Source organism: Cibotium barometz, chromosome 32 (genome assembly GCF_041138505.1).
Source record: "Cibotium barometz isolate CiBa-2024 chromosome 32, ASM4113850v1, whole genome shotgun sequence".
Classification (NCBI taxonomy): Eukaryota; Viridiplantae; Streptophyta; class Polypodiopsida; order Cyatheales; family Cibotiaceae; genus Cibotium; species Cibotium barometz.
In genome coordinates this window covers 22,365,815-22,431,515 of record NC_141077.1, presented here as the reverse complement: position 1 = coordinate 22,431,515, position 65,701 = coordinate 22,365,815, and the positions used below count along the sequence as shown (strand labels likewise).

Here is a 65,701-nt window from a genome sequence, read left to right as displayed (position 1 = left end):
AGAAGTGACACATGAAAATAACACAAGGGGGAAAGCTCTTTGTAAAGAATCTCTCAAGAAAAAAAGAGATTTGAAGGTGATAGTCTAGCTCAAGAGCCTACCCTCCAAGATGTCAAAAACTTGCAAAGATTAGAAGATCTTGGGGACAATGTGAATATTATAATAGATGAGATTGATGTTGAAAGCATTAGGGGGAATTTGATTATAAAAAGGGCCTTGTAAGAATCCCTAATTTTAAGGAACTAAGACTATTTTTTTAAGGTTTAAGGAGACAAAGTCATCATGAAGCCTACTTTTTGCCCTAAAAGTAGGGGATCTCTCTAGTTTTCCCTCTCTATAGGATTTTCACTCTAGGATTCTCTTTCTATTAGCCACTAAAACTCTCGAAACATCATCAATCTCGTCCATATAAGGGTCCCAAAAATATATTTTTTCTTAGAATTCAAAATAATTGTCTCAAAATAACTTTCAATCACATTTAATGCACTTTCATTGCGTTTTTTAAGTTCCCTCTAAATTCCATATCAACAGTCATTAAAAGACAATCTCGTTTAATACACTTTCATTGTGTTTTTGAAGTTCCCACAAATTCTAAATCAACAATCATTAAAAGACAAGGAAAACTTATGTTTTTTTATTTTTTTACTTTTAAATGCATAAAACATAAAAAGTTTAATTTAAATTTTCGGATAGGCTAGCAATTTAAAATTTATATTTTATAGCAAACCCACCTAAAAACGGTTTTCTTCATTGATTACTATCACATCTCCTCTCTGTCCGACTCAACAACTAAAATATTCTCTCTCTCTCTCTCTCTCTCTCTCTCTCTCTCTCTCTCTCTCTCTCTCTCTCTCTCTCCAAAAGCCCTTCTCTCATTGCAATAGGTCTCTCTTTTAAGCTTCTCTTTGGGATCCAAGCTACCTATACTATCTTCCATTGTGTCTACTATGGCACTCACAGAAATAACAAACACCTCAAATTCATCACGAGTGAGGAAGGTAGACTTGCATATTTGCATCTTGAATGAATATGCACCTATCAGAAAAGAACATCTAAACGCATAGGAGAAGCAAGAAAGAAGCAACAGGGTCATTGTAATGTCGATCTTTGGATTGATATATCCTAATGATTCTTTGGGTTGATGGGTATTTATATCCTAATGATTCTTCTTCAAATTTCTCTCCACCTTTCACAAACCTACCCTCATTCATTCATTTTGTTGGTGGAGAGGGTGAGAATGGACTCCTTGGGTATTGCAAACGCTTAAGTATATGTGATGCATGGAAGGTTCAATTTCTAAACTCACAAATTCATAGCTTGCAAGTCACTTTGAGTAGTGTGCAACAAGCTCTCAAAATTGCATAGAATAATATTTTATAGCACAAAGAGAGGGAAAAGAGAAAGAGGACCACATCCTGAAGTTACAAGATACAATCTCGCGTATGAAGAGCACACCCATGGGAGCCAAAGAGCAAAAGAGGACAATGAACAACATTCAGACACTTGTGCAAATGGTGGTGGTGCTCTCAAGCAAAGAATTCATGCAGCAAGGTTTGTTTTCTATTCATCTTTTTGGTTAAAGTTATTCTTATTAGAGTGTAGAGAAAAGCAAATTTTTGAGTGCAAAGAAAAGCAGAGAAAAAAAAGACTCGCACCGTGGCTGTGGTGGTGGACGGTATGGAAATTATCAAAAGACGACATCTTTATATAGGTCAAATAATAGGGCTGACATCACATGATTTAGGATCAAACGCCACATGTGGTAGGGCTTACGTCTCATTGAATGCCACGTGTGGTAGGGCTTATGTCGTCGTCCATTCACGAATTGCCACGTGTAGAGCTGACGCTATCGACGTCATGATTACGTTTTGCTCTATAAAAAGGAGGAATATTTTTTTTCCACGCTTTTTTTCCATTGCGTTTCTCCATGCTTTGCTTGTGCAGCTCGACAGACAGCTCAATCGTGCAGCTCTCCATGCTTTGCTCAATTGACAGCTCGACAGACGTGGAAAATCGCCTTCTATCCCAGCCCTTGTAGGATTTTTGCTCTCTTTCCCTTGTCTTTTGCTCTCTTTGTTCACGGCACAATATGGCCATTCTCCAAATTTTGGAATCGTCATATCGCTCCTTGGATAGTTAGGTTAATTTTATTGCCACATTGTTTTTTCGTTCACTGCACAATATTTATATTGGTCCACATTTGGATTCACCATATCGCATGGTGGATGGTTGTCGAGTGATTTTTGGCTACTAATTCTTCCTTCTCTTTTCCAATACTGCCATGGCCAGCACACGAAATAGACTATCATGAGAGTTTTAATGCCAGCACCAGATCTAGCACCAAATCCAATGCCGGTTCCAGATCTTCCATCTAGATCTTCCAGAAGACGTTCCAAAACCTGTGCTTCCTGAGGTCAAACCCAGCACCAGCAGGAATATTTGAAAGGCCCGGGTCTCTTTGCAGAGGCAAAGGAAACTGTTGCGCGGAGACGCGGAGATAAGGAAGGCGCAGGCGGCTGTGAATCTCCTCATCCCCAAAGCTCCTTTCTTGAGGATTTTCAGATCCATTAGCGACAGAATAAAGGTGAAAGGTTACTTTAAATGGCAGAGTAGTGCCATTGCATGTCTTCAAGAGTCATGCGAGGACTTCCCTATAGACTTATTGAATGATAGTAACATTTATGCTACCCATGCCAGGAGGGTCATACTAATGGACAACGACATGATAGTAGTAAGCAGAGTTAGGTATAGGTATGATAAGTTCATGCAACCTCTGCCATTCAGGGATAGGAAGGCATCAGAAATCCTCTCCAGTCCTCCTGTTTTGAAGAGAAAGAGGGCTGCTAACAAGGTGGTTATTGAAGAGGTGACAACACCAGGTCCACAAAGTTGGAAGAGGTTGGTAAAGGGGGCAGATTTGAAGGGAGAGGAGACAGTTTTAGAAGAGAATGTGGCTAGGGATGAATTGGCAGAAAACCTTCTAAAGTTGGAGAGAGAGAATAATGACAGACTTAAGGCGGTGCCTAGTCAGATCATATGTAATGTCTCGTACACCGCCGAGCAGGAGGAGTACCTCCATATCGCTCCAATGGATGTTTATATGCTCGTTGAAAAGAATAGAGAGATCAATGTGACAGTATTGTGCTTACTTGTTTAAGGTGTGTACTCTTCACCTTTTTTTTTAATGCTTCCTTATTTTGATTTCTTTTTCCCTTTCCTAACGTTTTTAATTCAATTTTCAAGGCACTATTGAAAGAGCTTTTGCCAAACCAGGCAAAGCAAGTATATATTTGTGATCCTTTGGTATCAACTATCCTAATTGACCCGTCGAGGTCTGAAGAGGACTTGCTCCTTATTTCCAGGGAGTTAGTCCGCGTACCTGCTTTGTTGTGCTGCCGTATATGTAGAGAAGTATGTATTTTCTTTGGATTTCAAGCTATTGATGGAATTTAAATTATTAGTTGCCTGTGTTAGGTTTCTTATATTTTTTTTTACTTTCTCAATTTCAGAGGACACTGGTCTGCTTGTTTAATTAATGTGGTGAAATGCCGGACAATTTTTATGAATAGCCTTCTTGGAATGCACAGGCAGTCTGAATTGTAAGTCATTATACTTTATATTGTTTCCTTCTTGCTTCCTAATTGTTGATTGTAAGTCTTTCTTACTTTATATCGTTGACTGTAGGGCATGTAAGAGGGCAGTTGCATTCATTGAAACTCTATGTCCTGAATTGAAAAAGGATATAGAGTGAAAATTTCTCAACCAACCCGTTCCTATGCAAAAGGATTCGCACTCTTGTGGCTAGCACGCAGTCGCAAATGTCTGGAAGTTCCTCCTTTCCAAGTACGCTAATTTTGACGTGTAAGTTTCTTGTGTCATTGTAATATAATTTCTCTATGTTCATTTCATGAGATCCTGCATTATTCTAATTAACTTTTATGTTGTTTTTGCAGTCTGCTCGCTCAGACGAGTTCTGGCTGTGGAGTGTGCGGGCAAAGGCAATAAGCATTATCCTCAACAATGCAATTACGCCTGGTGACTCTGACTCGCCACTTCCACCAGTTGTTGCTGGCACTAGTGCATCAAAGAAGAGAAAAAAGATGCCTATTTATTCTCCTATTAAGCATTTCAACTTTAAACAAGGAGTCCCTGAGAAGGGAAGCAAGGGCAAGGCAAAGAGGAAGCTTCCATTTGGTTGCAAGCAAGGGCAAGGTGCCAACAACAAAGGAGACAGAGCCGAAGGCTGAGTCAAAGGAGGAGGCCAAGGCTGAGGCTACAAAGCCCGAAACCACTTAGAGGCATTTTATATATGTCCAAAGCCAAAGCGTTGTAAAGATTTTGTATTTTTATTGAGCTCGACTTATTTTTGTATAAAAATTCTGTATTTTTATTGAACCCTACTCATTTTTGTATTTTATGAGTACTATGCTTTGCCATAATAAAATAGATTGTTGAGAATTTTTACTCTCATAACTTATCTTTGGTTAAAATTGAATTTTATAGACATTTGCCTTAAAATCTTTTAAATACGTTGTAGACACATGTCCATGTAGAAATTTTTCATCACATTAGTCATTGCTAAGATACAACATTTCAGTACAAGTCTTACAATGACTTCTACTGGGCCTAAGTCCCTCGATATACAAGACCTATCTAATTTTGCATGATAGATTTTTCCTGAGTCTCCTTCTATGGGTTGTTCATCTGAAGAATTTCTTTGATGCACCTCTTTGGCTTCATCTATCAGTTTGTCTACATCTTCAAGGTCTTTCTTGAAGCTTTCAGATATCTGGATAGGTTAATCATTTGTATCCCCACCAACAGAGAAATAGGAGTCATCATCAGAAGAAACAACTAAAATAGCTGGCCTAGCAACCTTGCTAGGAACAGTCCTCTCATTAGAAGAATTTGCATCCATGGGCGGCTTTGTTATATAGAGCTTATAAGCTGTAGATATTATGTTCTCAATTCCCTTAGGACTGGTCTTTATATACTATTTTGGATGGACTCCAAAACCATCGACATATAAAAACCATGTGCTGTAAATCTGTGTGTCACTAAACCATTTTGGAATAGGAACCCTATTACCTACACTAACCTGACCATTAATGTACACATACAAGATAGCCTTAGAGTAAATTTGTTGAGCTATATTATAACTTTAATATAAAAATCTAACAATAATTCTAAATTCATGCTGTTACAAGACAAAAATTCATTGCTCATAAAACTTTTTTGAGGGCAACGACTTTACAAAATTAACATACTTGAAGTAGCCTCAAAATTCACAAAATTCAAAATCCCCATTAACTGAGCGATATACCATCAACATCCCAATCGGGATCTACCAAGGTCCTTGGCTCTAGTCGTTTTTAAATCTTCCTATTGTTCACCTTGAATTGTGCTCTGCTAATATCCTCACCTCCCACGATATTGAGGTACTCTCTAATATTTAGGAGGCTCCAATGTCTACTTGCACCTACAACTTCCACTGCACCACTGGACAACCGAACGCATATGTGGTAAAACAACTTGTTCATCTGCCTACATTGGGACCCAACAAATATTCTTTTTCATCCACCGCTCGTAATAGAAGCATATTTGTAGTGTGGTACGAGCTTTGAGATACCGAAATGAGACACTAGATTCTACTATATTGCACTTGAATGTGTCATCCTTATGTATCCCTTCTATAGTCCTCCAGTGGTCTCCAAGCAAGGCTACCATGCCATCACCTAAAACCTTCTTACACACAAACATGGTAGGTGTTTGTGAGAAATAAAATTGATTGAACATTTTGGCAAAAATATGTATTGGGCATACCCAACTAAGACCCACAGATCGAGAGGGCTTTGCAAACTTCAAAGACCCTTGTATATCACAAAGCATCTTTGATTTCATGACCGTTACACTCCAAGCATCTGGAATTGGCCATTCTATAGAAGATAGGTTTGGAGATGTGATTATCGGTAGCTTACCAAACCCACTGTCCTGCTTTGGCACCAGGTAGGAGTGCCGATAAAAGAAGACCTTTTCCTTAAGAAGTTCTGCACTTGTTTTACAAGAAAACATTGCCTCACCAATGTCTGCATGCAATGCTTGAAATGTTCCGATAAGGCTTTCCAATGGCTGCTCCTCTACCGTGTTTTAAGGAAAAATATCTGTAAACAAGAAATAAGTTCACTTAGATTGAAACATCTCTGTCATAAAATCTCACATGCCCCTTTCTACCTCGCGATACTTATAATTACATAGAAATCAAGTTTGTTGGCAAAGATGGATAAACATGTTGTACCATGGCCACTAGTTTTCCATTGCTTGCCTTCTTGAAAACGACCTTTCCAATGGTGTGCCAGTACATTTTGCCCCGTCGAACTCGGTGAGGCCAAATTGCAGCAGGTTGTAGATACCCAAGCACTCTTACGAAATGCCTCTCCCACCCAAGCACCATCATCATCCTTCTTGTTGTGCTGCAGGGATATCTCCTCAATCTCGTCTTTTGGTCTTCTTGGTGTGCAGCCATATCTTCTTGGAAGCTAGAGTAGAAAGGTTAGGGTTAGAGTAAAAAGGAAAGAGATCAAAGATGATGTGCAGACTAGGGTTTTACAGGAGCCTTGAAGATGAAAGAGATGGAGCTCCGAGAAGGGAGGGAGATTAAGATGGAGGAGAAAGTTTAGGGTTTCGGGCTTTGATGGTTTCATTAGGGTTGGAAGAGGAAGGGAGGAAGAGTTTAATTTGGATGTTTAAGAGGGAAAGCGGACTTGAAAATAAAATTTTTGACTACAATGAAATTTGAGATGGGTTTTTGGGGGATCTCAAAAATTTCAAAATTTTGAGGATTTTTTGAGCCACGAAAATGGTGGGACTGTACCTACCCTAAACCCCCTACTTTTTTAAAAGGACAAGTGTAATTATTAGTACTGAAAGCCTAGTCTCCCTCTCTACAGCCTAGTCTCCCTCCCTATATTCAAAGGAGACCAAATGTGCACAATCCTCTATTCCTATTGGTCTGTTGTTAATTAGTTTCATTAGGTAAAAGGCCCAAAATATATTCAAATGTCCCCTAATGGTAGGATTGCACTTTCCAAAGATTGTTTGAGGATCTTAAGGAGTACAACTAAACTATCTGACACAATAATTCTTGTGGGCTTAAGGTAACTTTCTTAATATCTCATTTTGTAGTTCCATGGTATAGACTATCTTTGGAAGCACTCTCAAAAGAATTTTTATTTTGTAGGATTTTTAGGTTTCAGTTGTGTTTGTCCAAATGTGCAAGCAATGACATTTATCTTGGATCCACACTTTTCATCCTTTTTGAGGAACCCAAAAGAATCAAACAAAAAGCTAGCAAAGTGGATCACCCATTGTAATTTGGAATATGTCAGCTTAATCTTCTTTACCTACCATACAGAGTAAGTAAGATACTAGATTTTGTCTTCAATATTTTTGACCACTATTAAGGAAGACTAATTATCCTATTCTTATGTTGTAGTAGATCCCATTAGAGTCTTGTGGTAATTGATGTTGCTTTCACAAACAATGCTAGCTTTTCAATTCTCTCAAGGATACTCGCAACAACGAGCTTGGATTGTATGTATTATTAGTTCCTTTATGTTCAATCACTTTATTTTAATTTCAAGTTACTAAAATATCATTTGTTGTAGAAGTTTGAAGAGGCTTTTCTTTGTGTTGGGTCACATGCCTCCAAATATTGATCTTCTTGGGTCTATAACTCCACTTTGGATTCCTGTAAGTACCTTTTCCTCTTTTCTATGTTTCAAAACTTTTTCTCCTGAATAAAAATAGCCTAAAGTTTATATTTTTTGTATATAATATAGGTTCCACCTCAACATGATGGTTTCTCATGTGGGTGGAGGACACTTATCCATGCAAAAGTACATGTTTGATGTGTACTTCAAAATAGACATCTACCAGAGCTGGTAAACACAAAACCCTCAAAACCAATAATGTGATGCAAAAGATCTTAATATAATAAAATGTAATCATTATTTTTATTTAGAATACATTTGAACTTAAAGAGTTATAATGATGTATATGTGGACAGATTTAGAGATAGAATAACAAGTTCAATACTTGATCATGCCAGAAGAGTCCCCTCTGCTTTACAAGAAATGCTTCAACCAAACAAGGGAACCATTAGGGAAAATTGGAGCTCATTTTGGGGCTTGGTTAACTCTCTTTCTCTACTCACTTGTGTGAGCATACCCAAGTCTTCCTTCCATTAGATATCCTACACATGTTTGCCTACTTGGACATGAAAGCCTGCCTACTACTTAGAAATTAACAAATGGTTAAAGTACTGAGCATATACAATTTTGCATCACTACCTTGGATATTACCTCTAACTTGCCTCAATCTTCTTGCATCAACCTGAGCTCATCATAGAGCTCACAACTTGCATGTTCCTTGCCTTGACATGCAACAATCTTCTTAAGGGTGCTTCTCTTCACATGAGGTTTCTCTTTATAAGCCAGCATGTGCATAATGAACATGAATGCCTTTAATGGCATTCACACCATTTTGCTCATCTTTCATGAGAAAACTTAACCAACACATCCCTCTTTTTGGTGTGCTCAATATGGGCTACATCCTTGCCCCACAAACACCTATCCATTACCATGGGAATCACACATGCAATCACATGACAATAGCTATCATCTTCTTAGCTCCTTTAGAGATGTAGACTCCAAAATCTTTACATTGGTGAAATCTTCACTTTCTTACTCCATGCATCTTCAAGAAAGCTTCAATCTTTCCATTGAACCATTGAACAAGGCAATCTCACAAATAATCTATTGTGCTAATTTTCCAAAATCAAAGAACAAAATTTATCATACCCTAATCAAATGAGCCAATGTGCAAATCTGCTCTGAACTAACTCTCTACCAAATCCTAAGCACCTAGCATAGCTCTAATACTATGTTGATGAGAATCTAAGGTGCTAGGGATAGGCATGGTAGAGTGATGCACATACTGAGAGAGATTAGATTAGGGAGGCTCAAAATTATCAAGATAATCTATGATTAAGAAATGTGGACACCAATGAGCACACTCAACCAAATATATTGTAATATTTTATCAACCACAATGAGAGGCTTCTAATATAGATAGCCTTCAACCAATACTCTTTACCATGTGGCATCCTTATCCATGAGTTGTCACCTTGCCAAGATAGCACCTACGCATGTGCTTATTCTTCCAATATTACATAATTGATGCTACCCAAATTATACTTCCAACACTCCCCCTCAATTACATAAATATACATGTGATACCATATCTTCTAACACCTTAATGCCAATGACACCATGTTTTCTAACACCTCAATGCCAATAACATCACTCCAAATCCATTTGGAGTGCCAAATCCATGTTTTGCTTGCCAAATCCATTTGGCAAGCAAAACATGACACATCATATAGATAATTGTCCCATCAAGCTTATGCTCACCAGAAACCATCTCAAATACATCACCACCTACAATTTCAGCCTTGTAAGTAATGAATCTCTAACATAAAATGCAAGTATCCCAGCAACTTGCAAGTACTATCAATGCCCACTCAATACAATCGAGATGGTTATTCCAAAGGATCATGGATGATGTAGAGACTTGCAAAGTGTGTGAAAAATGGCAGTGTAGAGTGTAGAAATGTTATTGGCAAGGATGCAAAAGTCGATGATAATGATGACGATGCTAACGAAGCTATTGATGGTGAGCTCGAAGATGTGATGTCGATGAAAGGAGAATCATGGTGATGACCAAATGTCTACACACCAAATTTATGTCGTTACAAGTCTATTGAAACACTAAAATCAAACAAAGACAATTCAAACAGAAACTCCATCGGGATGTCCGTAAAGACCTTACAACATGAAACATGCCCGAAAAGGCTTAAAAGTTGTAAAAATTGTATTAACATAGTTAATACTACACTATAGGGTAAACCCTCTCCACCTAAGAGGATAGCTCAATCGAAGAGACAATCATAAGAATAGCTCAAGGAGGTGATAATGAGGGGGTGAGGGCAAGATAACCTACTCTAATACCAATTGTTGGAGTGAAAAAAAAGGTAACAACACATACACAAATGCAATAAGCAAGCATAGATAGAGAGAATCACAACACTCAAAGTAGATTGATGAGAATGAGTAACCTACAAGTGAGGTGACATGATAAGGTCACTTACACATTCATTCATGAGTATGTACACATACCCGGGGGGAAAATCTCCTAGGAGAAAAAAAGTACCCTATCCCATTCATAGCCTATGTCTACACATCACTACCATATAAATGGCTACATTCATAGGGGAGCACTATGTTGAGCACTAGGGAATTTGTTTTTCAAGATCGAAGGACGGGTGGCTTCTCACAAAACGCAGAATGGGGAAGAAACTAATGGAAGAGAGAAACATACAATAAAACCTATCTAGAAAGCATCCATCAAGTAAGCAAGATTTATTAGCATACATGTAAGCAAGAGTAGAGAAGAGAAGAGCTCACAAGTATTATATTACAAGGGAATGAATGTGTATTTTTAACTGTCAAAATTGACTTATATACAAGTGATTAGTGTTCACACTAGGCAGGTCAAAACTTAAAAATGATTTGACCACTATTACTAACTTTCCCTATTTGACATTATGTTCATGGTAAGGCTGCTTTATAAATTCTAACAACGTCTTACAGAACGTAGGAGTTGGTAGGATGGCAAAGCACCTTACAGTAGGTCAGGCGAATAAAATCATATTAACCTACAAAGTCATTAAGGATATTGTTATTAGAGATTTGTGACATGTTTTTTGTTGCACAGTAAAAAATAATATTAGAGATTTGTGACATGTTTTTTATTATTAGAGATTTGTGACATGTTTTTTGCTACAACACTGGCTTTCTTTTGATGATGAACACATGTATGTAAAAATAATATTTAGCATCCTAATATAGAATAGTTACTTTATTAAGGTTAGAAAATAATATTTAGCATCCTAATGTAGATTACTTAATTTTAAAATCCTTATTATAGAATACTTACTTTATTTAGTGGCTTTCTTTTGATGATGAACATATGAATCCAAAAATAGCATATACTTACTTTATTTAGTGGATTTCTTTCGACGATGAACATATGTATCCAAAAATAGCATATACTTACTTTATTTAGTGGATTTCTTTCGATGATGAACATATGCATCCAAAAATAATATTTAGCATCCTAATATATAATACTTACTTTATTAAGGTTAAAAAATAAAAATTTCTTTTCCACAAACTTACCTCGCTTCATGGATACACTCCCCATAGGTAGTCAAGCCACCATGGACACAATTTCCACTCTTGTATCATCCTGGCAAGGTCATGTATCGAGATAGAGTCTTCCAAACTCTCCCTCCTTACCCTCTAACTATACTTTTCTCATCATTGATGACATTTGTAGTATTCTTCATTAGATGCCTATAGAATGTACACTTAAGGGATAACATAACCTCTAGACACTACCAATAATGTTTTGATAAGAGAAGGTGCATCGACTGATGTGCCTCTATCTTTTAAATCTTTTAAGAAACATTATAAAGACTAGGGATCATTGAATGCAACACTTGAGAAACAAAATATGCTTGAGTTACATTTCAAGTGGCTCAAGCTTTTGTAGTATGCCATTCCTTCTAATGTGATTCACAATCCAACATTTTAGGATGCATTAATGAGTACATCAAAAGCTAGTTTTTTACAATGCTTGATTGTAATAAAATGTGCACTAAATATTAGGAGAAAGTGAAGCATTCAACAAAAGTTACCATGACCTTGAAATGCACACTCTTTTGTGCCTTACTTATGTTGGACCATTGTAATCAATGGATGGACCTACTGCCAACAGAAGCCCTTGATAAATGTATTGTACATAAAGGTTCTGTCTTTCTCAAAGCAATAGACACGACCTTGAGAGAGGACTTCATCATACATTAAGAAGGTATATGAAAAAGCTATATGAAAGAGCAATTGTTACCATGGGTGATGGACCAAATAATGTGACAACGATAGTTATAGATAATGCAATGGTACAAGTCTTGCTATACAATCCATATATATAGAAATAACATGGGTTCCTTTCTATACTGCACATACCTTTTTAAACTTATCGTTGAAATTCGTTGGAAAGATGTACAGCCTACATTGATAGAAGCAAATAATATTATGAAGTTCATTAATTCACACATGCTTTGTTTAGGACATGCTTTTCTTTTGTTGGGAGGATTTTTTTTATTTTTTTATTTTTATTTTTATTTTTTTATATTAGTGGCAAAATGGATAGACCCTATGCCTCATGGCATGCGGGAGGAGGGGGGCGGGTATTGAACCCTAGCCCTCGCGGTGTAGGGCAAGAGCCCTTACCACTGCACTGTCTCCCCCACCTCTGTGCATGCTTTATTTTGTACATACTTCAATAAATGCTTACAAATATTTGGTGTGACAAGATTTTCCATTGCATATTATATATTAGAGAGATTGGTAGTAGTCGATATTAGATGGTGGGGTGCTTGGGTGGCAAAGAACCCAAAGCATATTGGTCTGAAATTGATTCATTCAATAATATTTTGGCGAAATGTTAGCAAGATAGTCAGTGTTATGAAGCCATTTGTTATGCTACTATAAATTATAGATTTTTTTAAAAATAATTTTCTGGACCCAAGAACTTGCACGCGCACTAAATTTCTAAGGTCCGGACCCCAACTTCTGCATCAAAAAGAGGATGGTCCTTCCATTGATAGGTCTTTTCTTTCTCTAAAATCCAACCACATGCCAAGTGGTGGCAAGCAGATTCTCATTCTCCGGCCTAGGCTTGTAAGACAAGGAGGACGGTTGACCTCTTTGGCAGGATTCAGCAGAGAAAATCTTTGGAGAGTTAAATTAAACTTACTTATGTTATATCAACTCATATGTATTGAATTTGACCCTATAGAACTTACGTTTATTTCCCCCCTCAAATTCAAACTCCTTTTCCCTTTTTTCACTCATTTATCTCTAATAAATTCTAATTACTAAAATTTTCTCTCTCACACACGCAACAACAAAGGCAAGCCTATAGATTGTTCTCTTGTTTGTCTCTTGTAAGTGATGAATATTACTAATCACAATAATACATGTACCCATCAAGGACTACCTCATGGGTTGAGGCTGAGGTTTAGTGTAATGTGAATTGTTAAAATTGAGATTTAACCTGAAAAAATATAATTATAAGGTTTCGATGAATTATAATTTTTAGAGGTATATAATTATTTGATTTTTATTTAAAATTTTAAACATTTAAAATTTTTTAAATATTCAAGCTTCAAAGAGTTTTAAATTGTTAATATAATTCTTACGATTTTTGAATCGATACTAAATATATTTTTTATATTAATTAATAATTAGTAAATTAGTAATAGTTATTAATAATTAGTAATAGTTAACTTACTAGTTAATAGTAAATTAATAAAGCCTTTGTCAATAGTGAATTAGTTAATGACAAATGTGTTCACTTACATTACTATTAGTTAATAGTATGCATAAATTATAATGCCTTAATTTTTAAAGCCTTTGAAGTTTGTAACTTGTTAATTAATAAATTTAATGTCAAATGGTTTTCACTCACCCACTACCCAACCATCACTCACCCACTACCAGTGTACAGTCACCAGTCCTAGTTAATTTCACTTCCATCAACTTTATTGAGTTTAATTGTTATGACAACGAAAATTAGTTTAAAAAATTTCTTTGAAAATAAAATATTGTTCTTTTTAAAGGAACCCAACGTCCCAATGCCTTTAGGCTTCATTGCTTCAACGACTTCATTCTCTCCCTGGGGCCTGCATGTGCGCATTGCATCCCAACGGGCCAAGGCCCAGCTCCCTTTCTGGCTTCTTCAGCATGCTCTAGAAGCACCTGTGTGTGTAACATGTTGTAGGCTGCAGCCTTTCACCCGCTTGCAAGGCTGCAAAGTTGCCAACGTCTATGGATCTCACCAGAATCACCCGCCTACAAGGCTGTGAAGTTGCCAACGTATGTGTTGTGTAACGTGTTGCAGCCTTTTTGGCTTGTTTGCGAATCTCGCCAGAATCACCCGGCTGCTGCTATAAGCCTCGAGGTTGCAAAGTTGCCAACGGTCAACCCTGTGTCCACCCTGGCCCCTGTCTGCCCCTCGCGTCTGCAGTTGGATATAGAAGCCATGTCCGCCACTCGCCTCCGCCCCTCGCCTGCCAGATCCGCTCACTCCCTCCTTTGAAGGCTAACCGCCACTCGCCTGCTAGTTGGATAGAAGTTGCCTCCGCCACTCGCCTGCTAGTTGGATAGAAGTTGCCTCCGCCCCTCGCCTACCAGCCCCTCCTTTGAAGGGTGCCTATCACTGCCCTCCTTGGTCCTCCAGCCCTTGTTCTCTATGTATAAACCGATGACCTCTCCCAATGCTAGACTAGCACGCTGCAGTGTGCACCATCATTCTTGATTTTTCCCTGCCAATACGCCAGCTGCTCTGTGTTCACTATTCGCCACCCCCCACTTCACGTGATTGATTTTGCAGAGGGCAACAGACCTAGTGGATGCAAATTAAGGCACGTTTACATAGTTTTTTTCTAAAATGGGTAAGAAATGATGTTTACCATTTATTAATTTTATAAGCAAACTGGTTACTGCGCAGCCTCTTCTTTAGATGCGAAAGAAGTGTTAGCTTTCATAATTTGCAGACTTGCAGGATGCAAATTAAGGCTTGCTGCCTGCTCTCTGCAAATTATAAATTATAATCGTTTTAGCTTTGTCGTGTGATGTAATATAAATATAAATATAATTTACTTTTGTTTTTGATAATGTCTTCTTTAGTGGAGTGCTAGATCGCCCATTTATTCTCATAAAAGTAACATCTTTTAGTGGTCGCTTGTTTTAGCTTTGCCATGTACACTGTAATGTAATATAAAATATAATTATAATTTACCTTTGTTTTTGATAATGTCTTTTTTAGTGGAGTGCTAGATCGTCGATTTATTCTGATTTATTTTGATAAAAGTAACTTTTCTAGTGGTTGCAGATTTATTCTAAAGGGAAGAAAAAGCATGATTTTCGCAATCTGTTGTGGTTATGGGTATGGCAATGAGTTGCGCTTACTACAAATGAGCATAGAGATGATGCTTACACATGTTGTGTTAGTCCATGTTTGTTGAGGCATGTGCCAGTTCATTTGAGTCATGGTCCATGGGTTATTTATCTTTAATTGATAAATGTGTTTAATTAGTGAGCTTTAACTCATGGGTTTCCTTAACTACAGAGATTTACCTTGTGGGTTTGCTAAATCATTTTAGTTGATAATGTGTGCATTGTGTACATGTCTTTGCAGATTGTGGATTCTCATAGATGTATGTGATGTGTAAGACTTTGATGTTGTTATGGTTTGAATGGAATTTTTTATGATACTTATGGGTAAGAGGGAAGGCTTGATGATACTTAGCAGCTGAATATCGGAATATTTTTGAAACTTGAATATTGGTGAGCATGCATGGTAAACAGAAAACACTCCTTAATGCTGGGTTCACAAAAACCCCTAAGCTTTCATTCAAACGTAAAAAAAAGTGTCAGTAGTGTTGATACTAATGAAGTGAAAGTATAGATAAATGAAAATGTGAGTGCAAAAGAGGGAACTAGAATTTGAAAAGCAACGAGACGTTGGATAGAAGCATGGGGGGTTTTTTTGAGTGGGCTAATTTTGATAGACAAAGTGGAAGAGTCTTTTGCACTATTTGTCAAAAGCAAAAAAATAGCAAGAGTGAATATGGAACTACTAGTTCAATCAATGTACAATTGAGTGCCATTAAACAACATGCTGATTCTAGAACCCATAAGTTTGCTACATATGCTCAAGGTGACATGCTCAAAAAGCCTTGGAAGAAGGTATGAAAAAACAAATGAGGAATGTTGAAGACACTGTTGCATGTGTTTTTCGAGTTGCATATTTCTTGGCAAAGCATGACATTACTTTTTTGAAGCACCCGTACTACTTGTTAGAATTGCTTCGATGTTGTGGGGCTCCTAGTGTGCCAGAGCAACTTTATAACAATGATAAGGCTGCTGCAGTTTTTGTTGATTTTATGGCAGATTCTATAAAAAAGGAAACAATTTACAGGCTGACGCAAAGCCCTATGTTTGGCATCTATATGGACGAGTCTACATATATTTCAGATGCAGAGCACTTGATAGTTTATGGTAGCTATATGTATTGTCATGAACCACATGCATCTTTTCTGTGTTTATTGGAGGTTGAAGATAAAACAGCCAAAGGATTGTATACTTTGTTGGATGCCTTCTTCAAACTGCATGAAATAGATGTGTCAAAATTTGTTAGCTTTGGGTCAGACACGGGGCGTCTGTCATGGTTGGTAAAGATAATGGCCTTGCAACACTTTTAAAGAAATCAAGTCCATATCTCATGTCTATCCATTGTGTAGCACATAGAACCCATTTATGTGCAGGAGATGCAACAAAGCATAGTGATTATGCTCGTAAAATTGATGCAACTTTGAATGATGTTGGCTCATTCTTTAAAAAAAGCCCCACTCGTATTACCAAATTAGTCAAATTGGAAGAAGAGTTTGATTGCCCTACATTGCATATAAAGGGTGTTCATAAAGTTCATTGCCTAAGTCGGCATAGGGTGATGTGTACTACAATTGAGGTTTTGGAGCCTTTGCTAGAATTTCTCAAGGTTGAGAACTTTGCTCTTTTTTAGAGAGTGCACACTTGAGTTCATATATTGTTTGCACTTTCTTTTTTGCGACTTGCTAGAGCATGTTACACATTTGAGTCTTGCTTTTCATAATGATTTTGTTGATGTCACACAGCAGTTTCTCGTTTGGTAACTACAACAATTGGTGCTATGTAACTCAAATTCATTGTGGATCCTTTGATTGACATGAATGCATGGCAACATGATAGCAAGGGTTTTCCCTTGATCCCCGAATATGGATCAAAGAATGGTCAACTTGCGGCACTTAGAGCATCCATCAAAGGTGATCATTTCAAAGGAGTTAAAATCGAGAGGTGTGCCATAGGTTCTGACCTTGTAATTGCAATAGGGTTTCAAAAAGAGTATTGCACATTGCTAATAGATTCCTTAAAGCAAAGATTTGTGGACAATGAGGTCTTGGCCAACTTCAAGATTTTATGTCCATCTTCATTCCCGAGTGGGAAGCTTTTGAAAGCATATGGGGTTGAAGAAATGAATGCGTTGGTTGACTTTTATGCACGTCCAAAAGAGACAGTTAATGGATAAATGTGTGTAAACCTTGTGGATGAGAGATACATAAAGAAAGAATTTCAAGTGTTCAAAGTGCAAGCAACTCTAGATTGGAAAAATCTCCCTTTGCGTGAAACTTGGACATACTTTGCTTAAGGAAAAGTATGCAAACTTATTGTGCTTGAGTCGAATTGCCATGATCCAGTGCTCCAATACGGCAATTTGTGAAAAAGATTTTTCTACACAAAATAACATCAAAACACGTTTAAGAAACAAACTTGAGACAAGAAGTTTGGAATCATTGTTGCATATATCAATTGAGGGTCCAAATGTGAAAGATTTTGATATTGTTGAGGCTATGGATGCATGGAGGAATGCTTGTAAAACATCAAGGTATATCTGTGGAACTACAAAAAACTAAAACTAGTGAGTATTATTGGAACAAGATTACCATTGGGTTTTTTTAAACAATATTTGTATATTGTTTTCTTTTCTTTTCTTTTCTTTTCTTTCAGAAAGAGACTTCTATTAAGTATGAGAAAAGCATACAACAATCACAGCTATAAGCCGAAAGAGAATAGAATCACCCCAATATATAAGGTGATTTCAACCACTCAAGAGCATCATGATGCCATGTAAGACCTGTGGTACTAGAGGAAAAGAAGATGCCATGGTCCCATTCCCGCATAAATATCACACGCTTCGCCTGCGTAGAACGAGAGGGTCCCTGAATGCGAGTCCAAGTAGCCATAAGAGAGTGGATAATATCATCCCATATAGTACTAATGCACTGAGATCCAAAAATCTGGACACCCTCAATAGCCTCTGTGCATCTAGCTCCTTACTTTTTTCTTTATGCAAAATATCAGTTAAAAGAAAATCAAATCCTTTTTGACCATTGATTGTTGAACACAATAATGTAAAATGATCTTATAATCTTACACTAACCTATAATATAATGCATTAATTTTTTAATCTTTATATAAATACTGAGAAGTTAATTAATGGAGTGTCACAATATGTTCCACATAGCATTTTAATCTTTGCCAAAATTTTGTATCCATGATATATATGCTTTTTAACATATCCTATGATGGACATTGCTACTTTACTTTGCCTATCAAAAGCTATCATGGAATAATGTTATCTTTTTGCTTATCCATAATAGTTTAACCACTCTGTGAAGCCTTACCTTAAAGGATGTCAAGTGCCTTTGTATAAACGAGAAGTTTACTTCTGTATAAGTGAAATTTTGATATTAATAAACAACTCTTTGGTTGTTTATATTTGTTTACATTTGTCATAGAAACTTTCTAAATGTTTATTTTATGAAATGCAAACTTTTTGAATGTTTATGTTTTGAAATGCAAAGCGAATGGTAGATATTGGAAACTAACTTTAAAAAATGATTAATACTCGAGTTAAAAAAATTTAAGTGTGAAATTTTAAAAAAAGGCTTTGAATTATTCATCTAATTAAAAAAACCTCGGCATAGTTAAAACTAAAGGTTTTTGTATTGGTTATAAAAAATGTTTTTCGTGAACAAGCCGTGGGGACTAGATTTTCTTTTTTAAATATTACTAATCACAATAATAGATATACCATCAAGGACTACCTTACGGCTTGAGGCTAGGACTAGATTTTCTTTTTTAAATATTACTAATCACAATAATACATGTACCATCAAGGACAACCTTATGGGTTGAGGCTAGGACTGGATTTTCTTTTTTAAAATTAAATAAATATACGTAAATCATATCGTCATGTCATGCATGTCTCATAAAGGCTCCCTCTATATTTTTCCTATCACCCAAATTTATATTTCCCATATTATCAAATTACACTGTTTTCTCAATCTAAATTCTAGAGTTTAAGGTCAAGCTTGGTCTACGACCCTACTAGCCTTAGGGTGGTCTTTAAAAGTAACTAATTTAGGGTAGCCTTAAAAGAAAGCTTGTAGAAACTAAAAATTGAGCTCCAAATCTTCATGGCTAAATGTCCCATCCTTATACATTAAGGGGTGGTTCATTTTAGAGTGAATTTACTAGGAAATAAGCTCCAAATCTTCACAACTGTAACCATACACCCACCCAAATGTCCCATCCTTATACATTAAGGGGTGGTTCAATTTAGAGTGAATTTACTAGGAAATAACCTCTCCTGCGAACAAACCAGGGTGTTTGGTTTTCAAGCTAGAGGTAACATGTTCAACCCCCATATGACAGTACGGTGGTATGTGTGTTTTTAAATGCACTGGCACTTTAAGTTTCCCCCTTCTGGAAGTGCAGCCAATGGCAACTACCTGTGCTAATGAAGAACAAAGCTTTTGGATAGACGGTTTCTCCTTCTCTGAAAGGCCAAAATTCCAATTCCACCATTGACGGGTGCTTTCTCGCATTGACATCAAAGGGACTTTATACGGGTTGCTTCGCTATGAGAAATGATTACAAAAATAGCATCAAAGTTATTTGCTAGCAAAAACAGATACGCATTAACTGGCCTCCCTAACTTGCCACTTAGCCAGGTAGTCTCTCAAGCATGAGATTTGATGTTATATTTGTAGCCTATCCTCAGATTCGTAGTCATGAACATGTTAGCTAGCGCTCACCAAAGAATATCTGCGAAAATCGTGGTTCCCGAACATTGATTTCCGACTTCAAACTGTCCATGTGTATCAAAGCAGGTGAAAACCCTTCTGAATGATTACCATTCCAAAAGCAAATGCTGACAGGATATTTTGTAGCAGGCTTTCTTGCACTCAAAAACTGCCACATAACCAGTTGATAACATCTCGCAATGAATCATTCACGCTCCAAGCACACTGCTACATAGCCATTGATCCAGCACACTGCCATACAGCCATTAGCTCATGGTAAACACAATTACGTAATATATAATGAGAAATTCATCTGCTCAATATTGACCAGGACAAATCACTTGCGCATTAGCAATGCTCAGGGCACCCGATTCCACCCGTCTTCCTTGTATGTTCTAAAGCAAGTGTGTGCCCTTTGTCACTGTCCTCAAACCCAGAGTAATCTGATAGCTGGTCAGTGCTCCCTCCAGAGTGAAATGGTGAATTCGGAGCTCCCTGGGGACTAGTTGAAGGGGTAGGAGATAGACTAGGTATTGCACGTGGCGTGGCAAGTGGGTTACAGACAGATAGACTCAGTGAATTGCCTTGTCGTCTGAGCGATAAGTTGACCCCAGTGTTGATTGGTGGTGGCGGCCTCAGCCGTTTGGTCCCATCATCAACAAAGAGAACGTCATCAATGCGTGCAATGACGTTGAAAGCTAGAGTTTGTATCACCCTTGAGTAACTCTCAAGGATGGATTGACCCACATCCTACACAATTAAAGCCAGAAGGTAATAGGAGTTAGCTTCTTTGAAAGCGCCAAAGCCAAGTCTTCAATACAGTACTAAAAACTTACAAACATGACAACACGTATACCCTGTTGAACTGAATCTTAGTCATGTCTAGTAAAGATTGCCGTAAACCCGGAAATTTTTGCTTTAGGCAGAGCAGAAGACTTTCTGCTCTTCCAGCAACAAATTCCCTCCTTTCGGTATCTGACACATGACCTTTCACAATGCCCCATGAACGTTTTGTATTCTGCTCCAAGTGTTTTGTAGACTTCTGGGTCTGCTTAGGACGCCCTCTACATCGCCATACATGAATTGCAGCCGCTATGCAATTTGCCACTTCCACTTTCTTGTGCTCCGTTGACAAATCAAGAGTACACAGAACAGCTTCTGCAGAGAAGGAGTCTGAGGTGATGTGCCTGTAGATGGCCTCCCCGAGACTGGTCTTCCCACTCTTCAAGACAAACACAATAAAGTGAAGAGGTTACTCTTGATTGTACTCTGATTGAAAACTCAAGTTTGCAAACATGTCATTCAGCAACCCAACAAAAGGGTGACTTGAGAAAGATATTTTCACATTACAGCAATGCAATGTGTGTGCACGCACATGCCCACATGCACACGTACATTTGTATGTATGTATGTGCATGGCCATGTGGGAGCATGTGTGTGTGTCCGTGTGTGTGAGAGAGAGACACAGAGATTGAGCACGCATTCAGCGTTTACTTTCAAAACTGACGGTTTACAGACACGGAAAGGGAACGATGGCAAAGTACCTTTGGCAATGCATCCCAATAAACAGATGGAACTTCCATCTCAGATAAAACTTGGCTATTTATTGCCACTGCGGCCATAAGTATCTGGCTAATACAGTCCCGTTGATGCTGTAGGCATTTCCTTCCTCCCTCTGACAGACCAGTTGCTGTAACCTTTGGAACGGGCAGCCACCACTTCCCTTCCTCCTTATGAGCCACGGGCACCTCCATGCTCTGACTATCGTCGACAGTATCGACAACCCCTTGATCTATGTACCAGAACTCCGTCTCGCTACAACTGTCCAAGAACTCCTGCAATATGGTACAAAAGAATGATCTGCCAGTCTATAATGGATCACATCTGCTGCAGAATGGAATATATGTATATCCTAACATCAAAACCACATTCACATTTATCATAACATGACACATTGGACATGTGACATTGACAACGATTAAATAAAACTAATACATAAATTTGTGCCTATATAAATGCACAGGACTCTCTCTCTCTCTCTCTCACAGGTAGGACGCATCTCCCACATGCAGGTAGGATACATGCGGGAAGATAGGAGACTTGCTCTCTTTGTTACATAAGAGATTTGGCACCCACAAATAGCCCCATAACTTGACCTAAAAAGACCAATTTACCATTCAGAACATTAAGGTCTTAAAAGGAAGGCCCATCTGGAGAATATGAGAACGTCTTTGGAGAGAGGCTGTATACCAAAAGCTTTGCATCCAGTTTCCGGAGGGTAGGAAGATTGATATGCACATCAGCACGAGGCTTGCTAATCATCACCTGCAACATAACATTGGCAGGGAGATGAGTTAGCACCTTCTCGAGAGAAAAATGAGAAGGCATGTGATTACCTCAAAACTGCTACCATCTGCAAACGTTTGAACTGAAGGCACAAGTTCTACAATGTGGTCCGCTACAGAAATTAGCCACTCCAGTTCTCGTCTCCACACCACCTTGCGCTCCACCGAAAGGGGTTCTAGCCTCCAAAGCTCCCCAAAGATAGAGGCTGTAAGGTTTGCAGTAAGTCAAGCCAACTTCCTTGACTGCAACCTAGAGTCTAGTGATGAATACTAAAAAGCTTAAAATATTGTACTCATGTGAAATGCAATATTTCTATGCTCACCAGATAGATTCGTTATAGCATTAGAAATTGCAAGAGCCGTGCAAACACCTTTTGCCCCACCAAACATATCTTCACCAAGAAGTAGCTTGGCAAATCTTTCCTTCATCATCTCAGCTTCTGTGGGGATGAAATGTTGCCATGAGTGCATGCATTGTGCACAACTATAATGGAAAAAGCTCCTAAAAAACCTAATCTAAAGTTTAAACACAACATAGCAGCTAACACATGGAGTCAATTGTTTGGCGCAGCCTGCCCACATTACTGGTGGCCCAGCTGTCCACCCTGATCTTTCCTAACATGCACACTGTTCTTGATCTACTATGCTCCTTTCTACCCGACCCAGCACCACTTTTGTGCAGATCCCAGCTATGGTCCGCTTATGCCACATACACCCCAAGAGGAAGTTGTGCCTGCAACCTAAGACTTCAGTGTAGAGCTTAGATAGTTGAATGAGGTCCTATTTACTCGTTAACATGCCTGCCAGTCGGCATAGCATGCAACAAAGCTACTCAGCAGCAAAGCTACTTGCCCTTAGCTGAGGTGATCAAGCTCATGCAGGAAATTGCAAATGCATTATGATGTCACAATGGAAGCTCAGAGGTAGCCTGATTGCTAAGCGTATATTTCAGACGCCATAAAAAATATTCAGTGAGAACTGTCTACACACACGACACTAACTCCATATGTATACACATACAGTGCATTTCCAGAGCTGCACAAAATTGTGACAGATTACAAGGCTCTGGCACCAGTAATGCTTTCAACACTTTTTTTCTCTTAGATGCAGTGCGCTCACAACTGAAATGATAATAATGAAACTCAACTAGGAGTTCAATGTGTATACATATGCAAAGTATGGCTTGCACACATACTTTCCAGTGAACAAAGCCATGAGAGAGACACTGGAATTATGCATGCCCGGCAGCTATGGGAGATGCAAGGAGCATGCTTTCACTTATCTTCTCTTAGAGAATTCACATCAGAAGTATTTTCCTTCACTACAATCTGCAACACTCACGGGCCATTCTCCTAAAGTATCTCTCAAGATCGTGAAGATGCTTTTACGAATGATGACAATTTGAAAAGTTTCCAAATCAAGACCAAGGGCAACATTGGGAGGGCTGAATCTCTAGAAATATTTACATAGCCACAAGATCAAGATAAGCGTACCAGACAAATTCGCTTCCCCTTGCTTTCTTTTCTCTTCCCAGAGTGCACCAAGATCATTGGCTGTTGGCTTTAAAACAACAGATGAGGCCCTTGGCTGGAAAATATCTGCTTTGCCAGGAGACCGTCCTAAGGGAGACGATCCATCGGTACTGCTCGCACCATCTCCGCAATGGCCATGATCATATGAAGAATCTCCTAAGCTCAGGCTAAGAGTCTCTGAACTCAAACCATCAACACTGAGGCTTGAACCTCCATCATTAGAGCTCAGATCCTCCTTCAATAGACTAGCTCCAATGGCAGCATCCACTCTAACAACAGGATTTACGTAAACATCTCTCATTTTTCTGTCAGAACCTGGCACACACAAACGTGCAACGGTAAGCAATACCTACTAACATGCATCATTGCACAATTCAAAGGTATGTGAGGGTATGGAAACACATACAAAAAGTGGAAAAATATCTGGCAGGATCAGATTTCAATCTGGCATTGCCAGAGCTCAGCAAGCCGCGGCTGAATGAGCGATGGAGAAGCGGGACAACAGGAGCAGCAGGGCTCGGGAGTCTTCCTCTTCCCCTTAAGCTAGGGTTCCTTCTCTTCGCAAAACTGCTCTGGCAAGTCAAGCTTCGGAGGGCTTGCAGAGTCCAGTTGCTCAGAGAAGGCACATAATCTTTACTGCATCTAACAACCTGGAGGCAATGGTCTTCATCTTCTTCACCATGGTTGCCGCCATCCATAAGCCGAGAGCCAGCCTCGGCTATGGCATCAGTGTCTATGTCTTTTTCCTAGGTGTTTTATCTCAGCCCAAAATTCCTGCAGTATTGACAAAGGTTTTGGTTTTACACGGCAAAGTTCTCAGTGGTGTCTTAGAGGTACGGCATAACCTGATCTCTGTTCATCATCAAATATAGCTTAAGCACGTGATTTAATCTCTTGCTTTCTTACACTGCAGCTCTCAGCCATAACCTAATTTCTGTGCTTTCTTCTACCGCATTCAAAGGTAGCTCTCAGCCAAAACATCATGTCTATGCGTTCTTCTTCCATATACAAATGTAGCTCTCGGCCATGGCTTCATGTCTGTGTACTCGTCACGCAAAAATTGCAGCCAACCTTATTGGTGCTGTGTGGTATAGCCTGCACTGTGAATGTTTTCTCACAATCAATAGTATCTCTCGGCCATATCCTGCTATCTTCTTCGCCATGACCAACTTTAGCTGTCTCCAGCTCCGACAGCTCTCACCCATAGGTAATCGGTCTTCATTTCCGTGTATCAAAAGGATAGTTCTAAACCATAGCCAACTTCTCAGAGGTTTTTAAAAACTTTTCTTTGTGCTTATTGGATGCTGTTGAAAGAGTTTCAGTAGGCTCAGGACTGTGAAGAGAATATGCAGGCTTTTACAAGTCAGAGAGGTGATGATGAAACAGACAGAAAAGCCCGGAGAGACAGTGCAGCGTACTATTTAGAGAGGTGATGATGAAACAGACAGAGAAGCCTGGAGAGCACAGTGCAGCGTACTATTTACAATGCAAAAAAAGGTGCTAATGGTTCCTCTTGCATCACAAGGTCAAAGCCACAAAGAGTCCGTCCAAGAAGGAGAAGAAAACAGTTTCATGGGCTGAGTGTGGTGGGCGATGTAATCAAAAGAGGCACGCTCCAGAAGAAGATTGACAGGAGGAGATCGGTAGAGGGCTGAGAGGCCGGGATTTTGCACAGCTTTCATGGAAAGCTTCAAAGCTGTCTATTCTGTGCGAGCGATGATAATGACGATGATCATGAAGACAAGCGAAACCTTCTAGCGGGAGGACTCTAAGGAGCCTGGGATCTGAAATTCTGAATGAGAGCGGGAGGACGTGTGCGCCAGCAAATACTGAGCCCTTTTTGTTTATGAGAAAGGGACGGGTTTCATTAACTTCCATATTTCGAAAACAAGTTGGAATTTTGGCAAGTTGAAAGTTTTCTAAAAAGCAAAAGGAAAGGGTCATAAAAGCTAGGAACTTTCAAGGAATCAGACTCTGGATCATGGATGCGAGCATGGTTGCTTTTTTTTTTTTTTTGAATTGGCTAGAATTAAAAAGTACAACACAACACTCACCCTTGCATGCCAATGCATGCCACCACTAGTGCGCTCAAGAGTCCCAAGGTCATAGGTGCATGGTTGCTTTTTGACGGGCATTATGCCCATTGTTCGTTTTTGGGCATTCTGGCCGTAAAGTATAGCCACTTATTTTGAGCAAAAACAGACGGATATTATTTCAAGTAAACCTGTCATTTTGAAGGGTAAACCACCCCGTCAAAAAATGACTCCATTTCCTGTGTAGAAGTTTTGGTAAATGCGTCTTCACTCAACATTGTATTTACATATTTAAGAGCTTTTACACACATTTAACGAGAATAGCACTTCCATGTAGATAGACAAGGGAGACTCCCCTTCCATGAGCTTTGGGTGGGGAAGATCCACCAAAAGCAGAAAATGGTGCACTCTCAGTGGAAATTTCGTGGCCAGTACAACTTAGTAAAGCACCTAAGCCAATGGTTTGGACCTTAATTTTTCCAACGATCTTTGTTTTCTCTTCCCTTTTGTTTTTCTTTTTGGGGTTTGCATCTCATGTCCCCCATCCATCCTTTACTACTTCCCCTCATGTGCATCCCCCATCTCTCCTCTCATTTCACCTCCCCTCTCCACTCCTCCTTGTAATGAAGGATAACCTTTTCTCATGATGTGCTACCGGCATCATACCTCGCCTTGAGTAGAGGGAAATCCATGTTGCAATGAATGAGAGGGAGAGAGAGAGAGAGAGAGAGAGAGAGTCCTAAGTTTTGAAGCCCATTATGGGTTTGAAAGGCTTTTTGGGCTTCAAATGATGCATGAAAATTTACTTAAGGTTACAACCATAGCCATTAAATAACTACATCAATAAATTGAAGTCCTAAAATAGGGTGTAAGGTTTCACAAGATTTAAGAACATATGTGTGTACACATATATAAAAAGAGATCATCTTTGGTTTACATATGTAAAACACATATTATATTGCATAAAGTGCTCTAAGAGTGATGTAATGAAGCTTAATTTAGATGGGAAGGTGGAATATTGAAGCTTGAAGTAACTTGATAAAACCTTTGGACTTCAAATTTAAGGCCTAGTCTGACTCATAGTAGAAAGAGAGGGGGGGTGTAACGAGGTGATAACTTAGCCTCTGGTTTAAAATAAATGGGAAGAAAGAATCATGAAGCATGAAATTATTTGATAAAACCTTATGTTGGGCTTCAAATTTAAGGCCTAGTCCGACTTATAGTAGAGAGAGAAAAGGGAGGGGGGATAAATAGGTGACAACTCAGACTCCAATTAAGTCACCACATCCTCCAAATCACCATAGAAAACCTGCTTTTCTCTATGGATCCTCTTTCTCGTATATGAACTTGCTCTTCTTAAGGCATGAGACAAATTCCCTGGTTTTCCTAGATCAAGATTAAGATGCCTAGGTTGAAAGGCATCTATAATAAGAGGAATTCTATCATGCTTTGTTAAAGTTGGGGGGAGACAAACCCCTTGGTTTCCCTTGATCAAGATCAAGATGCCCGGGTTGAGAGGAATCTATACTAAGAGGAAGGCTATCAGGCTTTGTTGAAGTTGGGGAGAGACAAAACCCTTGGTTAAGATGGCCTAACACTGAAGAAATTCTTTATTGAATGCCTTAGTTACAAAATCATATGTTATTACTACTAAATAGAGCATTTAAAAGGAGTTTTCCAAAGGAAAGCATGTTTCAAGCTTACTTAATTTTTACAAAAGCATGTGTCTGTTAATGCTAAATAGAGCATTTAAAAGGAGTTTTCTAAAGGAAATTAGAGGATAACATTAAACAAGGTTCAATCAAGCTCCTCCCCAAGTAAACTGCTTGAGATTAGTTATCCCATTGTAGACCCATCACTTTGCTTATTGTCATATACAAGATTCTGGCCAAAGTTATTACTATCAAGTTGACCCCTTTGCTCCAACCTTGCATTTCGAGAAACATGGGTTCATAAAAGGAAGGTAAATATATGATAACATCTACTCTATACTTCTTCCTCTGTGGTAAGGAATTAGCTATGCAAACAGGGTAGAATTGCATCATGATGCAGCTAGGTCATGAAAAGCTTATGACATGATTCATTGGTCTTTTATTAGATGATGGGGAAGATGGGGTTTGGAAGACTTATTAATGAATACCATTTTTATGCCCTATGCAAATAGGGCATGCAAACAGGGCAGAAATGCATGATGATGTAGCTAGGCCTCAAAAAAGCATATGACAGGAGTCATTACGCTTTTATTAGCAAGTTGATGGGGAAGCTGGGGTTTGGGGAGACTTAAATAGTGACCATTTGTGCATGGGGGCAAAGTCTAATTTTCTCGTGAATGGTGTGTTAGTGGGAGGATTTACAATCCATATATATGCTAGGTAGAAATATTATCCTCATTAGGGCTTGTGAGCAACATCGTGTCAGTAATGTATGCAATCAATGTATAAAACGATAACCAAAAAATAATATTTACTCCTCTTTACATAGAGGGTACTCTCAATAGGGCTTGTGAGAAGAAGCATGTCATTAATGTAAACAATGGTTAAAAAATAATCTTTACTCCTCTTTACATATAGGGTACTCTCAATATCTTCTCATACCATGCTCTGGAAGAAGAAGCATGTCATCAATGTAAACAATGGTTAAAAAATAATCTTTACTCCTCTTTACATATAGGGTACTCTCAATATCTTCTCATACCATGCTCTGGAAGCCTAGTTAAGGTTATGTAAAACTTTTCTTACGTGACCTGTATACTTTAGACTCCTATCCTTTCTCAACAACACCACGAGATTGAGATACATAAACCTCCCCATGCAAATCACCATTCAAGAAGGCAATCTTAATATCCAACCGATGTACATTTTAACTATGATGTGCTACTAGTGCACAATACACCCGATTGTAGTCATACTAGATGTGGGTGAAAAGATCTCATCATAATCTATGCCTTTCTCCTAAGCATAACCCTTTGCAACAAGCCTTGTCTGTAGCGGAATGCTACCATCAGCTTTACGCCGCTTAAGCTTATAAACCCACTTTGTACCAATGACCTTTTTATCGTAAGGAAAATTTGCTAAATAGCAAGTGTCATTTTTTAGAATTGAGTCATACTCATCCTACGCGGCATGCATCCAATGATCATTTTCATGTGCTTCCTCAAAAGAAATAGGTCCCTCTTCATTGCATATACTGGCAATAGCATGATCTACAAAAGAATAAGATGCATGCTAAGAACCTGCACGTGTCCTACTAGATAAAGGAGTAGCTAATTTTCTATCTCCTAATGTTTGCACTAGCCGTTTTAGCATACTCTAGGATGCCTACACGGTTGCCCTTTTCTCATCCACTACATCATTCATAATTTCCTCATCAATATGCGGATCTATGAACTGAAACTCGACGAGCGGATTTTCAGCCAGCATGAACTAATTTGCAACACATTTTTGAGCATTCATTTGCTCCAATATGGCTTCCTGGCATTGTACAAAGGTAGAAGTGTATCAAAGATGTCATGTGAGTATACATTTTGTTGTTTTTTGCATAAACGCATGAGCTGAATTGAGTTCTCAACAAAGACATCTCTACTCACCAAAATTTGCTTTTGTAGCTAGATGGTAGAGTCTATTGGTTTATGAGCTATATCCCACAAAAATACATTTTACCACCTTATCATCCAGCTTATTGTGTTGTTGCTCAATATGATTTCTCAAGCACAACAGTATAAGCAAGATAACCAAAAAAAATACAAATTAGCCATAGAGGGCTTCCTACCTTTCAAGCTTCATAAGGGGTAATTGTCTACAAGGCCTTGGTGGGGCATCCATTTAGCACATAAGTGGCAAACATAACTGCCTCTAACCAAAAAACATAACAAAAATCCTCACCTTTAAGCGTGCAACATGCCATCTCCATGAAAGGTATGTTTTTCCTCTCAACCACACCATTTTGCTGAGGTGTATAAGGTATTGTCCATTGATGTTTTAGACCTCTTTCTGTTATATACATAAAACTTCTTTTACACATACTCCCCCCCTCAATCTGTATGAAGGGATAACTTTTCCTTCAACGGATACATCCATGTATGCCTAGAGTAGTCTCATCAATAAAAGTCACAAAGTAGAGATATCCCCCGATCAATGGTGTCCCCATGGGACCATATACATCACTTCAACGGATACATCCATGTATGCCTAGAGTAACTTCTCATCAATAAAAGTCACAAAGTAGAGATATCCCCCGATCAATGGTGTCCCCATGGGACCATATACATCACTATGTATAAGCTGTACTTTTTGGACAACCCTAACTAAACCATCTTTTAGAAATGATGCTTGTTGCATCTTGCCCAAAGATGTTTGACAGGGGCCTCAAGCTTTGGTAACTCTAACACCATCTCTTACCTTGTAAGGTATAACAAACTACAAAATTCAAGTGACCATGCCATAGCTCCCGCATCACTCATAGTACGTGTGGCAATAACTAAACAAACATTATGTGTGAATCTCTTATACATTATGTGTGAATCTATCATACATGTCCAACCTATAAAGCCCATGGATTATATTACCGCATACCACAATGATATCACTCCCGTCATGAATTGTACACCTGTCCATCAATAAATCTGACCACTAGGCCTAACCTAGTACAATGACAAAGATTGACAGCAAGTTCTTTTTAATGCATGGCACAAAGAAGACTTTTGATCGAGTGATTGTTCTACCATTTATAGCAATGAGAACAACCTTACCAACTACTTTTACTCGATGTGAGGTAACTACTTTTACTTGATGTGAGGTTTACACATATGGCTATTCCTTCTTGAGGAACAGACTCAAGTGAGGAAAATAAATCAGGTTGAGAAGTAATGTGCTTGCTAGCACCACTATCAAAGTACTAGACATGTTGATCTATCACTAATATGCATACATCATGGACAGAAAAATCATAACTACATCCTGTGCATAGTTTGCAAAATCCTTCTTTTCAACGCTTAGTGTTGATGCATCAGCCACACAGCCATGCCTGACTCTTTCTTCTTCTCCTTCTCTAGCCTTTTTCTACATTCATCGATATAATGGTGTGACTTTTGCTTTTCTTCTTAGGCTTATCACCCCCCTTCTCAGCATCCTTTCCATAAGACTAAGCTGATTCTACCTTTGGCTTATAGCCGCCTTGAGAAAAGATTTTACCTTTATCTTTTTGACTGGCAGCAACAAATGCATGATCTCCCACACATATACTAGTACGGTTTTGCCAAGATTACTCTTCTTAAAAAAAGAGCATTGCAACAACCAACTCATCAAAAGTAAGGGCATTGGGGTTACCCTTCATCATGAGCTGAAGTATAGATGCAAAATCCTAGTATTATCAGGTAGAGTTGTGAGAGAACAATAGACACCAAAGAGCTATCAAAATAGGCCTATCAATACATGTTAGCTACTCCCTAAGATCTTTAATCTTTGTGAGAGGAACTCATTCATTAAATCTTTCTCATTCATATGCTCGGACTCTACTTGCTTGCGCAAGTAGGCCGCTTGTGCCTTCTTATGCACAAGCATATTCCAACTATGCTTTATAGTTTTACATGAGGGAATATGAGAAATAGTACTCCTTTTCACTAAAAGTGCCACTAATGCATGTGTATGTGTATCCTTGCCATCCCACCTAGCTTGTTTCGTTGTGGGAGGTGGAGAGGCAGATGCCATAGTTACATTAGAACTTATATCACCATCCAAAGTACATGTACTATGTTGTTGTGTTGGTGGCGAGACAGGACACGCCTTAATGCCAATAAAACAGACCAATACATGGCACAACATATATGACCACAACGGGTGGTTGGTCTCGTTAAGCTTATCCTCAACAGAAAGCATCCCAAATACATCTCTGTTTGCCTGCAAATAACTAATATCTAACGCAGAATAAAAATATCCCAACTAGCTGTAGAGTATTGTCAATGCCCACTACTGAATGTAACCGATTTGTGCTTGGTACTGATTATAGCATACACATATTTCGTTTCCACTTCGTACTGATTATAGCATGCACATGGAGAGAGCTAAAGAGCACTTCTTACTACCTAGAGAGGGTGTTAAAGAATGTGATCAAAACCATCCATATATTGGGTGCTTACTGTTAAAGAATGTAATCAAAACCATCCATATATTGGGTGCTTACTATTAAAGAATGTAATCAAAACCATCCATATATTGGGTGCTTAGTAAAAGTGTTAGTGACATTAGCTTAGTATTTTATTTGAATATTATAGGCATAGACAAAGGTTAAAGTCAATTACCAAAGACTAGATGGACCTTGGGTAGTAGACTCTAGAAGGTAGGCACCTAAGTAGTGTAAGCGGCACACTAGACCCCTCAATGGTGTAGGTACAGCACACAATGTCACACAGATTCCTTCATGACACTAGACCCCTCAATGGTGTAGGTGGTACACAAGCATGACACATAAAGATGCCTTCATAAGTCTGAACCCTCCAAGATTCATACTAAATGGTCAACGTTACAAGGTGTTTGACCTTACAAACACACTCAACTACCAACTTCCAAGAGTGCATGCTCACATAGCCAAAGGGCCTTTTCCTTATATAATAAGGCCATAGTAAGAACTTAGAAGATTCTTTACATTGGGAGAGTAGAGCCATCATGCCAACCTATCCCTAGATTAAAACTTGGTGACATCGACGAGCATGATCATTGATGTTCTTTCTTCCCATTCAAACTTGCTCTTTGAAGTTTGAAAGGTAATATCCTGGGGTTAGTGGTGAAGTGGATAGGGCATTGAAGTCACCTAAATAGAACCCGGTTTGAACCTCCCACCGCGACCCAACAGATGGACATGGCTACTTGGGGTTGGGCATCCATTGTGGTGAAGTGAATGCCCCTTAGGTGCAAGTAGTGTGAGTGATTTTGACACCATAGATGCCCCTAGGTAACATGGCTATAAAAAAAAAACAAAATCTTGACAGCATAGATACCCCTAGATTTTCTTTGTTACTAACTTAAGGTTTCTTTCACACCGCTTCACGACTCACGAGGGTCAGCTGATTATTCAGCAGGTTTCTGATCGACGCGTTGCTCACTGGCGCCGTCCATCATCCCATGCATTGCGTTGTGTTCCGGGCCTGGCATTTGAAAGCTAGTTCAAATAAGAACGCAGCTCAGTGCTCTAAAAAAACTATTTTCTCAAAAATTGGAAAACCTTCCTATATAAAATTAAAAATTATCAATGAAAAGTTTTTTAAATTCTTGAAAGTATTTGTACAATATTCCCTCAAATTTTGCAAGTATTGGCAGTGGGCACCTATATAAATCTGCAAGTATTTTTTAAAATTTGAACGTGATATTATACTAAACCTAAGTTGTAGCGACTCGAAGAAAAATACGTAAACCGAAGGCATATAGTAAATAAAAAATCGAATTAAAAAACACACACAAAATATTAAATAAAAATTCGAATTAAATTTCCTGTAGCGTGTTTCAAATTTGAATTTTCGAATATCCTCGATTTTCGCAAAATTTTTATGTAGTGGTGATGGACTGCTTACCAGGCCACCGGCTTATTTGCCGGTTGTTTGAAATGACCATGCACGATAACGATGATCATTCACTCTTATGTTTCGCCTTTCGAACTGTCAGTACAGACATCTGGCGGTGCCAGCTGCCACCTCAGTTGCGGTCGGGCTTGATCTTTGACGACCGTCAAAATTTCAAGTTAGAATCTTCCAAGTTCCATGGCGATCCAAAAATACACTAAACAATGAAAAAACATTTGAAACTTTTGGGAAAAACATATGTGGCCATCTTATCATTTTGAAGGGAGACCTTGCTACCTTGCCACCCCTGCTCATATTTTCCAACCAATCAAAATAAGGACAACTGTTAAATCTATCCATTTTTATTTCTGAAATCTCTACCATAAGGCCGGTTTTATATGAAAAATCATTCCTTAAGATAAGGGCTCCTTAAAATCTCAGCCAATTTTATTTCTGAAATCTCTACCATAAGGCCGGTTTTATATGAAAAATTATTCCTTAAGATAAGGGCTCCTTAAAATCTCAGCCAATTTTTCTTAATTTTGGCCAGTACAAATACACTAGAATGTCGTTTTTCTCAAGCACTTGACAGATCACAAGCTTCTCATTTTGTCCTTAGTTCCATGGACAGATCCCAAGGGTCGATTTTTTACGCTTGTTAAACGGGCATTTTCCATAGTTTTGCACGTATTTTATAGCCTGTAAATTTTTATGGCCGTCCACCATGAGGGTGTATATTTATCATGCCCCATCATTTTGATGGTCATATGTAAATCTTCTGTATCAATTCAAAATTTCACATTAAATTATAAGTTATATATAATTTACCCCTGGGCCACTAGCCAATGTAACTTGCCCACAAATTTAATTCCTAGTAAGTGCAATTTGCACACGTGGCATTGAAAGTAAAACTGCAAGGCGGTAAACTACACCTTTTTTTCCCCTCTATTTCTTAGCACTTCTAAGAAAAGGCCTTGTTAGATACCTGTAACGCCACTACGGGCGTTACCACAGGAGGGGACGGCCTCTGGCTCACCACCCAGCCATAGAGGAAGAATGAGGATTGCCCCTCATCCCCCAGGCTATATAGTGTGTGGCCTACCGTCCACACTAGCCTGGCCGCCCATGACTCCCCATGGGCGTCCTCTCCCACTGAACCCCGGACATGGCCATCCGGTCTGCCGTCGGTCTCACAGGCATTACAACCTACGTGACATTACCCCCCCTTATTAAGAAGAGTTTTCGTCCTCGAAAACAAACTGGGGAAACCTTTTGGAATTGCAGTACGACGTTCCCAGGTAGCTACCTCCTCATCCCTATCTGTCCATTTAACAAGTACCTCCTGGTACACTTTATGTCGGGTTTGTTTGTCACACGATACTCTAGAATCTTTTCAGGTTCATGTGGTATATTTGGTGGCTCTATTAAGTCCACCAAAATCTCTGGAGAAACTGCGTTCTCTAACCCGTGAACTGATTTCTTCAGTTTACTGACATGGAAGAAAGGGTTGACTTGAGAACTCTCCGGTAACTCAAGTTTATATGCTACGTCCCCAATCTTCTTAAGGATTTTAAAAGGACCACAATATCTCGGAGATAGTTTATCACACTTTCCCGTTTTCATGGTTTCTGACTGCGCAGGAACCTTGAGGAATACAAAGTCACCTTCTGCAAAGGTCACCTTTCTACGTCCTTTATCCGCATAAGTTTTAGCGCGATCCTGAGCGCTACGAATGCTCTCACGTGCGGCTCTGAGCATATCGTTCATATCTTCAAGGAAATCCTTGACAGATTGAATCTTCTCCTTTTCTAGGCCTACAGCCATCGGAGATCTCGGCTGGAATCCATACATTAACATGAATGGTGTAAATCCAGTCGCTGAGTGTTTGGAGCTGTTATTATAGGCAAACTCCAATAAGGGCAAGTACTCTTCCCAATTAGATTACTTCTTACTAACATAAGAACGCAACATATCCTCTAGAATTTGGTTAACTCTTTCAGTTTGACCATCAGACTCCGAATGATCTGCCGTACTCATACTCAGAGTAGTATCCAACTTTTTGAAGACTTCCCTCCAAAAATGACTGTTGAACTTTCTATCTCTATCCGACACTATATCTGCGGGCTGGCCATATAGCTTGTAGAGATGTTCAATAAAGAGTTTTGCCAACTCTAGCGTTTTTACAGTTTTTTTCGTGGCGATAAACTTTGCCATTTTAGTTAACCTGTCCAATACCACCCACACCGAGTCATTCCCTCGACTCGTCTTGGGTAAACCGGTAATGAAATCCATGGAAATGCTTTCCTATTTTCCTTGAGGAATCTCTAGCGGATGGAGTAGTCCTCCAACCTTAAGACGTTCATGTTTATTGACGTGGCACTTATTGCATTTCAGCACATAAGTCTGGACGTCCTTAAACAAACTAGGCCAATAAAACTGTCTTTTTACTAGTGCATAGGTCTTCTGAATCCCAAGATGACCCGCACTTGGACTATCATGACTTTCTTTAAGAATTTGGGCCCGAAAGTCACCAATAGTTGGTACACATATTCTACCCTTGTAGAGTAAGTGCCCGTCGTCAATGGAGTAATTAGCATATTTCTCCCCCCGACGAAGTTTATCACTCCCCTTTGCAGCCGTTGCAGTCAAAGGTGATGAAGGGCCTACGTCAGAGCTCTCCGGCTCCAAACTATACCCAGAAGACACGGCTAGTCTCTCCGGACTAACTCTCGCTTCCCTTCTCGTTGCACCTTCGACCAGTCTCTCCAGACTAGCAATACGTGCCAACGAGGGAGGTGGTCGCGTCTGTGAAGAAGTGCGTACGCGTACAGCGCGCCAGACCTCTCTAAAAGATAGATCGTGTTCACATAAACCACGTAGTGACTCCAAGAAATCATTCTTGAAGACTGTGAAACTAAGTTCATTAATCTGTGGCATGCGACTAAGTGCATCTGCCACGACGTTATACTTACCTTTTTGGTAACGTATCTGAAGGTCAAACTCCTGTAGAATCTCCGCCCACCGAGCTTTTCTACCCTTCAATTCATTTTGACTTGAAAGCCATTTCAGACTTTCATGGTCCGTCCGGACCTCAAAAGTAGCACCATATAAATAGTGTCTCCACTTTTTCAATGCATGAACTATTGCTAGTAACTCTCGCTCATAAGCCGAGTAGTTACGCTGCGCACGATCTAACTTTTTACTCTCAAATGCAATTGGGCGTCCCCTTTGCATAAGTATGGCCCCAATGGCCTCATTACTAGCGTCTGTTTCCAAAACAAACGGCTCATTTGGATCGACAATAGTCAAAACAGGTGCAGCTGCTACGGTCACCTTGAGCTTATCAAAGCTTTTCTGTTGGGCGTCCCCCCAACTAATGTTTTTTGTTTTTGACCATAACTGGTTAGTCAACAGGACTGCGATCTTCGCGTAGTCCTTCACATACTGTCGGTAGAACCCCGACATGCCAAGAAAAATCTGCAGTTCCTCGAGATTCTTCGGCGCTGGCCATTTAAGAATAGCCTCTACTTTTTCTGGCTCTATCCGTGTACCATCGGCGGATATAATATGGCCAAGGTAGTGAATTTCTGTTTCAAAAAATTCACATTTGCTCTTCTTTGCAAATAGTTTGTGCTCTCGCAACAACTCGAGCACTAGACGCAAATGCTCTATGTGTTCTTTCTGTATCTTACTGTACACAAGAATATCATCTAGGAAAACTACTACGAATTTTCCCAGATATGGACGTAAAATGCTGTCCATCAGGAAAACTACTACGAATTTTCCCAGATATGGACGTAAAATGCTGTCCATCAGCATCATAAACGTCGCTGGAGCATTGGTTAGCCCAAATGGCATAACTAAAAACTCAAAATACCCGAAACGGGTCCTAAATGCTGTCTTCGCAACATCTTCTGCTTTTATTCTAACCTTATGATACCCAGATCTCAGGTCTATTTTTGTGAAGTATCTAGATCCATAGAGTTGATCAAACAACTCATCCATGCGTGGCATTGGATACTTGTTCTTAATCGTTATCTGATCAAGAGCCCTATAGTCTATGCACATCCGCATAGATCCGTCTTTCTTCTTTACCAGAAGAATAGGCGATGCCCACGGACTTGAACTAGGCCGAATAAAGCCTTTGTTCAAATATTCCGTCAATTGTTTTTCCACCTCCTGTGCCTCGGAGTGGCTTAATCTATAAGCAGGTTTGCTTATAGGTTTTGATCCTGGCATAACTTCGATGCCATGGTCTACTTCTCTAGATGGTGGTAAATCATCTGGTAGATCATCAGGAAAAACATCCTGAAATTCCTCTAATAAATTCATTAAAGTATCTACGTACTTTTTCTTTAATGTCTCATTCACCTTGGATTTTTTCTTGTTTGAATCACATGCATGCCAAACAGGGTTTTCAAACAGTGGGTCTCATCCAAGGTTATTTTGTTTTCCTTGTTTGTCTACGCAAACATCATTTATCGTTTCATCTACGGAAACAGAATTCAAAAGAGTGTAACAAGCATATACCTCTGCTATCTGGTCTGTGCGGACCGCTGTACACAGCTCCATGGAGGAAATAAGCGGTGTGGCAGGGACAGTACGGTCGCCCTGCAGGGTAATGACTCTACCTCCGTGCTCAAAACATAGCGTATTATGTAAGTAATTCCGAGCTAGACTAGGGCCCCTGTGGAATGCATCGATTCCCTTTAGCTTGAGTACTATCTCCCTATAGTCTGAGATGTACGGAGTTAGGGATTTGTTTTCCATCGAGCACTTGTCCCATAACTCCCAGCTTCTCTTTGCCTCATTAACAGGCAAAAATTCTTTTCGAAACATCGTTTCAAACTCCGTCTAAGTGGCAGGACGAGTTGTCAAACTCATCCACCACTTGTACGCTTTGCCGGTTAATGAGAGGCTAGCCTCTACGGGCTGTATACGGCTAAGCCTCTACGGTTAATGAGAGGCTAGCCTCTACGGGCTGTATACGGCTAAGCTGCTGTCGCAGCGCGTGCAAATCTGACCACTTTGCTAGAAACATATTGACCGAGTCCTTGTTTCTCTCCTTCTCCTCGCCACCGAAACTAGGCGGTTTTAAGTCTTTTAATAACGACGAAGCTGTCGCTACGGACGGCCTCGCAGGCGCATCGACCTGTACTCCTGCAACCACTGGCGAGGCTACACTCACCCGTGCCGCAGGAGCTCGGCTACCACGAGGAGTCGGAGTACTAGCCGAGGCGGCTGTCAGTGCATCTAACCGTGTGGAGATGCTCTGTAGCATCGTGACTAAATCAGCCTGGACTTTACCCATATTGTTCAGTTTGGCATTAAGATATTTAAACAGTCCACTAGAGAGCTCCGTCTCTGCTAGGACATCAGCAGGGTCCAATAGGTCATAATCGTCGTCGTCATCATAATCCAAGAGGTCCTCCTCGGTCCCCTCAGCGACGTCGGTGTTCATGTCCTCTGGCTCGTCGGCCAGAAAGGGGTCATTTGCCAATGCGGCCGCTGCGGGCTCGCTGGGTCCTAAGGCGGGGTCAATAGACGAGGAGGGCGCTGGCGGATCACGCGTGATCGACGAGCGCACTCCGGACCGGACAATGATCGGGCATGTACGGCCTCACAATTCGGTCGGGGTCAAACCCGTGACCGAGGACAAGAGACTTGAAAAACCTAGAGAAGTAGAAGGCGGTGGGGACACACTACGTCTAGCAGACATCTTTAATTCTTGCAAAAAACAATGCGAGAACTCAAAAATTACAAAAAAACGCTAATAAAATGAGCAGTGGTGGAGAGAGAATAGCCACCCCCCTTTACAGTCGCCTGTCGATTTGTGTTATGCTGCGAGCCTCCAGACAGCACCGCTTCTTCGAGATGCTCCGATCCGAGAGAAAAAAAATGCCTGCTGCCGTTTCGCTTTGGTGTGTGCTACCGAGAGAGAGAGAGAGAGAGAGAGAGAGAGAGAGAGAGAGAGAGAGAGAGAGAGAGAGAGAGAGAGAGAGAGAGAGAGAGAGAGAGAGAGAGAGAGAGAGAGAGAGAGAGAGAGAGAGAGAGAATTCTTCCCTTCAATTCTAGTCGCCTCCCTCCACACACTCCATTGTGGAGATAAGGGTGAGAAGATGAATGGTTGAAAACCATTGAGTGGGCTTCGGTCCCCCGGTCCCCCGGTCACGCGCGGACTCTGACGACCCAATCGAATCGACGCTCTGATACCAGTGTTAGATACATGTAACGCCGTACGGGCGTTACCACAAGAGGGGACGGCCTCTGGCTCACCACCCACCAGCCATAGAGGAAGAATGAGGATTGCTCCTCATCCCCCAGGCTATATAGTGTGTGGCCTACCGTCCACACTAGCCTGGCCGCCCATGACTCCCCATGGGCGTCCTCTCCCACGGAACCCCGAACATGGCCATCCGGTCTGCTGTCGGTCCCACAAGCGTTACAGCCTACATGACAGGCCTCCTCAACATTGAAAGCATGCTTGTAAAGGTGACCTTAGTAAAAGGTTTATTAAAACTACAAACCCCATTTCTCCCTCTCTTTCCTAGCATTTCGAAGTTCTCGTAATAAGGTCCCCTCAATGTTGAAAGTGTGCTTGCTCCTATCTAGTTTCTTCTTAGCATAAATGTGCAAAAATACTAAAGAATGTACCTCTCAGAAAAGCTCATATGCTTTGCATCTTCTTAACCAATATAGAGTTTTGGCTTATCAGAGGTATTATCAATTCATTTATTTATTAATCTTTGAATTCTCACACTAAAAATTCTATGAGTTTAAAGAAGAATGCTAAATGGTGAATGCATTAAGTAGACATTAGGTTGAGTAGATTTTGTGTATTTGTGCAAAGAGATTTAATGAAATTTTGTGTATTTGTGCAAAGAGATTTGATGAAATTTTGGCACTAGTAGAATCATTTGAATGAGGCATTTAGCTTACTTTTTTTAACTTCACTGATAATAATTCTGTCTTTACTTTTTTTCAATTACTATTGAGGCATATGACTTGAAACAATTCTTGTATCATATGACAAAGGTAGAGCAGTTAAGATAGCCCCATCAATGCCTCATGAAGTCCACAAAATTTGTATGATATTATTAACAAAACATCAAAATAGTTACAGTGTAATTAAAATCTTTATGTGAAAGGGAAATTATGTTTGAAAGTGTTTGAATGAAGGGAAATTATCTTGAGTGCGCGCGTCAAAGCAAAATCCCATGATGGGTAGACACACTAGTCAAAAACAACCCTAATCCCAAGCTCCTCATTTTGTCCATAGTGATCCCATGTCAAGGCCACCACCACCGAATTCCCTTTTGGTTGGGTGATTGTCTATTCTTTTTTTAGGTCCATACTATTATACCTTTACACATGCCCCTACACACTTAGACACATTGTTTATACCCTTACACTCATAAGATGTTCAATGTCCACAAGTTGAGAGGTTCAAAAACATGTGCATAATATGGGGTTCGACTACACAACCCTTGGTAATGACAAGTGGGGGGGTCCTTTTTATCCAAACCCCTTCCTAGCCCCCTTAGAACATGCGAGACAATTTTAGTCAAACACTCGGGGACTTGATGTCACCCCATGTTACCCTCGTCGTTGGCAAATTCACAAGGCTTGAAATTTGGATGAACATCATACCATCCTACTTGGCATGGTGATGACTTTAGGGAGCCATATGTAAATCTTTTAATTAGATATTTTACAAAGGAGTTAATTTTTTCTTAAGCTAAAAGAAAATCAAGGACTTGATAACTCTAAGGCGGCATATTACTAGTTTGTAGCCCAAGAAAGGACTAATCAAGTTGTAACTTGGAACAATGATCAAAGAAGGTGACTTGTTCTTGAGCACTATATTTGTTTCTCTTTTCTTGTTTAGGAAAGGTGTTTTGTGTTCTTGACTACTATATTTATTTCTCTTTTCTTGTTTAGGAAAGAAGGTGTTTTGTTCTCAACTACTATATTTGTTTCTCTTTTCTTGTTTAGGAAAGAAGGTGACTTGTTCTCAACTACTTTATTTATTTCTCTTTTCTTGTTTCTTGGTGTGTTAGGTTATATGCACGCTTTCTAACGTTAATGTGCTTGATGAGATGTCCTGTAACCCCCCTTTTTTGGAAGGCGGTGTGACTCCATAAATCAAGCGAGATGAAGAGCAAAAATCAAAACATTCCTTGGCAATTTTTCTCTATTCCTCCCCTCCTTTATCCCCTTGAGAGCTTCTAAATAGGGATTGGGCTTTAGCCCCTTTTTACATATGTGGTTCCCCTGCTAAATCGAGATAAGCAATCCAGAATTTGTGCACATGTCAAACCCCTCAAACTCGCTCTCCACGGGATCCCTCGAACATGAATGCGGGTTCCTAGTGACTTGTCGCCGTAATCTTGCATCCTCCTCTGGCTTTTGACCTTGCGTGGGCCAGTCACACTCAATCACCTTGGATGCAATGTTCGGTAACTTGTTGTATCTAGTTTATCGTCTCACCTTGGTACAATTGCCCTTGTGATTGCATGAAGTTTTACTTTGGGTATCACATTCTCTTCCCCTTTCTAGAAATCATTGTCCTCGATGATAAAGGTAGGAAAGTGTTGATGTAAGGAACTATCTAGCTCCCATGTAGAGTTTGTCAATTGTAGGCCCTTCCATGCAATGAGATACTCTTGGAGAATAAAATTTCTAAGCCTTTTCTCCCCATGATCTAGTATACTATCTAGGCCATGGTTTGTAGGCTCTTGCTCTTGCGAAGAAACAATACCATTAATTAAGTTGTCGATGTCGTGTGTAAGATTCCTCCTCAGCCTGAATATCAAATAAGCCTCTACTTCAATCCCTCTGATAAAGGTAGGAAAGTGTTGATGTAAGGAACTATCTAGCTCCCATGTAGAGTTTGTCAATTGTAGGCCCTTCCATGCAATGAGATACTCTTGGAGAATAAAATTTCTAAGCCTTTTCTCCCCATGATCTAGTATACTATCTAGGCCATGGTTTGTAGGCTCTTGCTCTTGCGAAGAAACAATACCATTAATTAAGTTGTCGATGTCGTGTGTAAGATTCCTCCTCAGCCTGAATATCAAATAAGCCTCTACTTCAATCCCTCTGATAAAGGTAGGAAAGTGTTGATGTAAGGAACTATCTAGCTCCCATGTAGAGTTTGTCAATTGTAGGCCCTTCCATGCAATGAGATACTCTTGGAGAATAAAATTTCTAAGCCTTTTCTCCCCATGATCTAGTATACTATCTAGGCCATGGTTTGTAGGCTCTTGCTCTTGCGAAGAAACAATACCATTAATTAAGTTGTCGATGTCGTGTGTAAGATTCCTCCTCAGCCTGAATATCAAATAAGCCTCTACTTCAATCCCTTGTAATCATTCTATGTTTTTGAATACAAGAAAATATCATTTTTCCTTGTTTTATCTAGTGAGATAAAAAAATTTTAGAGAGTGGTAAATCAAAATTAGGATATTTTTGGATAAATAAATTCTTCAAATATCAAAAAAATGTTTCCCTGAAACAGAAAATCAAAATAGATTTTCCAAGGTGCAATTGAAACTAATTAAAATTGATTCAGAAGACCTTAGCCTAAGGGTCTAGATTTTTGATTTTTTTTATATTATGGTCCAATTAAGGTTTCTATGGACCAATAAGATTAAACCAAGTATTGGGACAAAAGATAAATCCAAAGAACAAAAGAAAATACCCAAAAATGAGTAAATGCCCACATAAGATGAAGAGTTGACCAAGTACTAGGTTTATTAAATAAAAATTATGGTGTATTAATAAAAAAATGAGATATTTTGGAGTAATCATGCATTTTTGACACATGTGTAAGGAAAAAGGAGACTTTTAAGGAGGCGTCTATTTCACATGCTTAGATGAGTTTAAAACTCAAAAAGAATTGGATATTTTTGTCTCTCCTCTCTCCTAAATCAAACCAAATCAAAAAGGGAGCCAAACCGGTCCAAAACTTGTCCAAATCCAGCCAAATTGAAGCTGGAAAATTCTAGAACTCAGTTGGACTCAATTAGTGGCCTCCCTCTTGTATAAATAAACCCTCATTCCTTTGTATTATTATCTATGAATTAAACTATGTCGGTATTACTCTAAACTAAGCTTAATTTCTATTATCCTCTAAAAACCTCTACGAAATTGAATTCTCTCTCTCTTTAATCTTCCTTGGTGACTCCTACGACATACCAAACCAATTGATTGGTTGGGGGCCTCTCCCAGTGACTAAAGAATCAAGCATTTTAGGAGGTAAAGAGTGGATTATGGTCTTTTTTCTATAATTTCTAAATGTTTCTTTCTTCTCAACCCCTCTCAAGCTTGAGAAGCTTAAATTTGAATGGCTTTTGAATATTATTGAAATGTTTTAATGTATTGTAATAAAGAAACACATAAATTTCTATTTATGCTTAATTTTTAATAGTTTTTAAGAATTTCTCTCTCTCTCTCTCTCTCTCTCCCCAAAGAAAGGTCATTCCTATGACCTATTCATAATAGCTTTTTAATGCTTTTATGATATTTATTTCATAAAAAAATTATGAATCAATCCATAATTGGATAATGATCCAATTAGTGGTCATTCTAATCATACTAATAATATTAAACTTCATTCTCTCAATTAAATTGAAAATTATCAGTAATAGTAGTGAAGCTATGGTAAAATTTCTGTAAAATAAACACATAAAACATTTTCATTCATAATATGAAAAGACGACTTCCTACCATATTCTAGGAATTATTTATGTTAAAAGAGTAATCCCCAAGACATTAGAAATTCATGTATTCCAATGATTTAGAGAATAAAATTGGAATGCTAAAATAATGTATAATTCATGAGAGATTTTAGTTAAATTTATCTTTTTGTATAGATAAACTTTTATGATGAAAGAGGAATTCCCACCATATTGAAATTCAAATATTTAAATAAGGGAAGTATAATTCCTAGTGCAAAGGAATTAATGAAGATTCTTATTTAATTTTTAAGAGAAAATATAGTTAAATTTATCTTTTTGTATAGATAGATTTTTATGATGAAAGAGGAATTCCCACCATATTGGAATCCAATTAATTAAATGAATAAAGTGTAATTCTTAGTGCAAAGGAATTAATGGAGATTTTTATTTAAATTTTAAGAGAAAAATTTAAATTTTTTTTTTTTGGCATAGATAAGCTAAAATGATAAAAGAGGAATTCCTACTATATTGGGATTCAAATGTTTAGAAGAGAAAAGTGAAATTTTTAGCTTAAAGGAATTAATGGTTATTTTTATGTAATTTTTAAGAAGAATTTTAATAGATTTAATTTAAGGAAAAAAGGAATTCCCATGATAATTGGATTGCACTCATTGAAATGAGAAAAAGAAAGATTTCAAGTTTATTCAAAAAGAATAGGTATTCATATTTTTGTTAAAAGATGAATTTTCATGATAATTGAGAAAAGATGGATTTGAATTAAATTCTAATGTCAAAAGATAAATTTCCATCATAATTCTATCTAATGAATTAAGGTTGAGAATTTATGGGAAAAAGAAAATCTTGGATAATTGAATTGGAAAAATCACTAAATGGATATTTACCAAAAAACTAGATGTTTAGTTGAAAGGAATCCTGGTAGTAGAACTAAATTGAATGAATTTAGTTAGACTATGTGAGGTCGGATAGTAAACCTAATTCTCCTTCTCTCGAACTAAATTGAATGAATTTAGTTAGACTACGTGAGGTCGGATAGTAGACCTAATTCTCCTTCTCTCGAACTGAATGAGACAAAAACTTCGTGACCAATTCCAGTTACTAAATCCAAAGAATAGACTACCGGAACTAATCTAGTTTTTCCCTGACCAATCTCACCAAGAACCTAGTTGGATAAATGGATAAATTGACGGCTAGATTACCCTCATGAGAGATCAAGGATCCTCATTATTGAAATTGGGAATTATTGGAAAAAGGGTCTTTGGAACCAATCTCAAACTGGAATCTCACTTGCATTGGAAACTCAATTTTTCATTCAAAGGACTGTTTTACACCACACACCAGAATGCTGGAGGAAGCATTTGGCTTATGTTTTTCTAAAGGAGGAGGTTCGTTGGAACAGCTCTGGCGGGGAGTCGTCAAGGGACGTTGATAAAATTCGTGGTGCTCATGCTAGATCAAGTATGTGGAGGAGAGGGACTCATAAAATACAAGAAAATATCTTGCTTATTAAGTTGCTCAAATACAACTAGGCTTCTTGCTCCATACAAATTGCCTTCTAGCTCCACCTTTAAATAGGTGAGCTAGTGGACCTTAGGTCCCTTCACACACACACACCCTTCTCTTCCCCTTCTACATAACCTTAGTCTCTTAATACCCCCCCTCAATACCAACTATGAAAGAAAATTGGAATAGGTGGTATTGGACATAGGTTACCTTATGGATGTGAGTGTGATATGATGATATCTGAATATGGATGTGATGTAATGTGAATGGATGGATGAGATGTAAGGTGGATGAATGTGGATCTAGGTAGATGTGAATCGATGAGATGTGATGTGAATGGATGCAATGTGATGTAATGTGGGTCAGGGTAGATGTGAATGGATGAGATGTGATATGAATGGATCTGATGTGATGTGATGTGGATATGGGTAGATGTGAATGGATGAGATGTGATGAGGATGGATATGACGTGATGTGATGAGGATCTGAATAGATGTAATTGGATGTGATGAGATGTGATGTGAATGAATGTGATGTGATGTGGATAGATGTGATGAGATGTAATATGATATGATTGGATGAGAATGGATGAAGGATGATGGGAATAGATATGACTGGATGTGGAATAAGCAAAGTAAATTGATTTAGAAGAATGTGGAATAAGGAGAAATGATGTGGAACAATGTGGAAAGATTTTTTTTTTCGTTATAGAAACTATATTTATGACCTGTTTTTAAATCACTATTTTATGTCAAGAATGCTGGGGAAGCATTTTGACCATCTTGTGAATGAGGTCATGGGGACCTAAGTGATAAAGTTGCAACAACTGACGGAGAGTCAATGGAGGACGTCTCGCGTAGCAAGGTCGGCCAAGGTCTTGACCAGCCCTCGGTTCGATTTAAATGGTGAGCTTCCGGTATGGTGGATGAGGGACCAAGGAAGCGGCCTATGAGTGAAGCACTAGGTGACATGCGAAGGAGCCTAGAGGGTGCTAACCATACGATGCTCGGGCTCTGGGTCGCTGAAGGTACCCACGTGTGCGTCGAGGAAGAAAACTAGAACAATGAGTTAGAGTTGTTTTCTGAACTCGGGCATGGATCTGGTTGACTGGTCTTGCTGGTCCTCAACGGATGAGTCCATGGCTTTTTATATGGATCTGTTGGTTGATCTTGCTGATCTTCAATGGAGAGTCCATAAGTGAATACATTTCCGGGTACTATGAGCTAGGAACTATTGAAAAGGCCCCTGAGTGAACAGGTGGTGAGCGTTCTGGTTGTTGCCAATGATGCCATAGGTACACCAATGAAGGAATGATTAGAAATTAGAATTCAAGCTGGATATTTTGGAGGATTATGATCGGTGATACTATGGTTTCATTAAAAGATTGTTTTAAAGACAGTTGAATCTGTGAAACAGGCAATTTCATATTGGGTGTGTACGTGGTGTGACTATCTTGAAGTTTGCTTGAAGTTTGCTTGAAGTGCCGGCTAGGGGGCCTGGGAACTCTTTTCCCTGGTACCTGGGGTAAAACATAACCAAATTTCTAAATGGATCCTATCACTACAGTGGTTGGGAGATTGCCTAACCCATGGGATTGGATGGGGTTATAGGCTGGACTGATGGATCCCTAAAATGAGACTCAATTCTGTTAAGTTATGATAGTTGAAGTAAATCCCGGATAACCCTTGTTCTATGGAAAAGAATCAACGGTTGTGCCTCTTAATGAGGAAAAAAGTGTTGGACTCTATGATCCAAGTGCAAGACTCTTGCTTGATCTGACCATGAGACTTACGAGTTTGGTCGGATGAGTTTGGTTAGTGATGACCTTGACTATGTTAGAATAAAATATCCTGGAGGAATCGCCTATGTCTGCTAGGCAAGGGAAGTTTTTTCGGGTTCGGTTTTGGAAGAACCAAGGGATTAGTGTCTTGTCCGGATATCCGTGGTGGGCGAGTGAGAGGTTTTGCCCTGCGCAAGAAGTGCTACTTCTGCTGCTAGCACCTCGGAATTCGTTGCATGGAGGGGGCAGGGATCTTTCAGCTCGTTCATGCTTATGTATGGGTATCAGCCCAGGGCACTTGTTGATGTCAGTCTTAAGGACATTGAGCTTGATGCATCGAGAGATTTCTTGCGTGATATGCGGGAAACGCTGACCCAAGCTCTGGATTTTATCAGGAGTGCTCAGGATAGAGCACGATTTTATGCTGATAGGCGACACTCACCTTGGGAACATGCTCTAGTGGGTAAAGGGTTAGACCTAACCTTGGGTTGAGATTAGGGTCAGGCAACCAAGGGTCACACATGGAAACGGAGAGTTAAGAGTCACTTGTGAGCTCTCCTATATAATAGGGGCATGGGGGCACTCTCAAGGGATGTTCTCTTGTGTAGAGCATAGTATCTACTCTCTTGTCATTTCATCCTAGAGCTACGTGGTGTTGCTGGATTGAAGACATACCTTTTGGTGGTATGGGACACCAAGGTTAGGTATGTGGTTCTTCATTACTTTGATGTGTGCACCCTTGGGCTTGGGGGTGGTCAGGTGGATGAGTATATGCCTGGATTATGTGTGTTTATGCATAGTGATTAGCTAGAGAGATCTATGAGGTTTTAACAGATACTTATGTACCCGAGTTCTTAGAGATGTACCATTATATTTATGGTACATGAGATGTTACTAACAACAATGAGATGGGGTCTGTTTTGACTTGTTCCTTTGCAGCCCACAAACACGGTGTTGTGGTAAATTGGGAAGACTTCTAGGAGCATAGGTTACAACACTATCAAGACTCTGTTAGTGGGACAAGGGTGAAGGAAGAGCTAGATGTTAAACACAATTTGCATCACCAAGTACCTACGTTGCAAGTCACCAAGGAACAGTTGTTGCAGATGCACATCCATACATCCACTTCCACATTCATATATCCACATCCACATCCACATCCACATCCATACATCCATTTCCACATCCACATTCATACCACCTTATCATCTAGCTTATTGTGTTGTTGCTTAACGTTATTTCTCAAGCACAACAGTATAAGAAAGATAACCCAAAAAAAATACAAATGGGTCATAGAGGGCTTCTTGCCTTTCAAGCTTCATAAGGGGTAATTGTCTACAAGGCCTTGGTGGGGCATCCATTTAACACATGTGGCACACATAACTGCCTCTAACCAAAAAACGTAAAGAAAATCCTGGCCTCTAATTGTGGAACATGCCATCTCCATGAGAGGTATGTTCTTCCTCTCAACCACACCATTTGGATGGTGACCTTATCTTCACCTTTTCCCATGTGTTTGGATCTAGGCTTCTTGCCATAGGGTTTATCGATGTGATTCATACTATGGACTCTTCCTTGTAGCCACTCTCTATGGTGACCTTATCTTCACCCTTTCCCATGTGTTTGGATCTAGGCTTCTTGCCTTTTTTGAGATGGGCTAGTCACTTTACTTAGAGCTACTAGCTTCATTTTTTTCCCTTGGCACAATAAATCTTGTCTTAGAATGTTAGTGCATTAAGAGGTATAGGAATAATCCTACCTCTATGGATATTTATCACATTTAGGCTTGTTGTTTGTGTTCCTTATCAACTTGTGGTTTTCCATGTCCTCATAGAAGGTCACACTTTACAAATGATCAACTTTGCATCCATATTACATCATAGAGATGTATTATTAGCATTGACATTGAGGCTATTAGCTTCTGAGGGGAGTTTGCTACTCTTTGGGGTCCTTGGAAATGTTAACATTGAAGTGGCCTCTCTCGGTCACATCATTCATGTCTTGCCTCTACCCACCATTGGTTGCACAATCATCTCATGACATAGTCTCCATGAAACATTGGGACATGCTTAGCATTGTACCTCTTATACTAGAGTGGTATTTTAATCTAGTCTAGGTCTAAGATTATAATCAAAGAGGGTAATAGAGAGGGAAAGGATGTTGTATTCTTGAAAATTTTAGGGATTCCTACATATTTAAAGGGAATCTAGGTGTGATGGGTTATATAATGCACCCACCATGGTCTCCCCCATCTAGAGATGTACCTAGATAGTTATCAATGATGAGTTGGTGTAGGTTTTAGAGTGATGTTGGAAATCAACACTATCAATGTGTGGGTGACAAGTTGCCCAATTTGGAAATCAATGCTCCACCCTTATCTATCACTATGTGGGTGTGATGAGTTGCTCTATTTGGAAATCAATGCTCCATCCTCATAATTATCATTGTATGGGTGATGTGTTGCTCTATTTTGTAAAGTTCCTTATATGAGGAGTAGCTTTTGTGTTAAGCACATGATTATTTTATTGTAAAAATGTTACTTTTATCATATTTGGATTTCATGCATAGAGGTATGCATAAAAGATATTTTTATACTAAAAGTGTGATTTTCATCCTAAATAAATTTTATGCATAAATAGATGCGTAAAGAAATCTTATATCAAATATAAGAATTCTCTTGTATTCTATAAATAGATATTAAGATGTGATAAGTTGCGTATGGGAAGTGATAGGATGTGATAAGAGGTGTATGAGATGTGATAAGATGCGTATGAAAAGTGATAGGATGTGATAAGAGGTATATGAGATGTGATAAGATGCGTATGGGAAGTGATAGGATGTGATAAGAGGTGTATGAGATGTGATAAGATGCGTATGGGAAGTGATAAGATATGATAAGAGGTATATGAGATGTGATAAGATGTGATAAGATACGTATGGGAAGTGATAGGATGTGATAAGAGGTGTATGAGATGTGATAAGATACGTATGGGAAGTGATAGGATGTGATAAGAGGTGTATGAGATGTGATAAGATACGTATGGGAAGTGATAGGATGTGATAAGAGGTATATGAGATGTGATAAGATGCGTATGGGAAGTGATAGGATGTGATAAGAGGTGTATGAGATGTGATAAGATGCGTATGGGAAGTGATAAGATATGATAAGAGGTGTATGAGATGTGATAAAATGTGATAAGATACGTCCCTAGATATTGTGGACCAAAGGAAGTAAGTGACTTAACCTACGAACTCCTTTTATCTCCTCATCTCAAAGTTCTTAACGCCTTTTATAGAAATATGTGCTAAACCCAAATCATGGAAAGACGGTAAAACTTCAGTGGCAAGATACCGTTAGCTTCTAGGTTACGCTAACTCCTTCCTTTATATAAGTCGTAACTTTTACTTATCGCTCACAGTAATCTTACTTCCATCGATCTCCTTCTTCTTAATCTCCTTCATGGCTTGGCAACAGGAATTAGTTTTATCCATGATGATTTCTCACCTTCAAGACGCAAGCGAGTCTGTGAAGAAGGATTTTATAGAACTGTATGAGCGCTCACTTTTTTCTCACCTAGGAACTTCTGTAGCTCAAACCAAATGGCGGACCTATCAAGACATAACTAGGGTAACACCGTGGGGTCAGCAGCACTTTCGTAACAATGTCCGCTTGGCCATGGTTATTGAAGCCTTGGGTTTGGGTCCCCGATACTACTGCGTCATGAGATCAAGACATCTTGGGTTTTTTGAGCGGGTCTTCTTACTGGCGTGTTTTCTTCCTCATCAGAAGATATGCCTTTACCCCGTTTTTGGCTTGCCTCTCAGAGGTCCTTTTGTTAGATCACCTCATACCACTGAGATAGGTGCGGCAATAACCAACAGAATCATTCCCATAGATGAGTTACCTTATACGTGCGCAGCTTGTGAGTGCTGCTTTTGTGATCATATGATGGAGGACGGGCTTATGGAAGTGTAAAGAGTTCTTCTATCTTTACTGTATATGTTCCAAGAATGAATAAAGTTTAAATCTTGTTCTTGTCTTGACCCTTACTCTCTTTGAGACTTTTTTAATTGGTGATTAATCTTAATTAAAAATTTTCTCTCAGTCTCATACTTGTGCATCTTGCGAAATTACCCCCAGTTTGCGAGATGAGGACATCTCGCGTTTTTCAAGTTGGAGAGAATGTAAGATTCCTCCCTAGCCTCTCAAAATGTCCAGCATCTTCCCTTGTAATCAATCCCTCTTCAGAAATATAAAAGACTTGTTTCTAACTGTTTTAACCTAGAGAGAGAAAATATTCTAGAGAGAGAATATTCAGATTTTTAATATTTTTGGATAGAAAATTATCTCATCTTATTAAAATAAGTTCCCCTGAAACAGAAATTCAAAAAGAACTTTCCAATGTACAATTGGAATTAATTGGAAATGGGTATAAAGGACCTTAGCCTAAGGGTCTAGATTTCCAGAAATTTTTGGATTATGGTCCAATTAAGGTTCCTATGGGCCAATAGCATCAATCCATGTGTAGGGAGGAGATAAATCCAATTTGTAAAAGAAGATACCCAAAAATGAGTAAATGCTCACATAAGATGAAGAGTTGAAAATGAGTAAATGCTCACATAAGATGAAGAGTTGAAAATGTACAAGGCTTATTAGTAAAAAACTATGAGCAATATTAAAAATATGAGATATTTTGGGTATCCAAAAATGAGTAAATGCTCACATAAGATGAAGAGTTGAAAATGTACAAGGTTTATTAGTAAAAAACTATGAGCAATATTAAAAATATGAGATATTTTGGGTATAATGATTCCATTTTGACACATATGTAAGGAAGGGGATTTCTTTAAAGGAGGTGCATATTTCACATAAAATGAAGAGTTGAAAATGTACAAGGTTTATTAGTAAAAAAACTATGAGCAATATTAAAAATATGAGATATTTTGGGTATAATGATTCTATTTTGACACATATGTAAGGAAGGGGAGTTCTTTAAAGGAGGTGCATATTTCACATGCTTGAATGAGTTTTAAACTCATAAAAATTGAGATATTTCATCTCTCCTCTCTCCTCATTCAAGTCTAGTTCCAAAAAGTTAGCTTAACTGACCTAAAAATGGTCAAATATTGACCAAACTGATTTAGAAAATTCTAGAATCAGTTTGTTTGGTTAGGAGCTCAATTTTTCCTATACATAGAAGCCTCCTCCTTGTTGAAAAATATATAGTATTTATGCATCGTTACTCTACTCCACCTAAGCCAAGAACTATGAATTCATTAATAATTCACTAGTTTTTGGAGCTTCCCTCTTTCTTCAATCCCCATTGGTGGCTCCATCAACATACTTAACCAATTGATTGGTTGGGGGCCTCTACCGTGAATAAAGAATCAAGCAATTTGTAAGGTAAATAGTGAATATTGATCTTTTCTATAATTTCACAATGTTTCTCTCTTCTCAACCCCTCTCAAGCTTGAGAAGCTTAATTGGTATGGTTTTTAAATGCTATTGAAGTTAATTGAGGAATAGTAGTGAAGAGTTACATAATTTGATGAATGCTATTGAAGTTAATTGATTAATGATAGTAAAGAATTACATAAATTTTCATTTATGTTTAAATTCTAATGGTTTTTATGTAATTTCTCTCTCTCACTCAAGAAATGGTCATACTCATGATCCATTCTCAATCCAAATGAAGCTTTTCATAAAGCTTTTCCTTAATCCAAGATTAATCTATGCTTGAGACCAAATTAATGGTTTTTTTTCTATGCTTTTAGTTTATGTATTTCATGAATATTGATGATTCAATCCATTATGGAATATTTATTCAATTAGGGATCATTCTAATTATTTCTTAATGTTAAGCTTTATCCCTTAGAAAAATTGAGATTTATCAGTCATAGCAGAGCGGAGCTATGGCAAAATTTTTATAAAAATTACGCATAAAATAATTTCATTGCATGAAAAGAGGACTTCCTACCATATTCTAGGAATTATCATCCTAGATTAATTGAAGATATTCATTGTAATCATAAAGAAATTGATTTTTATATTATGCATAATTGATTTTCATGCATAGAGGTATGCATAAAAGATTATTATTTTAACATAAAAGTGTTACTTTTATCATAATTAGATTTCATGCATAGAGGTATGCATAAAAGATTATTATTTTAATGTAAAAGTGTTACTTTTATCATATTTGAATTTCATGCATAGAGGTATGCATAAAAGATTATTATTTTAATGTAAAAGTGTTACTTTTATCATATTTAAATTTCATGTATAGAGGTATGCATAAAAGATGATTATTTTATTATAAAAGTGTTACTTTTAGCATAATTGAATTTCATGCATAGAGGTATGCATAAAAGATGATTATTTTATTACAAAAGTGTTACTTTTAGCATAATTAAATTTCATGCATAGAGGTATGCATAAAAGATGATTATTTTATTACAAAAGTGTTACTTTTAGCATAATTGAATTTCATGCATAGATGTATGCATAAAAGATGATTATTTTATTATAAAAGTGTTACTTTTATCATATTTGGATTTCATGCATAGAGGTATGCATAAAAGATGATTATTTTATTATAAAAGTGTTACTTTTATCATATTTGGATTTCATGCATAGAGGTATGCATAAAAGTTGATTATTTTATTATAAAAGTGTTACTTTTATCATATTTGGATTTCATGCATAGAGGTATGCATAAAAGTTGATTATTTTATTATAAAAGTGTTACTTTTATCATATTTGGATTTCATGCATAGAGGTATGCATAAAAGATATTCTTTTTATACTAAAAGTGTGATTTTCATCATAAATGGATTTTATGCATAACTTAGATGCATAAGAGAAATTCTTTTATTCTAAAAGTGTAATTCCTACCAAATTGAATTTATGCATAAGAAGATGCATAAAAGATTGATTTTTATTTCGAGAGTGTTAGTCTCCTTAAATGGAATTTATGCATAAATAAATGTGTAGAGAAATCTTATATCAAATATAAGAATTCTCTTAAAAAAGATATGAAATGTGATAAGATGTGATAAGAGGTGTATGAGATGTGATAAGATTTGATAAGATGCGTATGGGAAGTGCTAGGATGTGATAAGAGGTGTATGAGATGTGAAAAGATGTGTATGAGATGTGATAGAATGTGTTAAGATGAGTTAGGATGTGTTAAGATGTATATGGGATGTGTTAGGACGAGAATGGATGTAATATGGTTGTATGAATGTGATGTGGATGTATACATGTAGATGTATATGTATGAAGGTGAATGTGGATGTGGATGTGGATGTATGGATGTAGATACGGATGTGGATGTATGTATGTGAATGTGGATGTATGGATGAGGATGTGAAAATGGATGTATGCATGTGAATGTGGATGTATGAATATGAATGTGGATATGTGGATGTGGAAATGGAGGTATGGATGTATGAATGTGGATGTGGATGTATGCATGTAGATACGTATGTATGAATGTGAAATTGGATGTATGATGTGGACGTACGAACATGGATATGTATGTAGAATAATGAATATGAAGGTGTATGTGAGATAATGTGTTGTCTATATGAGTGAATGGATGAGAACGAGTACACATTGAATGGAATGTGGAATAAGTAATGTGGTCCGAGAGTGGATAATATGGAAAGACAAGAGTTCGTTATAGAAACTGTATTTTGTGACTGTTTGTAAATGACTGTTTTATGTCAAGAATGCTGGAGAAGCATTTTGACCGTCTTGAGGATTAAGGTCATGAAGACCGAACTGATAAAGTTGCAACTGCTGACGGAGAGTCAATGGAGGACGTCTCGCGTAGCAAGGTCGATCGAGGTCTTGACCAGCCTCGATTCGATTTAAATGGTGAGCTTCCGGTACGGTGGATGAGGGACCAAGGAAGCGGCCTATGAGTGAAGCGCTAGGTCACCTGCGAAGGATCCTAGAGGGTGCTGACCATACGGTGCTCGGGCTCTGGGTCGCCGAAGATACCCACACGTGCGTCATGGAAGATATTGGAACAAGGAGTAAGAGTTGTTTTCTGAAACCGGGCATGGATCTAGTTGATTGACCTTGCTGGTCCTCAACGGATGAGTCCATGGCTCTTTTATATGGATCTGTGGGTTGATCTTGCTGATCTTCCACGGAGATTCCATTCTATTATATGAATATATTGCCGGTTACTATGAGCTAGGGACTATGGAAAAGGCCCCTGAGAGAACAGGTGGTGAGCGTTCTGGTTGCCAATGATGCCATAAGTACACCGATGAAAGAATGACTGGAAATAAGGATTCAACCAGAGACTTTGAGGATTGTCATCAGTGACATAATGGTTTTATTAAAGGATTGTTTTAAAGCTAGTTGATGCTAAGAAAAAGGCAATTTCATATTGGGTGTGTAAGTGGTGTGACTAGTTTTATGTTTGCATGAACTTCTGGCTAGGGGGCCTTGGAACTCTTTTCCTTGGTACCCGGGACAAAACCTAACCAAATTCTTAATTGGATCCCATCACTACAGTGGTTGGCTAACCCATGGGACTGGATGGGGTTAGGCTGGACTGATGGATCCGTAAATCGAGATTTAATTTCTATTATTACGATAGATGAAGTAAATCCCGGATATAAATTGTTCTATGGATAGGAATCAATGGCTGTGCCTCTTGATGGGGGAAAAAAGCGTTGATCCCAATGATCCAAGTGCAAGTTTCTTCCTTGATTTGACCAAGTACCGTTAAAGGTACAATCAGATCAGTTTGATCAGTAATGATCTTGACTACGTTAGAGTAAAGAGTTATCCTGGTGGAATCGCCCGTGCTTTCCGGGTAAAGGAAGTTTTTTTCGGTTTCGGTTTTGGACAAACCGACGGATTAGTCTCTTGTCCGGATATCCGTGGGCGAGACCCCGAGTGTGAGACCCCTACCCGCGCACGATGTGCTACTTCCGCTGCTAGTACCCCGAATCCGTTGCGCGGTGGAGACCGGGATCTCACACTTGAACTCTAATTTCCAATCATTCCTTCATTGGTATGCCTATGGCATCATTGGCAACCAGAACGCTCACCACTTGTTCACTCAGGGGCCTTTTCGATAGTCCCTAGCTTATAGTACCCGGAAATATAATCACATAAGGAAATCCAGATGGACTCTCCATTGAAGATCAGCAAGATCAACCAACAACAGATCCATATAAAAGATCCATGGACTCATCCGTTGAGGTCCAGCGAGGCCAATCAACCAGATCCATGTCTGAGTTCAGAAAACAACTCTAACTCCTTGTTCCATTTTCTTCCCCAACACACGCGTGGGTATCTTGCGACCCAAAGCCCGAGCACCATATGGTCAACACCCTCTAGGCTCCTTCGCAGGAGGTCACCTAGTGCTTCACTCATATGCTGCTTCCTTGGTCCCTCATCCACCGTACCGGAAGCTCACCATTTAAATGGAACCGAGGCTGGTCAAGACCTTGGCCGACCTTGCTATGCGAGACGTTTGACTCTCCATCAGCTGTTGCAACTTTATCACTTAGATCTCCACGACCTCATTCAACAAGATGGTCAAAATGCTTCCCAGCATTCTTGACATAAAACTGTCATTTAAAAACAGGTTTCATAAATACAGTTTCTAACGAACTCTCATCCTTCCACATTGTTCCACATCATCATTATTCCACATTCTTCTACACCAATTCACATTGCTTATTCCACATCCAGTCATATGTATTCCCATCATCTTCATCCATTCTCATCCAATCACATCATATTACATCTCATCACATCTATCCTCATCACATCACGTCACAACATATCCACATCACATCTCATCCATTCATATCACATCACATCTATCTACATTCATTTAGATCCACATCACATCCACATATCATCACATCTATTTACATCACTTCACATCCATTCACATCTACCCAAGTCCACATCACATCACATCTCATCTATCCACATCATATCTCATCCATTACACAGAGTCTATTTCCATCTTTGTATTGTCTATGCAATGTTGTCTGCATTATGTATTAATCAATTCTCTATTTCTTAATTTTGTCATCATGTTTAATGTTAAATCTTTCTTTACTATGTTGGTTTATCCACCAACAAACATGTCTTTAACAAGCTTGGAGTTACTCTTTGTATAAGTAGTGGCGATCAAGACTGATGGTCAAACCGAGAAGTTTAGGGCCTATGTTTCAGAGAGGCAAATGGATTGGGAGAAGTTATTGCCACTCCTTGAATTTTCCTACAACAATCAACCTCATAAGGTCATAGGTTTCTCTCCTTTTGAGATGAATTATGGGTTTACACCAATTAGTCTAGGTACGATTGGTATTTCCATCGAATGCCCAAGTGCGGTGTGGCTAAACTTTTAGATAGAATACAACACACCAAATGCCCAAGTGTAGTGTGCCTAAACTTTTAGAGAGAATACAACACATGCTGCGACTAGCTCAAGGAAAAATCCGGAGAGCAGTGGGAGACAGAGCCAAACATTATGTAAATAAGAAGAGATCTTTTATATATTTTAAGGAGGGAGATGAGGTATTTTTACTCATCCCACCTAAATCTACTTCCTTAAGAATAGGAAAGTGTCCAAAGCTCTCACCGAGATACTGTGGACCATGGAAAATCTTTAAAAAGATCGATGACGTAGCTTACAAATTGGACTTACCCATCAACAATTGTCATGTCCAACCAATTTTTCATGTTAGTAAGCTAAAGCAATATTTACACGACATCGACAATTTAATTGATGATATTGTTTCTTCATAGGAGCAGGAGACTACAAACCATGGCCCAAATAGTATACTAGATCATAGGGAGAAAAGGCTTAGAAATTGCATTCTCCAAGAGTATCTCATTTGCATGATGGTAGGGCCTACAATTGGCAAACGCTACATCGGAGCTAGTGAGTTCCTTACATCAACACTTTCTTACCTTTATCTTCGAGGACAATTATTTCTAGAAATGGCGAGAGAATGTGATACCCACAACAATCATAAGGGTAATTGTACCAAGGTGAGGCAATAAACTAGATATGGCAAGTTACCGAATATTGCATCCAAGGTGATTGACCACGTCCCAAGCAAGGTCAGAAGCTAGAGGAGGATGTATGGTTATAACAAGTCACTAGGAACCCGCATTCATGCTTGGGGGATCCCATGGAGAGAAAGTCTGAGGGGTTTGACATGTGCACAAGGTCTAGATTGCTTATCCCGATTTAGGAGGGGAGCCACACAAGTGAAAAGGGGCTAAATCCCAGTCCCTATTTAGAAGCTCTCAAGGGGATAAAGAAGGGGAGGAACATAATAAACTTGCCAAGGAATGTTCTAATTTTTGGTCTTCATCTTGCTTGATTTGCAAAGTCACACCGCCTTCCAAAAAGGGGTGTTACAAGACATCTCATCAAGCACATTAACGTTAAAAAGCACGCATATAATCTAACATTCCAATAAATAAGAAAAGAGAAATAAATATAGTAGTTGAGAATAAGTCACCTTCTTTCCTAAACAAGAAAAGAGAAACAGTTGAGAACAAAACACCTTCTTTCCTAAACAAGAACAAGTCATCTTCTTTCCTAAACAAGAAAAGAGAAACAGTTGAGAACAAAACACCTTCTTTCCTAAACAAGAAAAGAGAAACAAATATAGTAGTCGAAAACCTTTTAATAAGGTCCCCTTTATAAGCATGCTTTCAAAGTTGAGGAGGCCTTTCTTAGAAGTGCTAGGAAAGAGAGGGGAAAAACAAAAGTGTAATTTGCCGCCTTGCAATTTTATTTTCAATGCACATGTGCAAATTGCACTTACTAGTAATTAAAGTTGTGGGCAAGTTACATTGGCTAGCGTCCCAAGGGTAAATTACATATAACTTGTAATTTAACATATGAAATTTTTAATTGACACAGAAGATTTACATCTGACCACCATCAAAATGATGGGGTATGATAAATATAGACCTTCACAATTTATAGGCTATAAAATACGTGCAAAACCATGGAAAATGCCTGTAAAATAGGTGTAAAAAATTGACCCTTGGGATCTGTCCATGGAATCACTAAGGACAAAATGAGGATCTTGGGATCTATCCACTACTGCTATAGCCTCTGTTATCCATATATATATTCTTTAGCATTGTAGCAACCTTGGATGATTTTTTACGGGCAAGGTCCAGTGCTCGAGAAAAACGACATTGTAGTTTATTTGTATTGGCCAAAATTAAGAAAAATTGGCTAAGATTTTAAGTAGCCCTTATTTTTAGGAATGATTTTTCATGTATTTTATTTATAAAACCGACCTTATAGTAGAGATTTCAAAAATAAAAAATGGATATATTTAAGGGTTGTCCTTATTTAGATTGGTTGAAAAATACGAGGGGTGGCAAGGACCAAGGTCATGATAAGATGGCCACAAAATGTTCCCCACAAATTACAAATAATTTTTCTTTTTTTGGGGGGAAGTAAATATATATATGGTATTATTCATCCTACAATTCAAGTCTAGCATTTTATCACTTCCCTAAGGCCCCTATCTGCTCCAATTCCTTCTCATTAGAATTCAGTAGTTTGCAAAGGAGGTTCCATCTTTCATCTTCCCAAACAAAAGAAGATTGGCTCCAAGAAACATAATAACCCAGTTGCATACAAGCTACCATCATAGATTCAATTTTAAAGCCTTTGGGTGTGGAAGATTTTCCAAGAAACTTTTACCAGCCCACACCTTCACCATAGGTCTAGTGCCAACTGTATTTTCTATGAATGCCACAAACGCATATACAAGGTGCTTCATCTTTAAGTACCACCTCTTGGTCTTGGGTCCAAATTTGGGTAGCCTAGTCTTTACCTCCTTGTTGATAATGAATTCCTGCATACACAAACTTTAGGTTAGGGCTTCCTAGTATGTACCAAGGTTTGCAGAAGAGCAAGTCATTTGATTTCATTGCATAGAGAATGAATTGCCTGAAGTGTGTTATCACATCATTGAGGCATGCTTGTCCATCTATGCCTTGTTCATCTCTCTAGTGTGCTTTATAATTATTTCTTTGTTTTCCAATCCAATTGCTGGTTAGCATAATATACAGATTTACAGAGGTACACACACTTATACATCACTTCAATGCTATTCAACCCAGTTTCCCTTCCCCTATAAAATACCAAGTTATTTCTAGAAGTCCATATCTCCCAAAGGCACCCATATCTAATAATATTAAATAACCAGTTTAGTAATCTCATTAGGTTCCCCTTTCCCAAAACCCAATCCCCCCACAATCCTTGAACCCCCAAAGATCTATCCACCCATTTCTCTATCTTCACCCAAAAACCCCTAATACTTGGGCACCCTAAGAATATATGTCTCCCATCTTCCAAGGCTGTCCTACACCTTAGACAGCAACCTTGCTTCTTCAGTGCTTTTTTTGAATAGCCCATCTTTCAAAAGGGAGTTATTTATCCTTAATTTCCTAGGTGGAAAATGTCTCAGTCTTTCACATCATCAACTATGTCCAGCCCGGTGACTAAAAAAAACTCTGTCCAACCTGGTGACTTAAAAAAAACTCTGTCCAGCCTGGAAGTATGAGGTACCCAAGAAGCCTGGTGACTAAACTCTGTCCAGCCTGGAAGAAGAACCAAAGTACTGTAAACTGAAGTAAGTTTGTCTAGGATCATTCCTCCATTCACCAAGACCCCACCCATCTACCAGGCCCAACCTTCCTCCTGAGTTCTCCCCATTTCCTCTTCTCTTGCCCCATAAGGATGGTGCTACCTCCACACCTATCAGCTATAGCTTCTACCATGTTAAAATCCCCCATAAGGATCCTCAGGCATTACATGTTAGGACCTGAGAGCCAGTCTCATATCCTACCCCTTTCCTTGTAATTATGAGGTCCATAAACATTAATAACCCAATATCTCTCACCCTTTACCTGGAATTCTACCACCAGGGCTCTACCATTGGGGTGGTTAGTAATAAGGCAAGGCTTCAAGGATTCCTTTATGATAGTTATAACTCCACTGTACCCTTTATCAATGCCCCCATAATACACCACCCAATCCTTAAATCTCTCCCTTCTAACCTCCTTTCTACCAAAAAGGTTATGTTCCTGTATGGCGGCCAACAAAGACAGCTTCCATTCTTTCACTAGACCCCAAAAAGCTGCATTCTTCCTTTCATCCTTGATGCCCTTTACATTCCGTGTAGCCCCCTTTTATCCTTGATGCCCTTTACATTCCATTTAGCCCCCTTTATCTCAGCCTTGTTAATCATTGAATAGCTATCTCAGGGACCATCTCCTCCTTGTGACTATCATCATTAGGGTCAAGATTCTGGGCCATCTGCCAATCAATTTCCACATGTCTATTGAATTCTCCAATGGAAGAGGTCTCACCATCCATTCCCCCTAGAGGACTAAACTAGTTAGAGTAAATCACATGGCTAGGAATCTTGGGGGAGTTAACTAAACCCTTCTCTTTTTCAAAATACCCATTTCTAGGTCTTCTAGATTCTTCTTTGGTTGCTTTAAGATTGTTTTTGTTCTTGGGTTTTTCAACCACCTTAGTCCATCCCTCTTTTTCACAACTACTCCCTTGAGGGTCTTGAATGCCCTTCCCCTTATCCTAATTAACCTTGCTCCCTTCCTTTTCTATATTATTTGGTCTCACCCCCTCAAGATCCCTATCCTCCTTATCAGTAACTTCCTTCTCTTTACTTTTGTATGTACTACTGAGCATCACAAAATATAGCTATCACCATGTCATTTGAAGCAAGCTCCAGGGAAAGGCCCAAATTTGAGAATTAATTCAATATTTCCCAAATCCCCGAGATCTATTTCTAGAGTTTTTGAAGTTTTGAAGCTAGTATTCCATGAGATACATATGTTGTTTGCCTGACGGCCTAACTCATCTTCCTTGGGGATAAATAGAGGTGGACCCAAAGATTTTGCCAGTTCTCCCAGCATCGATCAAAGCCAGGGAGGGAGACCTACCAGTTCTACCCAAACAGGGCAAGTCTTTTTCAAACTATCATTCACATCAAACAGGGGGTCAAATGGGATTGCATGTACTAGCTTGGGGCCCATAAACAGAGGTGCTTTAGAGAAAATATCAAAGATAGACTGTCCTTTAGAGAATAGGACATTAAAAAAAGTTTTCCCCAAATAAAAGGTATGTACCACCACTTTTTCATGCAGCACATCATCGAGCCATTTGCCCAGTTCAACTTTGGAAGAGGGCCTACCTGAGCAAAATATAATAATACTGCAGTAGGAGAACAGATTAACCTGCTTCTCCGCCAAGTTTGCTGAGACTTTGGTACATACCTTAGGAGCCATCTAGCTTGCTTGATACCCAATTAGCTTGCAGCCTCTTCTTTTCGTGGGACTCATCTTCTTCGCGCATCCTCTTCATTTCCTCTAGGTCTTCGGCACCCCAATCGCCCCAGCTTTGGGCTTGCTTGCCTCTGTCCCCCATCCCTTGCAACCAGTCTGCCATGTGAACCGTCAGCTTCCTTTCCTTGCATGCGCGATGTACGTCGGGGGCCACCTTCTCAAAGCCCTTTACCATGGAATAATCACTTTTTTTTATAATAGCAAACTACAAATGTTTTTTCATTGTGTAGTGTATTTTTGGATCGCCATGGAACTTGGAGGATTCTAACTTCGAAGTGTTTGAAATTTTGATGGTCGTCAAAGATCAAGCTTGACCAAAACTGAGGTGGCAGCTGGATCAGGCTAGCACTGCCAGATGTCTGTAGTACTGACGGTTTGAAAGGAGTAACATAATCGTCATCATTAGTCATTCAAGCAACCGGCAAGCCCGGTAAGCTGCAATATAAAAAATTTGTGAAAATGGAGGATATTCAAAAATTCAAATTTGAAACGAGATTGGAACCTTTGTGTGTGTGTGTGTGTGTGTGTGTGTGTGTTAATTCAAATTTTTATTTTATTTATATATGCCCTCGCCGCCACAGGAGGTTTTTTTTGTGTGTTTTTCTTTAATTTGAGTTTTTATTTAAAATACGCCTTCGATTTACGTATTTTTCTTCGAGTCTCACTCAAACTCTACCTACATTGTAAAACACCTTATTTGAACTAAGGGGCATTCACTTCACCACAATGGATGCCCAACCCCAAGTAGCAATGTCCATCTGTGGTTGCGGTGGGGGCTTCAAACCGAGTTCTATTTCGGTGACTTCAACACCCTATCCACTTCACCAGTGACCCCATGATATTTACCTTTCAAACTTCAAATAGCAAGTTTGAACGAGAAGAAAGAACATTAATGATCATACTCTTTGATGTCACCAAGTTTTAATCTAGGGATAGGTTGGCATGATGGCTCTACTCTCCCAATGTAAAGAGTCTTCTAAGTTCTTACTATGGCCTTATTATATAAGGAAAAGGCCCTTTGGCTATATGAGCATGCACTCTTGGAAGTTGGTAGTTGAGTGTGTCTGTAAGATCAAAACACCTTAAAGTGTTGACTGTTTAAGTATGAATCTGCGAACGGTTCAAGCTTATGAAGGCATTTTTATGTGTCATGCTTGTGTGCCACCTACACCATTGAGGGATCTAGTGTCATGACAAAACCTTTATGTGACATTGTGTGCCACACCTACACCATTGAGTGGTCTAGTGTGCCACCTACACAACTTAGGTGCCTACCTTCTAGAGTCTACTGCCCAAGGTCCATCTAGTCCTTCATAATTGACTTTAACCTTTGTCTATGCCTTCAATATTCACATAAAATACTAAGCTAATGTCACTAAGACTTACACCAAGCACCCAATATATGTATGGTTTTGATTACATTTTTTAATAGTAAGGACCCAATATATGGATGGTTTTGATCACATTCTTTAGCACCCTCTCTAGGTAGTGAGAAGTGCTCTCTAGCTCTCTTCATGTGTATACTATAATTAGTACTAAGTGTAGATCAATTACATTAAGTAGTGGGCATTGAGGATACTCTACAGGTAGTTGGGATTTTCTTATTATGTGTTAGAGATTAGTTATTTGCAGGTAGACAGTAATTTGGGATGCTGTCTATTGAGGATAAGCTTAACGAGACCAAGTACCCATTGTGGTCATATATGATGTACCATGTATTGGTCATCAAAGGGCTTTGGACTACTATTACTAGCGTTGAGGCGTGCCCTGTCTTGCCAACACAACAACATAGTACAAGTACTTTGGATGGTGATATAAGTTCTAATGTAACTATGGCATCCACCTCTCCACCTCCCACAACAAAATAAGCTAGGTGGGATGGCAGGTATGCACATACATTCGAAAATGTTAAGTATACTTGGAATATGCTTGTGCATAACAAGGCACGAGTAGCCTACTTGTGCAAGCAATTAGAGTCCGACCATATGAATGAGACAGATTTAATAGATGAGTTCCTCACAAGGATTAAAGATCTCAGGGAGCAGCTATCATATATTGATAGGCCTATCCGGATAGCTCTTTGGTGTCTATTATTCTCTCATAGCTCTACCGGATTCATACTAGGATTTTGCATTTACACTTCGGCTTATGATGAAGGGTAACCCCAATGCCCCTACTTTCAATGAGTTGGTTGTTGCAGTGCTCTTGTAAGAAGAGTAATTTTGGCAAAACCATACTAGTATGTGTGGGGGATCAGGCATTTGTTGCTGCCAGTTAAAAAGGTAAAGGTAAATCCTTTTCTCCAAGAGGCTAAAAGCCAAAGGCAGAATCAGTCCAGTCTTCTGGAAAGGATGCTGAGAAGGGGGGTGATAAGCCTAAGAAGAAAGGGGGAAATGCAACTACTGTCGAAAGCCACCCCATCAATGAATGTACAAAAAGGCTAGAGAAGGAGAAGAAGAAAGAGTGAGGCATGGCTGTGTGGCTGATGCATCACCACTAAGTGCTGAAAAGAAGGAGTTAGCAAACTATGCACACAATGATTGGGCATTCATTGTGCACTATAGTTATGATCCTTTTATCCACAATGTATGCATATTAGTGACAGATCAACATGTTTGGTACTTTGATAGTGGTGTTAGCTAGCACATTACTTCTTAGGTGATTTATTTTCCTCACTTGAGTTTGCTCCCCAAGAAGGAATAGCCACATGTGCAAACCTCACATCGAGTAAAAGTAGTTGGTAATGTTGTTCTCGCTGCTATAAATGGTGGAACAATCACTCTCTCAAAAAACTTATTTGTGCCATGCATTAAAAAGAACTTGCTATGTCAATCTTTGTCATTACTAGGGTAGGCCTAATGGTTAGATTTATTGATGATATGTATACAATTCATGACCGGAGTGATGGAGACATCACTATGGTATGCGATAATATGAGCCTTGGGTTTTACAGGTTGGACACGTATGAGAGATTCACACATGATCC

The 65,701-nt window shown here is 38.9% G+C and overlaps 1 protein-coding gene across 1 annotated transcript; it reads right to left on the bottom strand.

Annotated features, from left to right (window-relative positions):
* Nucleotides 1–19,644: 19,644 nt before the first annotated feature.
* On the bottom strand, nt 19,645–25,489 carry LOC147619962 (rop guanine nucleotide exchange factor 1-like). The gene is made up of 8 exons (XM_086772060.1): nt 24,157–25,489; nt 23,712–24,065; nt 22,542–22,658; nt 22,270–22,424; nt 22,124–22,198; nt 21,418–21,708; nt 20,730–21,095; nt 19,645–20,623 (listed from the first exon to the last, which is right to left on the bottom strand). Exons 1-8 carry the CDS (start codon nt 24,446–24,448, stop codon nt 20,222–20,224), a joined length of 2,052 nt encoding a protein of 683 aa, XP_086628186.1. The 5' UTR covers nt 24,449–25,489; the 3' UTR covers nt 19,645–20,221.
* Nucleotides 25,490–65,701: the final 40,212 nt, after the last annotated feature.

Bases quoted from the DNA above. Each gene is read 5' to 3' on its own strand.
- LOC147619962 (XM_086772060.1), bottom strand. From the start codon at position 24,448: ATGGATGGCGGCAACCATGGTGAAGAAGATGAAGACCATTGCCTCCAG. The intron at 24,066-24,156 runs GTATGTGTTTCC...TGTGTGTGCCAG, and splicing joins CAGATATTTTTCCACTTTTT to GTTCTGACAGAAAAATGAGA. The intron at 22,659-23,711 runs GTACGCTTATCT...TCATCCCCACAG, and splicing joins AGGGGAAGCGAATTTGTCTG to AAGCTGAGATGATGAAGGAA.